At 37.0% G+C, this 72,089-nt stretch overlaps 3 protein-coding genes and 1 pseudogene across 3 annotated transcripts; all 4 read left to right on the top strand.

The window, feature by feature from the left end:
- The first annotated feature begins 33,094 nt into the window (after positions 1–33,094).
- Or4c112 (olfactory receptor family 4 subfamily C member 112) lies at positions 33,095–34,009 on the top strand. Its single transcript, NM_001000350.1, has one exon. The coding sequence runs from the start codon at positions 33,095–33,097 to the stop codon at positions 34,007–34,009; it is 915 nt and encodes a 304-aa protein (NP_001000350.1).
- Positions 34,010–48,974: 14,965 nt separating this feature from the next.
- Positions 48,975–49,910, top strand: Or4c111 (olfactory receptor family 4 subfamily C member 111). Its single transcript, NM_001001061.1, has one exon. The coding sequence runs from the start codon at positions 48,975–48,977 to the stop codon at positions 49,908–49,910; it is 936 nt and encodes a 311-aa protein (NP_001001061.1).
- Positions 49,911–61,017: 11,107 nt separating this feature from the next.
- Positions 61,018–61,689, top strand: Serpinb1a-ps1 (serpin family B member 1A, pseudogene 1; annotated as a pseudogene).
- Positions 61,690–62,468: 779 nt separating this feature from the next.
- Or4c110 (olfactory receptor family 4 subfamily C member 110) lies at positions 62,469–63,404 on the top strand. The gene has a single exon (NM_001000633.1). It carries the CDS (start codon positions 62,469–62,471, stop codon positions 63,402–63,404), a length of 936 nt encoding a protein of 311 aa, NP_001000633.1.
- Positions 63,405–72,089: the final 8,685 nt, after the last annotated feature.

Here is a 72,089-nt window from a genome sequence, read left to right as displayed (position 1 = left end):
CGATATTACCTAGGTTTGGTGGCTGCATATATATGGGCTGGATCCCCAGTTTGGGGAGGCTCTGCTTGGTCATTCCTTCTGTCTCTGCTCCAAATTTTGTGTTCATATTTCCTCCTAGGAAAAGTTTTGTTCCTCTTTTTAAGAAGGACTGAAGCAACTGCACTTTGGTTGTTCTTCTTCTTGAGCTTCATGTGGTCTGTGAATTGTATCTATGGTAATTCGAGTTTTTGGACTAATATCCACTTATCAATGAGTGCATACCATGTATGCTGCTTTTGTGATTGAGTTACATTACTCAGAATGACATTTTCTACTTCCATCCATTTGTCTATGAATTTCATGAACTCATTGTTTTTGATAGCTGAGTAGTGTAAGTGTAAGTATACCACATTTTCTATATCCATTCCTCTGTTGAAGGGCATCTGAGTTCTTTACAGCTTCTAGCTTTTATAAATAAAGCTGCTATGAACATAGTGGAGCATGTGTCCTTGTTATATGTTGGAGCATCATTTGGGTATATGCTCAGGAGTGGTACAGCTGGGTCCTCAGATAGCACTATGTCTAATTTTCTAAGGAATCTCCAGACTGATTTCCCGAGTGGTTATACAAGCTTGAAATCCCACCAACAACGGATGAGTCTTCCTCTTTCTCCACATCCTCGCCAACATCTGTTGTCACCTGAGTTTTTCATCTTAGCCATTCTTACTGGTGTGAGGTGGAATCTCAGGATTGTTTTGATTTTCATTTCCCTGATGACTAGGGATTTTGAACATTTCTTTAGGTACTTCTCAGCCATTTGGTATTCTTCAAATCAGAATTCTTTGTTTAGCTCAGTACCCCATTTTTAATAGGGTTATTTGTTTCTCTGGAGTTTAACTTCATGAGTTATTTGTATATATTGGATATTAAGCCTCTATCAGATGTAGGATTGGTAAAGATCTTTTCCCAATCTGTTGATTGCCATTTTGTCCCAATGAAAGTGTCCCTTGCCTTACAGAAGCTTTCTAATTGCATGAGGTTCCTTTAGTTGGTTCTTGATCTTAGATCATAAGCCATTGGTGTTCTGAAATTTTCCCCAGTGTCCATGTGATCGAGACTCTTCTCTTCCTTTTCTTCTATTAGTTTGAGTGTATCTTGTTTTATGTGATGGTTCTTGATCCACTTGGACTTATGCTTTGTACAGGGTGATAACAATGGAATGATTTGCATTCTTCTACATACTGACCTTCAGTTGAACCAGCACCATTTATTGAAATTGCTCTCTTTTTTCCCACTGGATGATTTTAGCTACTCTGTCAAATATTAAGTGACCATAGGTATATGGGTTCATGTCTGTGTCTTCAATTCTATTCCATTGATCTACCTGCCTGTCACTGTACCAATACCATACAGTTTTTGTCATGATTCCTCTGTGGTCCAGCTAATTCTTAACTTCCTTATTGTACATTGTGTGACTAGATAAAGATTCTTTTTGAGACATGGGATCGCTCTATAGCACTGACTGCCTAGATGGCTGCATAGTCCATGTTTTCTAGACTTCACAGAAGTAGACATTTCCTGTCCATCCTTGGTATTAAAGATCTGAGCCAGCATCATGATCAGAATGCTTGGAAATAAATTGTGAGTGTAAATTTGAAAATGAAAAATCTGTATGGAGATCCAAAGACTGTCATAAAAAGATGCTTTTCAATTGAAAGAATAAAGTGTTTCAGAAAATACTTCTTTAGAATATTAATTAGATAAATGAAATTCTTAATCATAACCCTTGGTAGTTATCTTCCAGGGTATTTTTACCATTACTGTTTGTCTTGAACCATACTGAGGTTTATATTTTCCATTATCCTGTAACCCTTTTTTGCATATCTGTTGCTTTGTTAAAATACGAATATTTCATTTTCTTCATCTTTGTCTATTATCAACAAACATAAAACTATAAAAGATGATAAAATAAATAAATGTAGTTAGTAAAATATAATTTTCAAGGAGGGAGATAGTTAATTCGATAAGTACTTCATGAAAAGCATGAGAATCTGATTTCAGATACGTTGCTTCCATGCAAAAATCCAGGAATAGTATGGCATGCCTGTAAACTTTTTGCTAGAGAGAAGGAGGCTTCAGTATCCTCAAAAATCACTGAACAGTGAACACAGTTGAAGACTTGAGGTTCAGGATCAGGACAATCCTTTACTTCAAAAATATGACAAAGAACAATAGAAGAAGAGACCTTGTTGGTGACCTCTTATTTTGCATATGTATTCATATTCATACACAAAGAAACTCATGAATATACCATATACACATACACACAGACATATGCAAATAAACAAATAAATAGCTATTGGAGTTCATGATAAAAAAAATCAAAGTGTATGACCTTTAATGAAGAAGTGGATTAAAAATATGAAAATGAGAGGTATGAGTATAAGTACGATGAGAGAAAGTAAACCATGCTATATAATGAAAATTAAAAGACACCTGTTGCAATATGGAGCAGTATGATCAATGTCAAATCACTAGATATTCAACTCCTACCCAAAGTAATCCATGAAAACTTAGAAAAAAACTCCTCCCAATTAAAAGCTATAAAAACAAAATTTGAATTTTAGACCTTTTTATTTGAAAAATTGAAAAATTAAAAAGCATGAATGATAGAAAATGCCTTTAATCCAAGCACAAATGAGGCTGAGATGGGAGTATAATTCAGGGAAAGTACACATACACAGACAGACCCACACATACAAAGACACACACACACACACACACACACACACACACTCACACACACACACTCTCACACATCACTACCACCACCACCAACATCAACAACAAAAAACAATAGCAACAAATACAAGCAACTAAACAACCAACTTAAGAATTCTCAAGATCATGATTATTCTTTTTAAAAAAATCAAAGAATGTTTTAGACTTTTAAGAATTTTAAGCCTACTTCCATTCTTTCTGGTGGCCCTCAGGGCTCCAATTCTTTTCCCCCACCCAATACCAGATCATTTTCCCCTCTCCCCTTACCCCCAGCCCCTTTCTCTCCTCTGTCCCTCTCTCCCTCCCTCTTATGGTTGCTTTCTTCTCCCTCCCAAGTGGAACTAAGGTATCCTCACTTGGACCCTTCAGCTTGTTGACCTTTTTGAGTTCTGTGGACTGTATCTTGGTTTTCTGTACTTTTTTTTGGCTAATATCCACTTATTAGTGAAAACATACCATGCATGTCCTTTGGAATCTGAGTTACCTCACTCAGGATGACATTTTCTAGTTCCATCCATTTGTCTGCAAAACGCAGGATGTCCTCATTCTTAATATCTGAATACTATTCCATTGTGTAAATGGTATCTTTGGGAAGAAGGAAGTATGGATGACCCTCTAAAATGTATCAGAGACCTGGAAAGTGAGAGATTCTCAGGACTCAAAGGAGGGGGTTGGTGGATGAAAGGCCCTACAGTGGGGAAATAGTGAATCCACCTCCAGCCGAAAGACAGGGCATTAAGTGAGGGATGGGTTTGCTATCCCACAGCCAAACCTCTGATCCATAATTCTTGTCTGAAAGAAATGAAGAGATATAAATGGAGAAGAGCCTGAGAAAAAGAAGGTCCAGCGACAGGCCCAAATTTCACTCAAGCTCAAAGGAAGGCCCCAAAGTAAACCTGACACCTGTGGCTGTCCCACCTGAAGCTGTGGGACATTCACAAAATGGCATGTACCATATCTGCTCTTCAAAAAAAAAAAAAAACCAAAAAACCAAGTAGCTGAAAGAGTCAGATGCAGATATGTGCTCTGAACCAACGAACAGAAGCTGCTGACCCCTCAGGTTGAATTAAGGAAGAGCTGGAGGAAGTTCAGGAGGAGGGCAACCCTCTAGGAGTATCAGTAGTCTCAATTGGCCTGTACCCCTGAGATTTCTCAGACACTTGATCACCAACCAGGCAGCATACACCAGCTGAGATGAGGTCTCCAACAAATATACAGCAGAGCACTCCTGGGTCTGGGTTCAATCAAAGAAAATACACCTAATCTCCAAGAGACTGGAGGCCCCACGAAGTTTAGAGGTCTGGTGGGGTGGATAGGTTGGGGACATCCTTGTGGAAATGGAGGGGGGTGTGAGGGGTGTAGTGGGTGCAGGGAGGAGGTATGGGATGTGGGACCCTTGTGCAGTGGACCAGGAGGGGAACCAAATCTAGAGGGTAAAAATAAACAATCAAACAAATAATAGAATTTCAAGCAATGAATTTAATCATGTTGGCCACCTGAACACCTCTGATATCTACCTCCATTTCCTTAGCCACCCAACTTTGTTCTCCTTTAAAGTAACTCCCAAAAAGTTCTAGTCCATTTTCTGCTACCCAAGTTTGGGGTGTGGCCTTGAGAGTTGTTGATGTGCTCTGGATCACGACATTAACAAGAACTGACTTGATGCTTCCAATGAGCTGTCAAACACCAGTTTCTCCTCAGCTGGAGTACTCCCACCCCTTTACCGCCTCCAAGCTGGGGTTTCCTCTGATCTTTTCAGACTCTTACAGCTGATGTGATTGCATGCATGCTTCTGTGCTGGGTGTGGTGTCTGTAAAATAATTTTTTTATGTTCATCCACCAATTTTGGCTCTTATGAACTTTTAATACATTTTCCTCAATAGTCCCTGAGCATTGTGGGAAGCATTTTGACTTCCCACTTGGGGACAGCGTTCATACTCCCTATTTTCTCATTTTCTTATTCTTTACAAATTTACTATTTATAGGTGCATGGTTAATTTTCATCTACTAACAACAAGTTTTTTGAGAATTGAAAGATTAGAAAATGGGAATTGAAAGATGTAATAATCTTGAGCATAACAATAAAGTTTTTTAATATTATGTCTACTTAACAGAATAATAATGAACTTTCCCATAGGACCTATGTTACTACTGGTTCTTGTTCTTGTTAACAGTGCAAGGAATGGGCTCAATCTGGTGAGGCAGGTCTTAAAAGCAACCAGATAGTCTTTGGTTACTTGAATACATTTTATACCCCATGACACCAGTGGACATATCTTGTTCAGGTCAATAAGTATTGAATCTTTCATGGATCACAGTTTATTGAGACACAGGATTAGCTTTATCCTCTGATAGCTTTCCTGACAGGTTCCACCAGGATGAGACATAACTAGTAGAGTTGAGAGATTCTGAGATTCATCAGAGAGAGAATCAGAAACTGAACTATGCTCTAATTTATTTATTTATTTATTTATTTATTTATTTATTTATTTAGAATCTGGTTTCATTTTGCCTCTGTTTGGGAAAACATTCTCTTATTATGTGTATCATGTATGATTATATATAAAATATTTTTTATTCATGAATAGTCTTTGCATATTTCTTTACATATTGATTGATAGAAACCTTTGACAAATAGCATTTTAACTAGTTCTGCAAAGAGACACTTTCACCCACTTTAAAATAATCTACTCTTTCTGAAAATAATGGTAGATGTATTTATTATCAAATAAAATCTTCTCCCAATTGAAAAAAATAATACAAGACAGCTGTGAAAGCACTGAAATTGGGGAATAACTGAAACATTACATAAAATTGTTTCTTGGATCTCATGTGGCCAGAAAATTTTCAAGTCCTGAGAGAGCTAAGAATTAGTCCCCTGGATTCATGATGTCCCCTGGAATCCTCTTTAAATTCCAGATGTAATGAGGAGGCAATTTTGGATACTTTGTTATGGTTTATTCAGCAGCCATGATGAATACAGCAACCAGGAGGCAGAGGTAACATCCTCCACCCTCACTGCCAGAGCTCCTCTCAGGTTTTCCCTTAGATGTGGAAGTATGGGTTGGAAACAGGCAAAGAATTTCTATCAGCACTGAATGAAAAGGACAGCAATCTGCAGATTTTTCACAGAGGTAAAGTAAGATACCATGCACCTTTATGAAAGATTTTTAATTTGGGATAAAGTGATTAACATGTGAGTATTGTGTGTAGCCTACTGCATTTAAAAAATCACGCCTCTTTTTCATTCCAATTATTTATTCTTGAGAGACTTCTATAAACTCTGATGCTCAGTTTACCTATCATAATAAAAATTTTGTAACCAAATTTAATGTCTTATCAATTTAGAAAAACTATATATGAGAAGACCAGAGAATAGTACTTCATAAAAATAATTTTTCAAAATTTCACAGGGCTCAATAACTCTTCTTATAGCAGAAAATACTTTCACCCCTTAATCCCTCAAAGAAAGTTTTTTCAAATAAAAGCAATCATTTTTCCAGGGTTAGGAAAACTGAATGTATTCTCAATGATCAAATTCATATTAAAATAAACTCTTTAAAGTACAGCTCAAATATATTTTTTATTATCTGTCTGATAATCCTTTGATTATGTAAATATAAATTTATTTATGAATAGTAACTAACCATGGTAAAGTTGCATTGAAAGGCATAATATTTTTAGATTATATAAATAATGCTAACATAAGGAGATGATAAAGGAAGCAACTTTGTACCTTAAGTAGCTATAAAAATCAGTTATAAAATGTTGTAGTTCCACAAATACACACTAGTACAGATTACAAAGAAGGAATCCAGGTTAAGGAAGTTTCACTCAAGTCTGAATGAAATCTTCTGATATAATCTTATTCACTCACTTAGATTCGTAAAATTATCAGCATTTGAACTCTTAGGTAAACTAAATGGATGAAACTCTCTTTTGCTACGATTCTGGCTTGTTCTCTCTTTTAAACTGAGCAAAATCACTGAGATATCAAAGAGGTTCTCAGTGAAAAGAATCAAAACCTCTTTTTTCCTACACTCCAGGAATAGTTGGGCAATTAAAGTTGATTCATTTGGGAAATCAAGAGCAATAGGATAGGCAAAGAAAGGATTAGTAATCTGAAGGAAATATATTTTTCAGAAAGTCAAGTAAATAAACCTTGTTACCTTTAATCACAGGAAATGATGATTTAACTGGTAGACATTAATTTTCATTTAAAAAACAGGATGAACTCATGAAAGTAAACACATGGGATAATTTCAGGTTGAATTTTAATAAAATATCATCATGTGTAAAAATAATAGAGCTTTTTGCTGTTTCCTCCTCCTCCTCCTCCTCCTCCTCCTCCTCCTCCTCCTCCTCCTCCTCCTCCTCCTCCAACTCTTCCTCCTTCTCCTCCTTCTTCTCCCCTTTCTCCTCCTCTTCTAGTTATGTGTGTGTATTTGCTTCTATCCTGGGTCTTGGGGCCGTAATTTGGACCAGTCAATGGTTAGTCACTTCCAGAAGTTATTTAGCCCTATCACACCAGCATATTTTGCAGGCAGGACAGATTTTAGTTTTTTTTTAGTTGAGTTGATGTCCCTGTGCCACTGCTGGAATCCTAGATGTGAGGGTTTGTCACTAGGCTTATTGTAACCTGTTATGCCATGTAAGGGTGATATTTCTGTGAGGCCTGGTTTTGTTTTTGAAGAGAAATCGATGAGGAATGAATCTAGGGAAGAGAGGAGTTTGGGGAACTTCGAGGAGAGAAGAAAGGGGAAACTACCGTCAGGGTATAATTTGCAAGAAAAGAACAAACAAACATTTATTTTAAATATTTAAAAGCAATTATTATAATGGCAATCCTATATGCATCCTTCTCACCATTTTGAGTGTTACCTGTACCTCACAGTTAAGACATTCTGCTGTCTGAGGGTATGTTGATACTGCACTGAGTTGCTGCTTAAATGAATCAGAAAGTAATACTGGGCAAAGTGGATGGTGGATAAGGAAGAAACACTTCTCTAGGTCACTGCTTAGGAGATGGCTCAGAGATCTTAGTTTCTGCTTTGTGCTTGCTGAGCACAGTAATTTCCCCTGTAAAATTGTCAAGTGCATATCTGCTATGGAAAAGCTCACACGATATTTTAGTGTAAAGCAGTAGATACTAGCTACAAACTTACAGATAATAATATAAAGAAAATGAGACTGTGGATTGGACACTAGAGAAATAAATTGGAATACAGTCAAATCCAATATATGATCATTAAATAAAGAATTCTAATATAACTAGGTAGTTCTGTTAAATTAAACCATTACTTCCAATTTTGGTAATTAGAAGAATGGTTTTAAAATCTGATATTGTTTTCAGAAATTGAGAGGAAATTAGATTTCATGTTTGTCATCTTGGTGTTTAATTTCCAGTTTTTAAATAATAACAACTATATATTTCTCAGTAATTGAATCCATCATTCTAAGCTGCATTCTAGAAAATGGTATATATTTATAAAATCTGTGAATCATGACTTAATGTTCCTCATATTTTCTTAGCTATAAAACTATTTAAAAAGTATTATTATTTATGACATATAAAGTGTTATTTATAGAATCATGTGATGGTAATTTGTAATGGTTTTATTTAACTACACTCACTATTATGAATGTTTTACATTGTTCTCATTTTTTCAGTTTTAAGTACAGTACTATATTACATTGTAAATTTTCCTTATATAATTATATTTAGAACAATATTTCTAGAATGAGTACTTAGTGAAAAATAAAGACATTTCCATGTTCTGCAACTATTTCTAATATGTATTTCATAATTATCACATGAATAAAGTTCAAACTAACTGAAGTACATTTTAAAATGTATATCTTTTTTTGTTATTATTGTTACATTCTATTTGAGTGAAAAAAATACAGCTCAGGTTACATGAGTCTGTTTATTGTTGAATGTGTATAAATGATCAGTTATTATTTGAGACCTAACTTGGAGCTAATTTCTGTAAAAGACTAATTCTCCTTGTGGCAACAGGTCAGTATTTGATTATTGTCTTTCACATTAGTATTTCTATTGGCATTCTTCTTATTATTCTGATCTTGTTTAAACAGACATATTGTCTATGTCACTTCTGGGAGAATCTGTCCCCCAGAAGAATTCCTTGTTCCTTGGCACTTATAATTTTTTCTTAAATACAGTATATTCTAATTATAGTTTCCCTTACTCTAACTCCTTCAAGTTTGTTTCAACTCCCCTCTTATACAGATCTATACCCTTTCTTTAAGAGAAAATGGGCTTCTCAGAAATTATACAAAAAAAGAGTAAGATACAAGAAAAATAAAGAAATTGATATATGACTAAACAAACAGAAGAAAAAACAACTAAGAAAAAAATCCTGAAAAATATATAATGACTCAAAGGCACACACTTTGCATACATAATAATCTCATAAAAACAAAAAACTGAAAGTCATAATATATATGCTAAGGACTTGTAAGGTGGAAAAACAGTCTAAAGACAAAGAACCTCTCTAAATGCCATTGAGTTAGTTCTGTTGGCCATGCACTACTGAACTTGGTGTCTATAAATACGGTTTATGTACCCAGGGATACTTCATTGGAAAAAAAAACTAATTTACTTATTTTTAAATTTTTGTTTTTCATATATTACATACTGACTGCAGTTTCTATTATCTGTCCTTATGCTAACCTCTTCCTCCCACTTTCCCTTTCTCACAAATCCACCCCACAGATAAGCACAGGCTTCCCAGGACATCAACAAAACACAGTAAATCGTTACACTAAGGTAAGCATATAACATTATATCACTGCTGAATGAGCCAACCCACTAGGATGAGCATGGTTCTACAAGCATACAGAAGAGTAAGAGACAACTCTTGCTGCCACTGTTAGGAATCCCCCCAGGAACATCAAGCTTTTCAAACATAACATGTATGCAGAGGTTCTAAGTCAGACCCCTACAGACTCCCTGAGCTGTGCTAGCCTTCTTGAGTCCCAGTCAGATGATTCTCTTAGAATGGGAATGGAAAACATGCATCTGAAACAAATGTTTCTGATCTAACTTGATATATGCATCTATAAAAAGGCAAATAGATCCATACCCATCACTCTGCACAAAACTGAAGTCCAAGTAGAACACAGACCTCAATTTAAACTCAGATACAATGTGGTATCCATGACCTCCTTTGGTCCCTGCTATACTCCCCACTACACAACAGAACTTCCGGAGTTCTGCCTGGTATTTGGCTGTGGAACTTTGCATCTGTTTCCAACATTTTCTGAATGAAGTCTCTCTGGTCTTTCTGATGATAATTGCACTAGGCTCCAGTCCCAGAAAAATATGCAAGCAGGACAAACTGTAAGTTGAAGGCTCATGGCTAGGTTGATGTCCCAGTCCCCTACTTGAGCCGTACCTGGTTACAGACAATAATGGGCTCAGATTCCACATCCCTCATCACTAGAAATTTTTGCTAGGGTTAGCTCGTACAATCCACGGATTTTCCATTGCATTGGATTTCTACATCTCCCCTAAAATGTTCACCAATTCTCCCAAGAATTTTCTTTCCCCTACCCCGATCCCCCAGGTTCCCAGCCCCACATGTCCCCAGTAAACCTGTGAAATCCATTCAATTTGCCCTTCCCATGAGATCCTTGCATTCCCCATTCCCCTCTTAAGCCCTCCTGATTAATAGCCTCCCTGGGCATGTGAATTGTAGCATGGTTTTCTTTTACTTTACAGCTAATATCCATATATAAATAAGTACATACCATGTTTGTCTTTCTGAGTCTGGGGGAGGCTGATTTCTCTTTTTTTTTTTTTATTAACTTGAGTATTACTTTTTTTTTTTTAAAAACATTTTTTTTATTAACTTGAGTATTTCTTATATACATTTCAAGTGTTATTCCCTTTCCCGGTTTCCGGGCAAAATCCCCCTCCCCCCTCCCCTTCCTTATGGGTGTTCCCCTCCCAACCCTCCCCCCATTGCCGCCCTCCCCCCATAGTCTAGTTCACTGGGGGTTCAGTCTTAGCAGGACCCAGGGCTTCCCCTTCCACTGGTGCTCTTACTAGGATATTCATTGCTACCTATGGGGTCAGAGTCCAGGGTCAGTCCATGTATAGTCTTTAGGTAGTGGCTTAGTCCCTGGAAGCTCTGGTTGCTTGGCATTGTTGTACTTTTGGGGTCTCGAGCCCCTTCAAGCTCTTCCAGTTCTTTCTCTGATTCCTTCAATAGGGGACCTATTCTCAGTTCAGTGGTTTGCTGCTGGCATTCGCCTCTGTATTTGCTGTATTCTGGCTGTGTCTCTCAGGAGCGATCTACATCCGGCTCCTGTCGGTCTGCACTTCTTTGCTTCATCCATCTTGTCTAATTGGGTGGCTGTATATGTATGGGCCACCTGTGGGGCAGGCTCTGAATGGGTGTTCCTTCAGTCTCTGTTTTAATCTTTGCCTCTCCCTTCCCAGCCAAGGGTATTCTTTTTCCTCATTTAAAGAAGGAGTGAAGCATTCACATTTTGATCATCCGTCTTGAGTTTCGTTTGTTCTAGGGATCTAGGGTAATTCAAGCATTTGGGCTAATAGCCACTTATCAATGAGTGCATACCATGTATGTCTTTCTGTGATTGGGTTAGCTCACTCAGGATGATATTTTCCAGTTCCAACCATTTGCCTACGAATTTCATAGACTCGTTGTTTTTGATAGCTGAGTAATATTCCATTGTGTAGATGTACCACATTTTCTGTATCCATTCCTCTGTTGAAGGGCATCTGGGTTCTTTCCATTTTCTGGCTATTATAAATAAGGCTGCGATGAACATAGTGGAGCACGTGTCTCTTTTATATGTTGAGGCATCTTTTGGGTATATGCCCAAGAGAGGTATAGCTGGATCCTCAGGCAGTTCAATGTCCAATTTTCTGAGGAACCTCCAGACTGATTTCCAGAATGGTTTTACCAGTCTGCAATCCCACCAACAATGGAGGAGTGTTCCTCTTTCTCCACATCCTCGCCAGCATCTGCTGTCACCTGAGTTTTTGATCTTAGCCATTCTCACTGGTGTGAGGTGAAATCTCAGGGTTGTTTTGATTTGCATTTCCCTTATGAATAAAGATGTTGAACATTTTTTTAGGTGTTTCTCAGCCATTCGGCATTCCTCAGCTGTGAGTTCTTTGTTTAGCTCTGAACCCCATTTTTTAATAGGGTTATTTGTTTCCCTGCGGTCTAACTTCTTGAGTTCTTTGTATATTTTGGATATAAGGCCTCTATCTGTTGTAGGATTGGTAAAGATCTTTTCCCAATCTGTTGGTTGCCGTTTTGTCCTAACCACAGTGTCCTTTGCCTTACAGAAGCTTTGCAGTTTTATGAGATCCCATTTGTCGATTCTTGATCTTAGAGCATAAGCCATTGGTGTTTTGTTCAGGAAATTTTTTCCAGTGCCCATGTGTTCCAGATGCTTCCCTAGTTTTTCTTCTATTAGTTTGAGTGTGTCTGGTTTGATGTGGAGGTCCTTGATCCACTTGGACTTAAGCTTTGTACAGGGTGATAAGCATGGATCGATCTGCATTCTTCTACATGTTGCCCTCCAGTTGAACCAGCACCATTTGCTGAAAATGCTATCTTTTTTCCATTGGATGGTTTTGGCTCCTTTGTCAAAAATCAAGTGACCATAGGTGTGTGGGTTCATTTCTGGGTCTTCAATTCTATTCCATTGGTCTATCTGTCTGTCTCTGTACCAATACCATGCAGTTTTTATCACTATTGCTCTGTAATACTGCTTGAGTTCAGGGATAGTGATTCCCCCTGAAGTTCTTTTATTGTTGAGGATAGCTTTAGCTATTCTGGGTTTTTTGTTATTCCAGATGAATTTGCAAATTGTTCTGTCTAACTCTTTGAAGAATTGGATTGGTATTTTGATGGAGATTGCATTGAATCTGTAGATTGCTTTTGGTAAAATGGCCATTTTTACTATATTAATCCTGCCAATCCATGAGCATGGGAGATCTTTCCATCTTCTGAGGTCTTCTTCAATTCTTTCCTCAGTGTCTTGAAGTTCTTATTGTACAGATCTTTTACTTGCTTGGTTAAAGTCACACAAGGTACTTTATATTATTTGGGTCTATTATGAAGGGTGTCGTTTCCCTAATTTCTTTCTCGGCTTGTTTCTCTTTTGTATAGAGGAAGGCAACTGATTTATTTGAGTTAATTTTATACCCAGCCACTTTGCTGAAGTTGTTTATCAGCTTTAGTAGTTCTCTGGTGGAGCTTTTGGGATCACTTAAATATACTATCATGTCATCTGCATAGTGATATTTTGCCCTCTTCTTTTCCGATCTGTATCCCTTTGATCTCCTTTTGTTGTCTGATTGCTCTGGCTAGAACTTCAAGAACTATATTGAATAAGTAGGGAGAGAGTGGGCAGCCTTGTCTAGTCCCTGATTTTAGTGGGATTGCTTCAAGTTTCTCTCCATTTAGTTTAATGTTAGCAACTGGTTTGCTGTATATGGCTTTTACTATGTTTAGGTATGGGCCTTGAATTCCTATTCTTTCCAGGACTTTTATCGTGAAGGGGTGTTGAATTTTGTCAAACGCTTTCTCAGCATCTAATGAAATGATCATGTGGTTCTGTTCTTTCAGTTTGTTTATATAATGGATCACGTTGATGGTTTTCCGTATATTAAACCATCCCTGCATGCCTGGGATGAAGCCTACTTGATCATGGTGGATGATTGTTTTGATGTGCTCTTGAATTCGGTTTGCCAGAATTTTATTGAGTATTTTTGCGTCGATATTCATAAGGGAAATTGGTCTGAAATTCTCTTTCTTTGTTGTGTCTTTGTGTGGTTTAGGTATAAGAGTAATTGTGGCTTCGTAGAAGGAATTCGGTAGGGCTCCATCTGTTTCAATTTTGTGGAATAGTTTGGATAATATTGGTATGAGGTCTTCTATGAAGGTTTGATAGAATTCTGCACTAAACCCGTCTGGACCTGGGCTCTTTTTGGTTGGGAGACCTTTAATGACTGCTTCTATTTCCTTAGGAGTTATGGGGTTGTTTAACTGGTTTATCTGTTCCTGATTTAACTTCGATACCTGGTATCTGTCTAGGAAATTGTCCATTTCCTGAAGATTTTCAAATTTTGTTGAATATAGGTTTTTATAGTAAGATCTGATGATTTTTTGAATTTCCTCTGAATCTGTAGTTATGTCTCCCTTTTCATTTCTGATTTTGTTAATTTGGACGCACTCTCTGTGTCCTCTCGTTAGTCTGGCTAAGGGTTTATCTATCTTGTTGATTTTCTCAAAGAACCTACTTTTGGTTCTGTTGATTCTTTCTATGGTCCTTTTTGTTTCTACTTGGTTGATTTCGGCTCTGAGTTTGATTATTTCCTGCCTTCTACTCCTCCTGGGTGTATTTGCTTCTTTTTGTTCTAGAGCTTTTAGGTGAGCTGTCAAGCTGCTGACATATGCTCTTTCCTGTTTCTTTCTGCAGGCACTCAGCGCTATGAGTTTTCCTCTTAGCACAGCTTTCATTGTGTCCCATAAGTTTGAGTATGTTGTATCTTCATTTTCTTTTTTTTTTTTTAATGGGTACACATGCATACACACATGTATGCATGAAGATGACCTTCCTGTTTCTTTTTTGGCCTATTAGATTTTCTAACTGTATTATATTCAATAAAACAACATTGGGCTTTGGCTTTTTAAGGGAACATCTGTGCTTAAGAAACCATATTTTTAAAGATTTATTTTTATATATGTATATGTGGGAATATATGCCGTATGCATGTATCTTCATTTTCAATAAATTCTAAAAAGTTTTTAATTTCTTTCTTTATTTCTTCCTTGACCAGGTTATCATTGAGTAGAGCATTGGTCAATTTCCACGTATATGTGGGCATTCTTCCTTTATTGTTATTGAAGACCAGTTTTAGACCGTGGTGGTCCGATAGCACGCATGGGATTTTTTCTATCTTTCTGTACCTGTTGAGGCCCGTTTTTTGACCAATTATATGGTCAATTTTGGAGAAAGTACCATGAGGAGCTGAGAAGAAGGTATATCCTTTTGCTTTAGGATAGAATGTTCTATAAATATCCGTTAAGTCCATTTGGCTCATGACTTCTCTTAGTCTGTCGACATCACTGTTTAATTTCTGTTTCCATGATCTGTCCATTGATGAGAGTGGGGTGTTGAAGTCTCCCACTATTATTGTGTGAGGTGCAATGTGTGTTTTGAGCTTTAGTAAGGTTTCTTTTACGTATGTAGGTGCCCTTGTATTTGGGGCATATATATTTAGGATTGAGAGTTCATCTTGGTGGATTTTTCCTTTGATGAATATGAAGTGTCCTTCCTTATCTTTTTTGATGACTTTTAGTTGGAAATTGATTTCATTTGATATTAGAATGGCTACTCCAGCTTGCTTCTTCTGACCATTTGCTTGGAAAGTTGTTTTCCAGCCTTTCACTCTGAGGTAGTGTCTGTCTTTGTCTCTGAGGTGTGTTTCCTGTAGGCAGCAGAATGCAGGGTCCTCGTTGCGTATCCAGTTTGTTAATCTATGTCTTTTTATTGGGGAGTTGAGGCCATTGATATTGAGAGATATTAAGGAATAGTGATTATTGTTTCCCTTTATATTCATATTTGGATGTGAGGTTATGTTTGTGTGCTTTCATTCTCTTTGTTTTGTTGCCAAGACGATTAGTTTCTTGCTTCTTCTAGGGTATAGCTTGCCTCCTTATGTTGGGCTTTACCATTTATTATCCTTTGTAGTGCTGGATTTGTAGAAAGATATTGTGTAAATTTGGTTTTGTCATGGAATATCTTGGTTTCTCCATCAATGTTAATTGAGAGTTTTGCCGGATACAGTAACCTGGGCTGGCATTTGTGTTCTCTTAGGGTCTGTATGACATCAGTCCAGGATCTTCTGGCCTTCATAGTTTCTGGCGAGAAGTCTGGTGTGATTCTGATAGGTCTCCCTTTATATGTTACTTGACCTTTTTCCCTTACTGCTTTTAATATTCTTTCTTTATTTTGTGCGTTTGGTGTTTTGACAATTATGTGACGGGAGGTGTTTCTTTTCTGGTCCAATCTATTTGGAGTTCTGTAGGCTTCTTGTATGTCTATGGGTATCTCTTTTTTTAGGTTAGGGAAGTTTTCTTCTATGATTTTGTTGAAGATATTTACTGGTCCTTTGAGCTGGGAGTCTTCACTCTCTTCTATACCTATTATCCTTAGGTTTGATCTTCTCATTGAGTCCTGGATTTCCTGTATGTTTTGGACCAGTAGCTTTTTCCGCTTTACATTATCTTTGACAGTTGAGTCAATGATTTCTATGGAATCTTCTGCTCCTGAGATTCTCTCTTCCATCTCTTGTATTCTGTTGGTGAAGCTTGTATCTACAGCTCCTTGTCTCTTCTTTTGGTTTTCTATATCCAGGGTTATTTCTATGTGTTCTTTCTTGATTGCTTCTATTTCCATTTTTAATTCCTTCAACTGTTTGATTGTGTTTTCCTGGAATTCTTTCAGGGATTTTTGCGATTCCTCTCTGTAGGCTTCTACTTGTTTATTAATGTTTTCCTGTGTTTCCCTAAGTGTGTTCATGTCTTTCTTGAAGTCCTCCAGCATCATGATCAAATATGATTTTGAAACTAGATCTTGCTTTTCTGGTGTGTTTGGACATTCCATGTTTGTTTTGGTGGGAGAATTAGGCTCCGATGATGGCATGTAGTCTTGGTTTCTGTTGCTTGGGTTCCTGCGCTTGCCTCTCGCCATCAGATTATCTCTAGTGTTACTTTGTTCTGCTATTTCTGACAGTGGCTAGACTGTCCTATAAGCCTGTGTGTCAGGAGTGCTGTAGACCTGTTTTCCTCTCTTTCAGTCAGTTATGGGGACAGAGTGTTCTGCTTTCGGGCGTGTAGTTTTTCCTCTCTACAGGTTTCAGCTGTTCCTGTGGGCCTGTGTCTTGAGTTCACCAGGCAGCTTTCTTGCAGCAGAAAATTTGGTCTTACCTGTGGTCCCGAGGCTCAGGTTCGCTCGTGGGGTGCTGCCCAGGGGCTCTCTGCAGCGGCAGCAACCAGGAAGACCTGTGCCGCCCCTTCCGGGAGCTTCAGTGCACCAGGGTTCCAGATGGTCTTTGGCTTTTTCCTCTGGCATCCGAGATGTGTGTGCAGGGAGCAGTCTCTTCTGGTTTCCCAGGCTTGTCTGCCTCTCTGAAGGTTTAGCTCTCCCTCCCACGGGATTTGGGTGCAGAGAACTGTTTATCCGGTCTGTTTCTTTCAGGTTCCGGAGGTGTCTCAGGCAGGTGTCCTGCTGCTCCTGGGCCCTCCCCCACGGGAGCCCAGAGGCCTTATACAGTTTCCTCTTGGGCCAGGGATGTGGGCAGGGGTGAGCAGTGTTGGTGGTCTCTTCCGCTCTGCAGCCTCTGATTTCTCTTTTTTTAAAAATTCTATCCATTTGTCTGCAAATTTTATAATAATATCATTGCTTTTTAACAGTTGAGTAATACTCCATTGTGTCAACGTGCTACATTTTATTTGTCCAAGTTTTGGTTGACCAATATTTAGGTTGTTTCTAGCTTCTGTTTATTATAAATAAAGATGGTATGAACATAGTTTGAGCAAGTGTTCTCGTGATAGAATGGAAGTGTCCTGGATAAATGCCCAGGAGTGGTATAGCTGAGTCCTTAGACAGATCAATTCCCAGTTTTCTAAAAAATATTGATTATCAAATGGCCGTGTGAGTTTTCATTACCTCCAGCAAGGAAGAAGTGTTCCCCTTGCTCCACATTTTTTTTAAAGATTTATTTATTTATTTATTATATATAAGTACACTGTAGCTGTCTTCAGATACACCAGAAGAGGCATTGGATCTCTTTACAGATGGTTGTGAGCCACCATGTGGTTGCTGGGAATTGAGCTCAGGACCTCTGGAAGAGTAGTCGGGTGCTCTTAACCGCTGAGCCATCTCTCCAGCCCACATCTTTATCAGGTGTCACTTGTGTTTTCTACCTTAGCTATTCTGACAGGTAAAACACAGAGTTCCAAATAATTTTGATTTGTGTTTCCATACTAGCAAAGATGTTGAATATTTCTTTCTTTAAGTGTTTTGTGTCTTGGCCATTTGATATTCATCTTTTGAGAATTTTCTATTTAGATTTGAAGCTTATTAATAATTTTTTTTGGTTTGTTGATGGTCCATTTTCTTAAGTTCTTTATATATTTTGATATTATCCTTCTGTCAGATGTAGAGTTGATGAAAATCTTTTTTCATCCTATGGGCTGCCATTTTGGCCTATGGATGGTTTCCTTTGCCTCACAAAAGTTTTTCATTTTCATGAGATTCAATTTCTTAATTGTTTATCCTACTGCCTGTGCTACTGATGTTCTTAGAAAATTGTCTTGTGTGCCAACGCCTCTGAGGGTCTTCCTACTCTCTCTTCTATCAGGTTCAGTATGTTCAGCTTTATTTTTGTGTCTTTGATCCACTTGACTTGAGCTGTGGGCAGGGTGATAGATATGGATTGATTTGCATTTTTGCGTACAGAGATCAAGTTAGACCAGAATCATTGGTTTTCCATTTGCATTCCCACAGAATCAAATGGATGGGACTCAAGAAGGCTGGCAGAGTTTGAGGCGCCTGTAGCGGGTCTGACTTAGGACCTTTGCATATATGTTATGGTAGAGTAGCTTGGTGCATTTGTTGGATTCCTAATAGTTGCAACAAAGGTTGCCACTTACTCTTCTGCATATATTTGGCTACTTAATTAAAAATAAAACAAAAAACCAAGTTTATGTACGTGTGTGGATTTAAGTCTGAGTATTCCCTTAGATTCCATGGATCAACCTGTCTATTTTTATTCCAGTACCATGTTGATTTTATTACTGTAGCCCTGTCATACAAATTGAAATCAGGGATGGTGATACTTCTCAAAGATATATATATATATATATTGTTTTTAGCTATACTAAGTTTATATTTCCAAATGAAGTTGAGTATTATTTTTTCAAGGTCTGGAAAGAATTTTGTTGGAAATTTGGTGGGTTTTCACTGAATTTGTAGATTGCTTTTAGTAAGATGGCCATTTTTTTTTACTAAGTTTATCCTACATATCTACACACATGGAAAATCTTTTCTTCTTTTGATAAATTCTTCAATCTCCTTCAAAGACTTGATATTTTTATCATACAAGTCTATCATATAATTTGAAGCAATGGATGATGTGTCAACTTCATTCATTACAATCTGTATTCCCTTGATTTTTGTCATTGTTCTAGCTTGAACTTAAGTATCATATTAAATAGATATTGAGAGCACGGACAGCCTTATCTTGTCTCTGATTCAAGGGAAATTACTTTGAGTTTCTCTTCATTTGATTTGATGTTGTCTACTATCTTGCAATAAATTGACTTTATTATATTTTGGTATGTTCCTTGTATCCCTGATCCCTTCAACAATTTTATCATGAAGGGTTTTAGATTTTTGTCAAAGGCTGTTTACATTTATTGACATGATCATGTACGTTTTTTCTTTCAGTTTGTTTATATGGTGGATTACATAGTATGTTGAACCATCCCTGAGTCTCTGGGATAAAACCAACTTGATCATAGTAGATGATCCTTTTGATATGTTGCTGGGTTTCAAGGTCCTGAGATTTTTTTTTTTAACTTGAGTATTTCTTATATACATTTCAAGTGTTATTCCCTTTCCCGGTTTCCGGGCAAACATCCCCCTCCCCCCTCCCATTCCTTATGGGTGTTCCCCTCCCAACCCTCCCCCCATTGCCGCCCTCCCCCCATAGTCTAGTTCACTGGGGGTTCAGTCTTAGCAGGACCCAGGGCTTCCCCTTCCACTGGTGCTCTTACTAGGATATTCATTGCTACCTATGGGGTCAGAGTCCAGGGTCAGTCCATGTATAGTATTTAGGTAGTGGCTTAGTCCCTGGAGCTCTGGTTGCTTGACATTGTTGTACTTTTGGGGTCTCGAGCCCCTTCAAGCTCTTCCAGTTCTTTCTCTGATTCCTTCAACGGGGGACCAATTCTCAGTTCAGTGGTTTGCTGCTGGCATTCGCCTCTGTATTTGCTGTATTCTGGCTATGTCTCTCAGGAGCGATCTACATCCGGCTCCTGTCGGTCTGCACTTCTTTGCTTCATCCATCTTGTCTAATTGGGTGACTGTATATGTATGGGCCACATGTGGGGCAGGTTCCGAATGGGTGTTCTTTCAGTCTCTGTTTTAATCTTTGCCTCTCCCTTCCCTGCCAAGGGTATTCTTTTTCCTCATTTAAAGAAGGAGTGAAGCATTCACATTTTGATCATCCGTCTTGAGTTTCCTTTGTTCTAGGGATCTAGGGTAATTCAAGCATTTGGGCTAATAGCCACTTATCAATGAGTGCATACCATGTATGTCTTTCTGTGATTGGGTTAGCTCACTCAGGATGATATTTTCCAGTTCCAACCATTTGCCTACGAATTTCATAAACTCGTTGTTTTTGATAGCTGAGTAATATTCCATTGTGCAGATGTACTACATTTTCTGTATCCATTCCTCTGTTGAAGGGCATCTGGGTTCTTTCCATTTTCTGGCTATTATAAATAAGGCTGCGATGAACATAGTGGAGCACGTGTCTCTTTTATATGTTGAGGCATCTTTTGGGTATATGCCCAAGAGAGGTATAGCTGGATCCTCAGGCAGTTCAATGTCCAATTTTCTGAGGAACCTCCAGACTGATTTCCAGAATGGTTTTACCAGTCTGCAATCCCACCAACAATGGAGGAGTGTTCCTCTTTCTCCACATCCTCGCCAGCATCTGCTGTCACCTGAGTTTTTGATCTTAGCCATTCTCACTGGTGTGAGGTGAAATCTCAGGGTTGTTTTGATTTGCATTTCCCTTATGAATAAAGATGTTGAACATTTTTTTAGGTGTTTCTCAGCCATTCGGCATTCCTCAGCTGTGAGTTCTTTGTTTAGCTCTGAACCCCATTTTTTAATAGGGTTATTTGTTTCCCTGCGGTCTAACTTCTTGAGTTCTTTGTATATTTTGGATATAAGGCCTCTATCTGTTGTAGGATTGGTAAAGATCTTTTCCCAATCTGTTGGTTGCCGTTTTGTCCTAACCACAGTGTCCTTTGCCTTACAGAAGCTTTGCAGTTTTATGAGATCCCATTTGTCGATTCTTGATCTTAGAGCATAAGCCATTGGTGTTTTGTTCAGGAAATTTTTTCCAGTGCCCATGTGTTCCAGATGCTTCCCTAGTTTTTCTTCTATTAGTTTGAGTGTGTCTGGTATGATGTGGAGGTCCTTGATCCACCTGGACTTAAGCTTTGTACAGGGTGATAAGGATGGATCGATCTGCATTCTTCTACATGTTGCCCTCCAGTTGAACCAGCACCATTTGCTGAAAATGCTATCTTTTTTCCATTGGATGGTTTTGGCTCCTTTGTCAAAAATCAAGTGACCATAGGTGTGTGGGTCTTCAGTTCTGTTCCATTGGTCTATCTGTCTGTCTCTGTACCAATACCATGCAGTTTTTATCACTATTGCTCTGTAATACTGCTTGAGTTCAGGGATAGTGATTCCCCCTGAAGTCCTTTTATTGTTGCGGATAGCTTTAGCTATTCTGGGTTTTTTGTTATTCCAGATGAATTTGCAAATTGTTCTGTCTAACTCTTTGAAGAATTGGATTGGTATTTTGATGGGGATTGCATTGAATCTGTAGATTGCTTTTGGTAAAATGTCCATTTTTACTATATTAATCCTGCCAATCCATGAGCATGGGAGATCTTTCCATCTTCTGAGGTCTTCTTCAATTTCTTTCCTCAGTGTCTTGAAGTTCTTATGTACAGATCTTTTACTTGCTTGGTTAAAGTCACACCGAGGTACTTTATATTATTTGGGTCTATTATGAAGGGTGTCATTTCTCTAATTTCTTTCTCGGCTTGTTTCTCTTTTGTATAGAGGAAGGCAACTGATTTATTTGAGTTAATTTTATACCCAGCCACTTTGCTGAAGTTGTTTATCAGCTTTAGTAGTTCTCTGGTGGAACTTTTGGGATCACTTAAATATACTATCATGTCATCTGCAAATAGTGATATTTTGACTTCTTCTTTTCCGATCTGTATCCCCTTGATCTCCTTTTGTTGTCTGATTGCTCTGGCAGGAACTTCAAGAACTATATTGAATAAGTAGGGAAAGAGTGGGCAGCCTTGTCTAGTCCCTGATTTTAGTGGGATTGCTTCCAGTTTCTCTCCATTTAGTTTAATGTTAGCAACTGGTTTGCTGTATATGGCTTTTACTATGTTTAGGTATGGGCCTTGAATTCCTATTCTTTCCAGGACTTTTATCGTGAAGGGGTGTTGAATTTTGTCAAATGCTTTCTCAGCATCTAATGAAATGATCATGTGGTTCTGTTCTTTCAGTTTGTTTATATAATGGATCACGTTGATGGTTTTCCGTATATTAAACCATCCCTGCATGCCTGGGATGAAGCCTACTTGATCATGGTGGATGATTGTTTTGATGTGCTCTTGGATTCGGTTTGCCAGAATTTTATTGAGTATTTTTGCGTCGATATTCATAAGGGAAATTGGTCTAAAGTTCTCTTTCTTTGTTGTGTCTTTGTGTGGTTTAGGTATAAGAGTAATTGAGGCTTCGTAGAAGGAATTCGGTAGTGCTCCATCTGTTTCAATTTTATGGAATAGTTTGGATAATATTGGTATGAGGTCTTCTATGAAGGTTTGATAGAATTCTGCACTAAACCCGTCTGGACCTGGGCTCTTTTTGGTTGGGAGACCTTTAATGACTGCTTCTATTTCCTTAGGAGTTATGGGGTTGTTTAACTGGTTTATCTGTTCCTGATTTAACTTTGATACCTGGTATCTGTCTAGGAAATTGTCCATTTCCTGAAGATTTTCAAGTTTTGTTGAATATAGGTTTTTATAGTAAGATCTGATGATTTTTTGAATTTCCTCTGAATCTGTTGTTATGTCTCCCTTTTCATTTCCGATTTTGTTTGGACGCACTCTCTGTGTCCTCTCGTTAGTCTGGCTAAGGGTTTATCTATCTTGTTGATTTTCTCAAAGAACCAACTTTTGATTCTGTTGATTCTTTCTATGGTCCTTTTTGTTTCTACTTGGTTGATTTCAGCTCTGAGTTTGATTATTTCCTGCCTTCTACTCCTCCTGGGTGTATTTGCTTCTTTTTGTTCTAGAGCTTTTAGGTCTGCTGTCAAGCTGCTGACATATGCTCTTTCCTGTTTCTTTCTGCAGGCACTCACCACAATTAGTTTTCGTCTTAGCACAGCTTTCATTGTGTCCCATAAGTTTGGGTATGTTGTATCTTCATTTTCATTAAATTCTAAAAAGTTTTTAATTTCTTTCTTTATTTCTTCCTTGACCAGGTTATCATTGAGTAGAGCATTGGTCAATTTCCATGTATATGTGGGCATTCTTCCCTTATTGTTATTGAAGACCAGTTTTAGACCGTGGTGGTCCGATAGCACGCATGGGATTTTTTCTATCTTTCTGTACCTGTTGAGGCCCGTTTTTTGACCAATTATATGGTCAATTTTGGAGAAAGTACCATGAGGAGCTGAGAAGAAGGTATATCCTTTTGCTTTAGGATAGAATGTTCTATAAATATCCGTTAAGTCCATTTGGCTCATGACTTCTCTTAGTCTGTCGACATCACTGTTTAATTTCTGTTTCCATGATCTGTCCATTGATGAGAGTGGGGTGTTGAAATCTCCCACTATTATTGTGTGAGGTGCAATGTGTGTTTTGAGCTTTAGTAAGGTTTCTTTTACGTATGTAGGTGCCCTTGTATTTGGGGCATAGATATTTAGGATTGAGAGTTCATCTTGGTGGATTTTTCCTTTGATGAATATGAAGTGTCCTTCCTTATCTTTTCTGATGACTTTTAGTTGGAAATTGATTTTATTTGATATTAGAATGGCTACTCCAGCTTGCTTCTTCTGACCATTTGCTTGGAAAGTTGTTTTCCAGCCTTTCACTCTGAGGTAGTGTCTGTCTTTGTTTCTGAGGTGTGTTTCCTGTAGGCAGCAGAATGCAGGGTCCTCGTTGCGTATCCAGTTTGTTAATCTATGTCTTTTTATTCGGGAGTTGAGGCCATTGATATTGAGAGATATTAACGAATAGTGATTATTGTTTCCCTTTATATTCATATTTGGATGTGAGGTTATGTTTGTGTGCTTTCATTCTCTTTGTTTTGTTGCCAAGACGATTAGTTTCTTGCTTCTTCTAGGGTATAGATTGCCTCCTTATGTTGGGCTTTACCATTTATTATCCTTTGTAGTGCTGGATTTGTAGAAAGATATTGTGTAAATTTGGTTTTGTCATGGAATATCTTGGTTTCTCCATCAATGTTAATTGAGAGTTTTGCTGGATACAGTAACCTGGGCTGGCATTTGTGTTCTCTTAGGGTCTGTATGACATCAGTCCAGGATCTTCTGGCCTTCATAGTTTCTGGCGAGAAGTTTGGTGTGATTCTGATAGGTCTCCCTTTATATGTTACTTGACCTTTTTCCCTTACTGCTTTTAATATTCTTTCTTTATTTTGTGCGTTTGGTGTTTTGACAATTATGTGACCGGAGGTGTTTCTTTTCTGGTCCAATCTATTTGGAGTTCTGTAGGCTTCTTGTATGTCTATGGGTATCTCTTTTTTTAGGTTAGGGAAGTTTTCTTCTATGATTTTGTTGAAGATATTTACTGGTCCTTTGAGCTGGGAGTCTTCACTCTCTTCTATACCTATTATCCTTAGGTTTGATCTTCTCATTGAGTCCTGGATTTCCTGTATGTTTTGGACCAGTAGCTTTTTCTGTTTTACATTATCTTTGACAGTTGAGTCAATGATTTCTATGGAATCTTCTGCTCCTGAGATTCTCTCTTCCATCTCTTGTATTCTGTTGGTGAAGCTTGTATCTACAGCTCCTTGTCTCTTCTTTTGGTTTTCTATATCCAGGGTTGTTTCCATGTGTTCTTTCTTGATTGCTTCTATTTCCATTTTTAATTCCTTCAACTGTTTGATTGTGTTTTCCTGGAAATCTTTCAGGGATTTTTGTGTCTCCTCTCTATGGCCTTCTACTTGTTTATTTATGTTTTCCTGGAATTCTTTCAGGGATTTTTGTGTCTCCTCTCTATGGGCTTCTACTTGTTTATTTATGTTTTCCTGGAATTCTTTCAGGGATTTTTGCGATTCTTTCAGGCATTTTTGCCGTTCCTCTCTGTAGGCTTCTACTTTTTCTCTAAGGGAGTTCTTCACGTCTTTCTTGAAGTCCTCCAGCATCATGATCAAAAATGATTTTGAAACTAGATCTTGCTTTTCTGGTGTGTTTGGATATTCCATGTTTGTTTTGATGGGAGAATTGGGCTCTGATGGTGCCATGTAGTCTTGGTTTCTGTTGCTTGGGTTCCTGCGCTTGCCTCTCACCATCAGATTATCTCTAGTGTTACTTTCTTCTGCTATTTCTGACAGTGGCTAGACTGTCCTATAAGCCTGTGTGTCAGGAGTGCTGTAGACCTGTTTTCCTCTCTTTCAGTCAGTTATGGGGACAGAGTGTTCTGCTTTCGGGCGTGTAGTTTTTCCTCTCTACAGGTCTTCAGCTGTTCCTGTGGGCCTGTGTCTTGAGTTCACCAGGCAGCTTTCTTGCAGCAGAAAAGTTGGTCTTACCTGTGGTCCCGAGGCTCAAGTTCGCTCGTGGGGTGCTGCTCACAGGCTCTCTGCAGCGGCAGCAACCAGGAAGACTTGTGCCGCCGTTTCTGGGAGCTTCAGTGCACCAGGGTTCCAGATGGTCTTTGGCTTTTTCCTCTGGCATCCGAGATGTGTGTGCAGAGAGCAGTCTCTTCAGTTTTCCCAGGCTTGTCTGCCTCTCTGAAGGTTCAGCTCTCCCTCCCATGGGATTTGGGTGCAGAGAACTGTTTATCCGGTCTGTTTCCTTCAGGTTCTGGTCGTGTCTCAGGCAGGGGTCCTGCCCCTCCTGGGCCCTCCCCCACGGGAGCCCAGAGGCCTTATACAGTTTCCTCTTGGGCCAGGGATGTGGGCAGGGGTGAGCAGTGTTGGTGGTCTCTTCTGCTCTGCAGCCTCAGGAGTGCCCACCTGACCAGGCGGTTGGGTCTCTCTGTCACAGGGTCTGGGGGCAGAGAGCTGCTGCGGGCCGGGATCCGCGGGTGTGGGACTCTGGTAAACACAGAACGTGCCCGGTCCTAGAGGAATTCTGCTTCCCTGTGTCCCAAGCTCACCAGGCAGCTTTCTTGCAGCAGAAAAGTTGGTCTTACCTGTGGTCCCGGGGCTCAAGTTCGCTCGTGGGGTGCTGCCCACGGGCTCTCTGCAGCGGCAGCAACCAGGAAGACCTGTGCCGCCCCTTCCGGGAGCTTCAGTGCACCAGGGTTCCAGATGGTCTTTGGCTTTTTCCTCTGGCGTCCGAGATGTGTGTGCATAGAGCAGTCTCTTCTGTTTTCCCAGGCTTGTCTGCCTCTTTGAAGGTTCAGCTCTCCCTCCCACCAGATTTGGGTGCAGAGAACTGTTTATCTGGTCTGTTTCCTTCACGTTCTGGTGGTTTCTCAGGCAGGGGTCCTGCCGCTCCTGGGCCCTCTTCCACGGGAGCCCAGAGGCCTTATACAGTTTCCTCTTGGGCCAGGGATGTGGGCAGGGGTGAGCAGTGTTGGTGGTCTCTTCCGCTCTGCAGCCTCAGTGGTGCCCACCTGACCAGGCGGTTGGGTCTCTCTCTCACAGGGTCTGGGCGGTCCTGAGATTTTTTTATTTGCTCTATTTCCACTTTCAGGTGCTATGCTATTTTATTAATTTCCTTCACCTGTTTTTTGTGTTTTCATAAATTTTTTCAAGGGATTTATTTATTTCCTCTTTAAGGACCTCTACTCTTTTCATCAAGGCAACATGAAAGTCCTTTTCCTGTGGTTCAGCTATATTCCATTTCTTAGGGCCTACTGTCACAGGTATGCTGGGATCCAGTGGAGACATACACTCTTGGCAAATATTGATTTTGTGTTCACATTTGAATTGAGGTATCTAAGTTTGGCATAATTATAATTCTTTGTGCTGATATCTGTTCTTGTTTTTGCGGGGTGGATATTCTTTTTATTTCTGTATGCCCCATTCTCTAATTCTAGTTCTCTAGTGTGTTTCCTAGTAAGAATGCTTCTGAAAGCAGTGTGAGGATGACTGATTTTGTGAGTAGAACTTAGCTAAGTATTGGGAGCTGACACTTAGGACTTGGAATTGTGTGGAAGGATTGGCTGAGGGGGTTCCACAGGAGGTAGAAATACAGGGTATACTACCTGGCTCTGCAGAATCCAGTGGATATGCTGCAGAGAGGAGGGAGAGACTAAGGGTCGTGTTATGCAATGGACTTTGGGACAAGTCTGTGGAATTAGATTTAGAGAGGAAGACATATAGTGAAGAAAGCTTATATGCTTCCTTTGGCCAGTATGGCCAGCAGATCCCAGGGAATTATTGTGCTAGCTGGTGAATGAAACAATATAATGGAGTGGTGAGGGAGGCTATTGGAGAAGAACCTTGTGATCTATTTCGAAGGTGGCAGAAAGAACTTGGAGACAGCAAAAGGGAGTCTCCTGCATAACTGGGGATAAGTCTAAGGAATTAGAATTAGAGGAAAGGAAAGTGAAGGTCACCTGCTAGCCTTTCTGCAAGCCATTAGTCCCTAAAATTTCAAACCTTCTTCTCACATTTTAATTCATCAGTATTTTCATGTGCTTTCCACAAAGAATATCGCATACTCCTTCCAAAGAAATATACTTGCACATATGAAACCGAAAGATTGTAGAATTTTAAATGTATAGTGACCTATGCCTCCGAAAAGAATAAGAGTTTCAGTCTGCTGAAAGCAAGGAACAGGAGACCAGTGTACATTTTCTTTTTCATTGAAATATCATCAAAAAAAAAAAGAATGTGGATTTTTTTCAATCTTTATTAATTTGAGTATTTCTTATTTACATTTTGATTGTTATTCCCCTTCCCAGTGTCCTGGTCAACATCCTCCTAATCCCTCCTCCTCCCCCTCCCCTTCGACCTCGGCTTCCCCTCCCCATCATCCCCCCATTATCACCCTCCCCCCAACAATTACATTCACTACATGTTCATTCCTAACAGTACCAAGGGCTTCCCCTTCCACTGGTGCTCTTACTAGGCTATTCATTGCTACCTATGCAGTTGGAGACCAGGGTCAGTCCATTATGGTCTTTGGGGAGTGGCTTAGTTCCTGGAAGCTCTGGTTGGTTGGCATTGTTGTTCATATGGGGTCTCAAGCCCCTTCAAGCTCTTTTAGTCTTTTCTAAGATTGCTTCAATAGGGGTCCCATTCTCAGTTCAGTGGTTTGCTGCTGGTATTCGCCTATGTATTTGCTGTATTCTGGCTGTGTCTCTCAGGAGAGATCTACATCTGGTACCTGTAGGCCTGCACTTCTTTGCTTCATCCATCTTATCTAGTTTGGTGGCTGTATATGTATGGGCCACATGTGGGGCAGGCTCTGAATGGGTGTTCCTTCTGTCTCTGTTCTAAACTTTGCCTCCCTATTTCCTGCCAAGGGTATTCTTGTTCCCATTTAAAAGAAGGCGTGAAGCATTCCCATTTTCATCATCCTTCTTGAGTTTCATGTGTTCTGTGCATCTAGGGCAATTCGAGCATTTGGGCTAATAGCCACTTATCAATGAGTGCATACCATGTGTGTTTTTCTGTGATTGGGTTACCTCACTCAGGATGATATTTTTCCAGTTCCATTCATTTACCTATGAATTTCATAACGTCATTGATTTTGATAGCTGAGTAATATTCCATTGTGTAGATGTACCACATTTTCTGTATCCATTCCTCTGTTGAAGGGCATCTGGGTTCTTTCCAGCTTCTGGCTATTATAAATAAGGCTGCTATGAACATAGTGGAGCATGTGTATTTGTTATATTTTGGGGCATCTTTTGGGTATATGCCCAAGAGAGGTATAGCTGGTTCCTCAGGTAGTTCAATGTCCAATTTTCTGAGGAACCTCCAGACTGATTTCCAGAATGGTTGTACCAGTCTGTATCCCGCCAACAATTGAGAAGTGTTCCTCTTTCTCCACATCCTCTCCAGAATTTGTTGTCACCTTAGTTTTCGATCTATCCATTCTCAATGGTATGAGGTGAAATCTCAGGATTGTTTTGATTTGCATTTTCCTTATTACTAAAGAGGTTAAACATTTCTTTAAGTGTTTCTCAGCCATTTGGCATTCCTCATCTGTGAATTCTTTGTTTAGCTCTGAACCCCATTTTTAATAGGGTTATTTGTCTCCCTGCGGTCTAACTTCTTGAGTTCTTTGTACATTTTGGATATAAGCCCTCTATCCGTTGTAGGATTGGTAAAGATCTTTTCCCAATCTGTTGGTTGTTGTTTTGTCCTAACCACAGTGTCCTTTGCCTTACAGAAGCTTTGCAGTTTTATGAGATCCCATTTGTCGATTCTTGTTCTTAGAGCATAAGCCATTGCTGTTTTGTTCAGGAAATTTTCTCTATGTGTTCAGATGCTTCTCCACTTTTTCTTCTATTAGTTTGAGTGTATCTGGTTTGATGTGGAGGTCCTTGATCCACTTGGACTTAAGCGTTGTACAGGGTGATAAGCATGGATCGGTATACATTCTTCTACATACTGACCTCCAGTTAAACCAGCACCATTTGCTGAAATTGCTATCTTTTTTTCATTGGATGGTTTTGGCTCCTTTGTCAAAAATCAAGTGCCCATAGGTGTGTGGGTTCATTTCTGGGTCTTCAATTCTATTCCACTGGTCTATCTCTCTATCTCTGTACAAATACCATGCAGTTTTTATTGCTATTGCTCTGTAATACTGCTTGAGTTCAGGGATAGTGATTCTCCCAGAAGTCCTTTTATTGTTGAGGATAGTTTTAGCTATCCTAGGTTTTTTGTTATTCCAGATGAATTTGCAAATTGTTCTGTCTAACTCTCTGAAGAATTGGATTGGTATTTTGATGGGGATTGCATTGAATATGTAGATCACTTTTGGTAAAATGGCCATTTTTACTCTATTAATCCTGCCAATCCATGTGCATGGGAGATCTTTTCATCTTCTGAGATCTTCTTCAATTTCTTTCTTCAGAGGCTTGAAGTTCTTATCATACAGATCTTTTATTTGCTTGGTTAAAGTCACATCGATGTATTTTATATTATTTGGGACTATTATGAAGGGTGTCGTTTCCCTAGTTTCTTTCTCAGCTTGTTTCTCTTTTGTGTAGAGGAAGGCTACTTATTTGTTTGAGTTAATTTTATACCCAGCCACTTTGCTGAAGATTTTTATCAGGTTTAGTAGTTCTCTGGTGGAACTTTTGGGATCACTTAAATATACTATCATATCATCAGCAAATAGTGATATTTTGACTTCTCCTTTTCCAATCTGTATCCCCTCGATCTCCTTTTTTTTGTCTGATTGCTGTGGCTAGAACTTCAAGAATTATATTGACTAAGTAGGTAGAGAGTGGGCAGCCTTGTCTAGTCCCTGATTTTAGTGGGATTGCTTCAGGTTTCTCTCCATTTAGTTTAATGTTAGCAACTGGTTTGGTACATATCGCTTTTGCTATGCTTAGGTATGGGGCTTGAATTCCTATTCTTTCCAGACTTTTATCATGAAGGGGTTTTGAATTTTGTTAAATGCTCTCTCAGATTCTAATGAAATGATCATGTGGTTTTGTTCTTTCAGTTTGTTTATATAATAGATCACGTTGATGGGTTTCCGTATATTAAACCATCCCTACATTCCTGGGATGAAGCCTATTTGATCATGGTGGATGATTATTTTGATGTGCTCTTGGATTCGGTTTGCCAGAATTTTATTGAGTATTTTTGCGTCGATATTCATAAGGGAAATTGGTCTGAAATTCTCTTTTTTTGTTGGGTCTTTGTGTGGTTTAGGTATAAGAGTAATTGTGGCTTCATAGAAGGAATTCGGTAGTGCTCCATCTGTTTCAATTTTGTGGAATAGTTTGGATAATATTGGTATGAGTTCTTCTATGAAGGTCTGATAGAATTCTGCACTAAACCTGTCAGGACCTGGGCTCTTTTTGGTTGGGAGGTCTTTAATGACTGCTTCTATTTAGTTTGGAGTAATGGGATTGTTTAAATGGTTTATCTGTTCTTGATTTAACTTTGGTACCTGGTCTCTGTCTAGGAAAATTTCCATTTCCTACAGATTTTCAAGTTTTATTGAATTTAGGCTTTTGTAGTAGGATCTGATGATTTTTGAATTTCCTCTGATTCTGTAGTTATGTCGCCCTTTTCATTTCTGATTTTGTTAATTTGGACACACTCTCTGTGTCCTCTCAAGAATGTCGATTTTTAATCTGAAATTTTCATACATGGAGCCTTGCTTATATGGTCTTCTTAGTTACTCCAGTTTATTGCCCATCTTACTTTATAACTCGATGAGTACCAATAAATTCTATAGTGATTTTTTTCAGTCTATCATAAAAGATTTTTTTCTGACCCAGTGACTTTGTAGCGTTAGTTTACTCATGTTTTCTTTGTTGTAGCCTGTGAATAATTTCAGATTCTTCTGAGTAACTGCTCTGAGAATATTATGAATTGGTGTTTTGGTTTAAAGTAAATGTAACATTTATACCTGATGGACCCTTAGTAAGTAAAATTATGTTCATTTTAAATTACAGTCATTAAAAATGTCACTTTTTCTTCACAATACAATTAAACTTTTTTATTTACAGATTTTAAATAACAAATATGTATCTGTATAATACATATATACATATGTATATATACATATATACCTATATATGTGTGTGTGTATGTGTGTGTGAGTGTGTGTGTCTATATGTCCAATGAATTTTTATGTATGAAAATCATAATAATTATGAACTTTCTGTTATGTAGACAGGAAAGGAAACAGATTCTCTTTGAAACCATGCAAGGAGGGAAAATGAATACAGAAGATGGACTGTAACTCTACTATTAAAGAACTCCTTGTATGTGAGGCAAATATGTTTTCAGATGAGTGAATTGAATGTATAATTTTGAAGCCATGCTTTTATGAATAATATTTTTATATTTTTCAGTTTAACTTTTTACATAATCCTTAGAGATGAGCATATAAATTGTTCATGAACATTTTTATAGTAATGTCATACAAACTCCCAAGTATTTTTATCATGTTATTAAATAATATTTGTGTAACAAGTAAACAGTGAATAATTATGTAACAAATTAGTGAAGACTCTAATTCAAATTCAATGAATAATTTCTCTTCCGTAGATATGCTTACCACCAATGTGAGGTTTTTGAACCATCACTTGAGCATTCATCATTTACTGTTGCCATTTTCAAGATGCCTCACTGACACAGAAAGATGATAAAAAGATGATTTTGTGTTAATACTCAGAAGAATAGACAGAATATCTACTAATGCAGCAGTGAATAAGAACATTCAACTGTTCAACAAAGTGATTCCTTGGAGACACTAAAGATCTTGGAACATGTATTCTTTAAAATCACTGGTTAATAATTCCTTGTTTGTTTGATTCCATAACTTAGATTAAAACATTATACAAATAAAATAGTAACAATATACTTAGTCACATAGTGTTTACCAAGAGCTTGAAACCTGAGCTATAACATTTTCTTTATTTCCTTATTGGCTTTTTTGGTATTTTATTTTATTATCTCTGTGTGTGTCTATTTGATATCAATAGAGTACTTTTTATATTCTACTCACATTTGTAAATGAGGTAGAAATGAAGGACACATTATTTGAGGTTGTAATCTACTACCTATTATAAAATAAAATTTAAGACTAGCCAAGGTTTTGTTGTGAACCAAAAGTACATTTGTGTCTGTTGGTATATAAGAAGTGCTCTGACAATTGATCACAGACTACCCACCCATGGCTTATCCATGAATAGACACCCATGAGCTATAAACTCTGATTTTCATTCCTACCTAGGTTATAATTTCAATATTTTTTCTAATTTTTTTTAAGAAAACCCAACAGATTTTTAAAAGCTGAGAAATCAACTATAAAATATTTATTTTGACTCACACAACTAAATATCTTTATATAAAGTATTTAAATTCTGACTACTTTCAAATTTTAATAATCCACCTTTACTTTAATTTTCAGGTAACACAACTATAGCCTTCAAAACCTTATCACATTTTATTTTCAATTTCAATAGACTTAATTAAAGTAAATTTCTTAGATATGTACAATCTTGTTGATGATGATATCATGAATTTATAAGAAGTATTTTTTCTCATCATTGAAAATTTTATGTTAAGAAAATTTACTTCTCCTGTCTTATGAATCATGCAAAACCAAAGCTTTGTCACTGAGTTTATACTACTCGGACTTTCACAGAACCTGAATGTGGAGAAAATGCTATTTGTTTTGTTTTTATTTATCTATCTTGCAACTATTGGGGGCAACATGATAATTGTGATTACCATCATGTACAGTCCTACACTGTTGGGCTCCCCCATGTACTTCTTCTTGGCCTTCCTGTCCTTTCTGGATGCTTGCACTTCTTCTACTGTCACCCCCAAGATAATTATAGACTGTTTCTATGAGAGAAAGATCATGTCCTTTGACTGTTGTATGATACAACTGTTTGCTGTCCACTTCTTCACTGGGGCAGAAGTGATTGTCCTGGCATCCATGGCCTATGACCGGTATGTGGCTATTTGCAAGCCCCTGCACTACTCTTCCATCATGACCCAGAGGCTCTGTGAAGTTTTAGTTGTGGTATCCTGGGCAGGAGGTTTCTTGCATTCTATCATACAAATTATCTTCACTTTGCAGCTGCCTTTATGTGGACCAAATGTCATTGATCATTACATGTGTGACTTGTTCCCATTACTGAAGCTTGCCTGCACTGACACACACATATTTGTCTTTTTAATATTTGCCAACAGTGGTGCTATATGCATTATAATCTTCTCTTTATTGCTTGTCTCCTATGGTGTCATCTTGTTTTCTCTGAGAGCCCACAGCTCTGAAGGTCGACGTAAAGCTCTCTCTACCTGTGGATCCCATATAATTGTCGTGCTTTTGTTTTTTGTTCCATGCATATTGATATATGCAAGACCCACTTCTGCATTCTCCTTTGAGAAAAACATGCTTATATTTGTCAATGTCCTGACACCACTGCTCAATCCTATGGTTTACACATTCAGGAATAAGGAAATGATAAATGCCATCAGAAAAATGTGGAAAAGATTGTAGAAAGAATCTCTAATAAATACCATCTGTCAATGAAAAAGTATATGGACAATGAACTGAGCAGGTCATAGGAATTGGGACACTGGAGAATTCTGGAAAATAGTAAGAGATAAAAGACCACCTATGGGACAACCGAGAGAAAGGAGTTGGGAGACAGACAGGGAAAAGGACTTAAAAAAGCAGGGGGACGGAAGAAGCACGCTGGGACTGAAGGAGCGGTAACTAACTATTTCGTAGACATAGAACAGTTAAATGGGTTAAATAATTTTGAACTAGTTAAGGGATGAGTCACAGCTTTCAGCCTAGGCATTTAATAATAACTAACTAGACTCAGAGTCTTTATTGATGGGAACTAAGGAACCAGAAGGAAATATGGATTTAAAATTATTTTTCCAATAGATTAAGTAATTTTTCATAAATTTTACAATATCCACTTCAGTGCCAACATGACAATTTGAGATTTACTTTTCAGAAACTCTTAATATCATAACTAAACAAAGAAGTAAAATTTTAATCCAGTACTGGTACACGGGGAATTTGTGAATGTGAGCATTTTACTTCATTGTAGATTTAGCAAGCTCATGACCAATGAGGTCAAGGTTCAGTAGAGACTTATTCTAAGAAAATAAGGTAGAACACAATTAATGGTTAGAGAAGTATGACTTCTTTTGATTTTGCCTGAAATTTTGTTTTTAGATTTTTTATTGGATTTTTTAACTTAACATTTCAAATGCTATCCCCTTTCCAGGTTTCCTGTCCATTAACCCCCTATTCTATCCCTCTACCCCTTCTTCTATGAGAGTGTTCCCCCAACCAACCACCCACCCTTTCCTGTCTGCCCGCCCTGATATCCTCCTACACTGGGGAGTCCAGCCTTGGCAGAACCAAGGGTTTCTCCTCCCATTGGTGCCCAACAAGGCCATTCTCTGCTACATATGCAGCTGGAGCCATGGGTCTGTCCATGTGTACATTTTGGATGGTGGTTTAGTCACAAATACTATTTACACTTCACCAGTACTCACGTGTTATAACAGGCACACATACCAACAGACATCCCCCCCCATACTAACATGAACAAACAAACATGCAGACAACCAGAACTCCTGTAAAACTTAATGACAAGAATAAAAACATCTATATTATATTGAGCAATCACTATGCTCTTGACTCTTTATTACCTGGTGATATCTTTCAATACATAGGGTATCAATAGATACGGTTTGTGAGAATTTATGTTTCTGAGCTCACACCTTCACTCTAAAATGTTCACTCAGCATAGTTATATGAAAATCAAAACAATTTTAATTCCATCCTCTCATTGATTTAATTAAATATTTGATAAGGTTTGACTATTTAATTGTGTATTATTTATACTGTTTAACTAAAACTTGTTGGCAAAATTAATGTGTATTTGAAAAAAGAAAAATATTGAACTCATTCCATGAAATATAAAATGAATTCCAGAGATTCCAGAACCTATAAATGCAGAGAGATGTTACAACTGAACCTGACCTCTAAGTGTTCTATATCATCTGAGTTCTTTTTTGCTGTTGTTGTTGAACAGTGTTATTTTTTCATATAGTATATTCTAATTGTTTTCATTCCCTTATCTTGTCTCAGGTCCCCACCAATTAAGTGGAAACCTCTCCCTCTGTCTTTCTCTCTCTACCTTTAAAAAAAGAGGCAAATAAAAAGATATAGTAAAACAAAACACAAGAAACATACACATACACACATACATATTAAAATACAAAACCAGAAATCATAACATATAAGCAAATGTTCAGTAAGTTAAAAAATGATCAAACAAAGCTTGGTAAGACTAAAAATTCTCCAAAAATATGATTCAGTTCACTTTGTTTTGGCCATTACAGCTGGGTATGTGGTCTACCCTTAAGTGTGGTTTGTATATTCTTTGAGACTATATTAGAGTAAAATATGGATTTTTTGGAAGTAATTGTTATTTGTAGATAGCATCTTGATTAGTGATGAATGATCATGTCTATTCTACTCCTCAGTACTGAGACCTTAAATGGCTTGAACCTGTATAGGCCCCATATACTTTGAAGCACTCTCTTTTTTATTTGATGTGTGTATCAGTCCTGTGGTGCCTAGAAGCCCATGTTTCCTTGGTGTTTCCATCCTCACTGATTATTACAGTTTTTTTTTGCCTCTTCTGCATAGCTCCCTTAGGTCTGAGGGTAACAGTTTGATGAAGATATACCATTTATGACTCAAAGTTCAAATGTCTCTCACTGTCTACATACTTCCTGGTGGTAGGTCTCTGCATTAGTTGCTATTTAAAGGAGATGGTTTTGTGATGTCAGCTAAGTGAAATGCTGATCTATATATCAGACTTTTATTTCTAAACTCCTCTAGTACAAACATAGTATTTCATTTTCCCCTAGTTCTTATCCTATAGAATCTCACGGTCTTAGTCAAACAAGAAGTGTCAGATGTGGGTTCCATCTCATGGAGAGGGTCTTAAATCTAAGCAGGTAGGAGTTGGTTATGCCCAGAACTTTTGTATACCTGTTGAACTAGTGAATATTGCAGACATGTCACAATTATAATCTTAAGATTTGTAGCCAGTTCTGTACTTAACTTGCCCTCTGGTAGTATATAGTCTACCTTCCAATACCATGAACACTAGTCAATAGGAGCAAAGGCTCTTGGTAGGAATCAGCTCACTTTCTCCATGTTCAATGAGATTGAGCCCCGTTGTCCAACAACTTCACTAGATATAGCCCATTTCTGACAATGGATGTTTCACTGGTTATGAAAGGTGTGCTTTTGTCTCCCCCATTATTTGATGCTCACATTTATGTTTTTCAAAATGTATATATTTGAAGAAGATTTTATGGTAGTAGGATTTATATAACCCCCTTGAATGGTCCCCAGTATTAGCTATTCCTCTCTATATACCTTTGCTATCTCCCCTATCCTTTTCCCCTCTCCATTTTATCCTCCCACTTCTTTCCCTCCTGTATCTCCATAGCTATGCATTTTTATAATTCTATAGTTTATCCTGTTGTCACATCTCATCACTTATTCTATAACTCTCTATAAAAGTTCTATTTAATACAGTTTGTAACATGCTCATTGAATGCTTTAAGGATAACATCCACATAAAAGAGATTACATGCCATGTTTGTCTTTTCTGAACTGGATTACTCCACTCAAGATGGTTTTTGACCACTCTATTCATTTACAGACTCAATGCAATAGCCATAAAATATTTATACAATTCTTCAGAATATTCCAAAAAATATTCTTAAAATTTCTTATGGAAACATCAGATACTCTGATAGCAAATAAAACCTTTTGGTATCACCATCACAGCTTCCAAATTGTACTACACAGCTATACTAATACAAACTTTATGACATTGATATGAAAACAGACATAGATCATTGGGGTATATTTGAAGATAGTACAGCCATGTGTAGAAAAATCAACTTAGAACTCTACATTTCATTCTGTCCAAAACTCAACTCAAAATAGACCAAAAAATATAAATGTAAAACACAATGCCTTGAAGCTGATAGAGGTGAAGGTATAGAATATTCCATTGGTCTATCTGTTTGTCTCTGTACCAATACCATGCAGTTTTTATCACTATTGCTCTGTAATACTGCTTGAGTTCAGGGATAGTGATTCCCCCTGAAGTCCTTTTATTGTTGAGAATAGTTTTAGCTATCCTGGTTTTTTTGTTATTCCAGATGAATTTGCAAATTGTTCTGTCTAACTCTTTGAAGAAATGGATTGGTATTTTGATGGGGAATGCATTGAATCTGTACATTGCTTTTGGTAAAATGGCCATTTTTACTCTATTCATCCTGCCAATCCATGTGCATGGGAGATCTTTCCATCTTCTGAGATCTTCTTCAATTTCTTTCTTCAGAAGCTTGAAGTTCTTATCATACAGATCTTTTATTTGCTTGGTTAAAGTCATACCGAGGTATTTTATATTATTTCAGACGATTATGAAGGGTGTCATTTCCCTATTTTCTTTCTCAGCTTGTTTCTCTTTTGTGAGGAGGAAGACTAATGATTTATTTGAGTTAATTTTATACCCAGCCACTTTGAAGAAGGTTTTTATCAGATTTAGTAGTTCTCTGGTGGAACTTTTGGGATCACTTAAATAAACAATTATATCATCTTCAATATTGATACTTTGACTTCTTCTTTTCCAATTTGTATCCCTTTGATCTTCTTTTATTGTCTGATTTCTCTGTCTAGAAGTTCAAGAAGTATATTGAATAAGTAGGGAGAGAACAGGCAACCTTGTCTAGTCCTTGATTTTAAAGGGATTGCTTCAAGTTTCTCTCCATTTAGTTTAATATTAGCTACTGGTTTGCTGTGTATGGCTTTTACTCTGTTTAGGTATGGGCCTTGTATTCCTATTCTTTCCAGGACTTTTATCATGAAGGGGTGTGGAATTTTGTCAAATTCTTTCTCAACATCTAATGAAATGATCATGTGGTTTTTATCTTTCAGTTTGTTTATATAGTGGATTACATTGATAGTTTTCCCTATATTAAACCATCCCTACATGCCTGGGATGAAGCCTACTTTATCATGATGGATGATTGTTTTGATGAGCTCTTGGATTCAGTTTGCAAGAACTTTATTGAGTATTTTTGCATCAATATTCATAAGGAAATTTGGGCTAGAGTTCTTTCTTTGCTGGGTCTTTGTGTGGGTTAGGTATAAGAGTAATTGTGGTTTCATAGAAGGAATTCAGTAGTGCTAAATTCCTGTTTGAATTTTGTGGAATAGTTTGGATAGCATTGGTATGAGGTCTTCTATGAAGGTCTGATAGAATTCTACACTCAACCCATCTGGATCTGGGCTCTTTTTTGGTGGGGAGACCTTTAATGACTGCTTCTATTTCGTTAGGAGTTATGGGGTTGTTTAAATGGTTTATCTGTTTCTAATTCAACTTTGGTATGTGGTATCTGTCTAGGAAATTGTCCATTTCCTGCAGATTTTCAAGTTGTGTAAAATATAGGCTTTTGTAGTAAGATCTGATAATTTTTTGAATTTCCTCTGATTCTGTAGTTATGTCTCCCTTTTCACTTCTGATTTTATTCATTTGACATACTCTTTGTGTCCTCTCATTAATCTGGCTAAGGGTTTATCTATCTTGTTGATTTTCTCAAAGAATCAACGTTTGGTTCTGTTGATTCTTTTTATAGTCCTTTTTGTTTCTACTTGGTTGATTTCAGTCCTGAGTTTGATTATTTCCTGCCTTCTAGTCCTCCTGGGTGTATTTGTTTCTTTTTGTTCTAGAGCTTTTAGGTGTGCTGTCAAGCTGCTGACATATGCTCTTTCCTGTTTCTTTCTGCAGGCACTCAGAGATATGAGTTTTCGTCTTAGCACAGCTTTCATTGTGTCCCATAAGTTTGGTTATGTTGTACTTTCATTTTCATTAAATTCAAAGAAGTCTTTAATTTCTTTCTTTATTTCTTCCTTGACCAGGTTATTATAGAGTAGAGCATTGTTCAATTTCCATGTATATGTGGCTGTTCTTCCCTTATTGTTATTTAAGGCCAGCTTTAGCCCGTGGTGTTCTGATAGGATGCATAGGATTATTTCTACCTTTCTGTATCTATTGAGTCCTATTTTTATGACCAATTATATGGTCAGTTTTGGAGAAGGTACCATGAGGTGGTGAGAACAAGGTATATGCTTTTGTTTTAGGCCAGAATGTTCTATAAATATCCGATAAGTCCATTTGGTTCATGACTTCTCTTAGTCTATCTATGTGTCTGTTTAATTTCTGTTTCCATGATCTGTCCATTGATGAGTGAGAGTGGGGTGTTAAAATCTCCTACAATTATTTTGTGATGTGCAGTGTGTGCTTAGATCTTTGGTATGGTTTCTTTTATGTATGTAGGTGCCCTTGTATTTGGAGCATATATATTTAGGATTGAGAGTTCATCTTGGTGGATTTTTCCTTTGATGAATATGAAGTGTCCTTCCTTATCTTTTTTGATGACTTTTGGATGAAAATCAATTTTATTCGATATTAGAATGGCTACTCCAGCTTGCTTCTTCAGACCATTTGCTTGGAATGTTGTTTTCCAGCCTTTCACTCTGAGGTAGTTTCTGTCTTTGTCTCTGAGGTGTGTTTCCTGTAGGCAGCAGAATGCAGGGTCTTCATTGCATATCCAGCTTGTTAATCTATGTCTTTTTATTGGGAAATTAAATCCATTGATTTTAAGAGATATTAAGGAATGGTGATTGTTGCTTCCTGTTATATTCATATTTGGATGTGAGATTATGTTTTTTGTGCTTTTCTTCTCTTTGTTTTGTTGTCAAGAAGATTAGTTTCTTGCTTTTTCTAGGGTTTAGCTTGCCTCCTTATGTTGGGCTTTACCATTTATTATCCTTGGTAGCACTGGATTTGTAGAAAGATATTGTGTAAATTTGGTTTTGTCATGGAATATCTTTGTTTCTCCATCTATGTTAATTGAGAGTTTTTCTGGATACAGTAACCTGGGCTGGCATTTACGTTCTTTTAGTGTCTGTATGATATCTGTCCAGGATCTTCTTGCTTTCACAGTCTCTTGTGAGAAGTCGGATGTTATCTTGATACGTCTGCCTTTATATGTTACTTGACCGTTTTCCCTTACTGCTTTTAATATTCTTTCTTTATTTTGTGCATTTGCTGTTTTGACTATTATGTGACGGGAGGAGTTTCTTTCTGGTCCAATCTATTTGGAGTTCTGTAGGCTTCTTGTATGTTTATGGGCATCTCTTTCTTTAGGTTAGGGTAGTTTTCTTTTATGATTTTGTTGAAGATATTTACTGGTCCTTTGAGCTGGGAGTCTTCACTCTCTTCTATACCTATTATCTTTAGGGTTTATCTTGTCATTGAGTCCTGGATTTCCTGTACATTTTGGACCAGTAGCTTTTTCCGTTTTTCATTATCTTTGACCGTTGTGTTGATGATATCTATGGAATCTTCTGCTCCTGAGATTCTCTCTTCTATCTCTTGTATTATGGTGGTGATGCTTGTATCTATGGCTCCTTGTCTCTTCCTTTGGTTTTCTATATCCAGGGTTGTCTCCTTTTGTTCTTTCTTTATTGCTTTTATTTCCATTTTTAATTCCTTTACCTTTTTGATTGTGTTTTCCTGGAATTCTTTCAGGCATTTATGTGATTCCTCTCTATAGGCTTCTACTTGTTTATTTATGTTTTCCTGCATTTCTCTAAGGGAGTTCTTTATGTCTATGTTGAAGTCCTCCATCATCATGATTAAATGTCATTTAAAATCTAGATCTTGCTTCTCTGGTTTGTTTGTTTATTCAGTATTTCATGTGTTGGGAGAATTTGGCTCTGATGATGCCATTGTAGTCTTGGTTTCTATTTCTTGGGTTCCCGCTCTTGCCTCTCACCAATAGGTTTTCTCTGGTTTTGCCTTGTTCTGCTATTTCTGACAGTGGGTAGACAGTCCTAATGGCCTGTGTGTCAGGAGTGCTGTAGACCTGTTTTCTTTCAGCCAGTTATGGGAACAGAGTGTTCTGCTTTCAAGTGTGTAGTCTTTCCTGTCTACTTGTCTTCAGCTGTTCCTGTGGGTGTGTCCTGAATCCACCAGGGAGGTCACTTGGAGCAGAATAGTTTGTCTTACCTCTGGTCCTGGGACTGAAGTTGTTCGTGGGGCATGTTTTTTGAGCTCTCCATGTGGGCAGAAACCAGAAGGCCCTGCCCTGTCTTTTCCCCGGGGCCCCTGTGCACTGGGGTCCCAGATGGTGCTAGATGTTTTCCTCTGGAGTCAGAAATGTGGGCAGACTGTAGTCTCTTCTGGCTTCCCAGCTGTGTCTGCCCCTCTGAACGGTTAGCTCTTCCTCCCATGGGATTTGGGTGCAGGGAGCTGTTGACTGGTTACTTTCAGATCTGGGCAGTGTCTCTGAACTGAGTCTTAAAAATCTAGAGAAATGTTGCTTTCACATATTTGAAAACAGATGTGCTCATTTTGTTAAGTAATTTCGTTAATTTATAGTACTCAATAAGAGTACTCAATTGAGGCAAAATGTAGTAAACCACAGTTACTTCTGCTATAGATTTCAAATAAAGGATGATGTATCGTGCAGTTTTAAGTAAAGCAATTGTTCAGTTTCAGTTTGCAATTAAAAACTTCATGCCAATGGCTTTCTGTTCAAACCCCGAAATAATAATATCCCCTTTTGCGTGAAAAAAAGAAAGCTGTTTGTTTTTGTGGTTGTTGTTTTGTTTTGCTTTCCTTACCTCTTCAAGAATAAGATGTGAATATTTTCCTTTTTTGTATTATATTTGGCCTAAGTTTAATGCATTTGTAATTTTCTGTATATTCAAAATCATACATGTATACAATTATACATTTTTCTATCTATCCTCAACTTTTAATGCCTTTCCCAACTTGATGAATCTCATCCTTTGACATTCAACTTAATCCAGTTGCCCATATGCAAATGTGTGCTTTACTATCCCTTGGAGTATTACTAATAAACAGTTGGCCAGATCCTTAGTAAAGAAAGCTTTTTCGTCTCCTATCAACTATCAAGTGTGACTATCCTCTCATTATAAAAGGGTCCTCCAAATGTTCATCTACATTTTTATCAAAGGTTTTGTCTTTATTGATCCTTTGCAGGTATTTTGCAGACAATCACAGTTGCTGTGAGTTCATGAACGTAGTCACTTCATCATGTCCAGAGGATATTTTAGAGCATCCTTCCCATTCCCTAGCTCTCACATTTCTGCCTTCTCTTTTATATTATTCTCTGAGCATTAGTAAGGGCATGTGTGTCAGTGGGTACATAATTGTCCCATGTAGTACTGATCACATCATCTCTCATTCTCTGTGCTCTTGATTTTGATCTAATTGCAGAGTAACACACATCAGAGAGAACAAAATTTTCCATCATAGGACCTACATGCATTCATTTCATTCTGCTTCATAGTTTTACTTTGCATGGTGCAGCCAAGATTATGAGAAAATATTGGATATGCTAGCCTAATTTAAAAAAATAAAAAAAATAATTTTATTTATATTTAGCTTAATTTTCGAGCAATATCTTTTGTGTTGAAAAAATTATTTTAAGGTGGATCCTTTGTCACGTAAACATTTTCATTATGATTTGTGATCATAATCCTTGTGATAATAAAACATGTCCTGGTTATTCTCTCCACTAGATATTTTAAAACAAATTTTAGAAAGTTTTTTTTTAATATGGCGGCACTCTTTTGTTTATAATTAGTGAGCATATTAAATAGCACATGAAAGAAACTTAGATTTAACTAATATTTAATTGAAAGTAGGGATATTTAGTTTTCACAGTCTCCTATGGTACTTGGTGCTCTCTACAGGAAGGCTACCTGAAGCCATCATAATATGCACCAAGCCATGATGTTAATCTTTCCTATTAGAAACATTGAGAGATATGAAATTTGAGACACATGTGATTTCAGGAACTTTATGTTTCCACTTTGTTTGTATTTTATTTGCTTGCTGTTCTTCTTGTTCTCCTTCTCATCTCCCTCCTACTCTTCCTGTTGCTGGAGAATTTCAATCATTTTATGAAAACGTAATTATTCATTTCCTCTCTTCTAACACCTAATTTGCTCTCTCCTACCATCCCCATGCATGTGCCTGGAGTTAAATATCTCTGGCATTTAATTGTAATATTTCCATGCCTGTGTACTATACTCTGTAATCTATTCTTGGTTGATGAAATGTATGCTACCATTAGTTGTGTGATGTAGGTTGAATGGACATTGTAGCCATTTTCAAACAGTATATACCAACATATGACAATCTTATATTTAGGTGTTATAACAGGCCATCAGTTATTTAACATCATCTCATGAAGCCCTACTCTTCCTTGAGAAGTATTGACTATTCAAATTATATGGCAAGTGGATAGTATTTTCTTCACCTATGAAGCAACAGGTAAGTGGCCAATGGTCTTAGAAACAAGACCCCTCCACACACATAGAAGGCACCCTGAATAAATTCAGTAGTCAGTAAAATAGTAGGGGGTATGTTGATAATAAAAAGAGGACAGGATGTGTGGGAAGTGGTAAAGGAAGAGATGATTGATGGCCACTGTGATCATAAGATACCATGTATGTGTGTGGGATTGTGTAAGAGAGCATAAAATATAAATATTCTTTGAGACAAAAATATTTCAATTACTATATGCCTCACACATATTCCTACATAGATATTTTTCTTTACTGAGCAGTTTTTAAACAGTGTTTAACAACACAGTAGGCATTTTTATTACAGATGAATTAACACATTTCTCCTGACACAATGCTTGTCCCTTATGTTCTGTACAGAGACACAAGACGTTATCCATTAATGCGCAGAACAGCCTACTTTTCTCCAAATGAAATATACAGAATTATTTTTATTTAGAACTCTCTCCAATTTGTAAAAATGCATAGTAAAACATTGGATGGACCTGGAAATATTATAAGCTTTGAAATTAGTGGAAGGTTACATAAAATTATGTCATTAAATCTCCTGAGACCTGAAGATTTACAAACCTTGGGGAACTAAGAGTTAGTCTCATAGATTCATAATGTCTCACAGAAACCTTTATAAATGCTAGCAAGAGAGGAAATATTTGGATTCTCCATTTATGTGTTGTTTAGCAACTGTGATGAACACAACACTAAGGAAACAGAGGTAACAGTCTCAATCGGGGCTTCTCTCCTGCTGTCCCTTAGATGCAGTAGGAAGAGATTAAAACAACAAAGACTCTTGGTTACAACAGAATGGAAAGGTTAGGTATCTTCAGATTTTTCACAGAAGTGACAGTTGGTCAAGCAAGGGACCAACATATGCTTAGGAGATGGCACAGAGACCAGTGTATCTGTTTTGTACCCTTCAGCAATTTAATTTATCCCTATGAATATTTCAAAATGCATAGCTGCTGAGGAAAGGAACATAGAATTTTTAGGATAATATATTAGATGTTATTTACTATATTTATAGATAATAATGTAAAGAAATTAGTTTTTCCTAAATGAAAATATGTATCTGAAACAAAAGTACAATGAGTTGGGGAAGGGTTAATTGAAATATATGATTGTTAGTTCAAAAATTAATATAAAATAATCCACATTTTCATGTGCTGTTACAACTGTTCATTACTTCCACTCTTCATAATTAGATGAATGCTTTTAAAATCTAACATTATTTTCAGAACACAGATACCATAAATTTTGTAAGTATCATCTTAATGTTTAATTTCCTGTATTTTAATCACAAAACAGCATATTTATCACAAATACTAGGCTCCCTTCTAGAAAAATAATTTGTTTAAGAAATAAACATTAACATTTATTTATAGTATTGGTGACTTAATTGTTAACATTCCTCTCATATACTCATTTTCATTTAACAAAGTTTTAAAATGCCTCTTCATTTACGCCATTTACTGAGGTTTTTTTCTTTGTACTACCATGTGGTAGTGATGTGTAATATTCTTAATTATAAAGCTCTTTTAAAACTTTTGTATTTTTTCATTTTCAATATTTTAAACACTCTGTTACATTCTATGGTAAAAGTTTCTCAACTCACTTAATATTTAGAATAGAAGTGTAGGCTGCAGGACAGTTTCAAAGACTAATACAGGCTTAAAGTTCTGAAATAATGTCTAATATGTGTTCTGCATTTACTACATTAATACCATAATCTTAAAGTCATTGAGAGTTATTTTAAAGCATTATTTTTAAAAAGACATTTTTACTAATTCAATTTTTCATTTTATTTTTGGCACAGAATATTTTTTAAAGAACCTTAACATGAAAATTCATGATGTTTTTGACATACAGTTTGCAGAATATGTTAATAAACTCTATGCATTCTGTTGTTTGTGATCACATATGTTTATAATCCCAGAAGTTGGAAGTAGAGTCAAGAAGATCAAGAATTCAAGGACATGGTGAGTTTGTGTCCATCCTGGGCTAACTGTGACTTTTCGTTACTACTAGCTTAATGACTATTTACTCTTATCAGAAAATAAACCCTTCTCCTGTGGTAGGTCAGTACATGGTACATGGGTATTATGCATCAAGCTGTTTTGTTAAGCACATTTATAATGTATTTTCTATTCATTTGATAATTTCAAGTGTGTGTAAAATGTATCAAGACCATATCCCAGTCTTCTCCCAAGGAAGTAAATGATTTTTTAATTTCTATTTAGCATTTCATTTAGTGTGATATTAAACGAACACAGATACCATATGAACAGAGGCTCCATGTTGTATCTCACATAGATTCACTTGAGTCTGCCACACTACTTGACTGTGAACTCATTTGTCAGATCATGTAGAAAAAGTAAGAATATCTGCCTCATCTAAATAAAAATCATATTTATAGTTAGATACATTTCTGACTATTATTCTTTTAAAATTCTATTTTTTAACGGGAATATAGTAAAATAACTTCGTACTCTCATTTAATCCCTCCCACATGAACTGCTGTCATCTTCTTCAAATCTTCTCTTTAACCACTGTAAAAATCCTTGGCCCTGTAAAAAAAACACTATTGTGACATAATACATTAAATATAAAAATTTAATGACACTACCTGCTCAGTCTGTATATTGTTGCATGTAAATAAATGATATAAGGGCTGACCACTTGTTACTGGACACCTAACTGGGAGCTCATCCCTAGGACAGATAATTCTCAGTCACTCAGCAGTCATTATTGACCTGTGGCTGTCTCCCTAAAGGTGGAGCCCATGAGAGTTTCCTCCCACATTAGAGTGTCCATTGTTGTCCTACTCATTATTTGGAGCTTGCTCAGGCAGCCATATTGGAAATGACCTAGGTGTAACTTAGTGCTGAAATTGTGTGGCAGCTGTTTCTGTTAAAATTGGATTTATCGCAATTATTCTACCTGTATATTTTGATCCATTTTCTGTAACATTCTCCATTTGCTGCAAAGACTAACTTCTTTGACAAGGGTGAGATCTAAACTTATCCATGGGTTAAGGATAAGGTTTTGGATTCATTTAGGGGTTGGGATTATCTAGTAAAGAGGTGGTAAAAGACTTTCCTCTAAGACCCATGCCTACACTAAACTTAGGTAGTTGGATAGTAATTCACATAGCTTTCCTCCTGTTGCATTTCGCCCTTAAGTTCAAATTCAAAGCTGCTGTTTACTACTTAAAAAGGAGCACCTCCTTATTCCTTTAGGTATATCTTGCCATATTGATGATTGTGATTCATAAGCATCATAGTTGAGTATGAGTTGTTTGATACTCACCTTGCTGGCTGACAAGCAACTCCTGGTGTAATGAAAATTAATATTCAGGGAGGAGGCTTCCAGGTCATGTACAGCATATATCTCACTATTATCCATTTATGTTGCATGATCAGTTTAGACTAGGATTGGATCTTGTGTTTAATTTGCATATCTTCTGATTGCTCTAAAATATAACCATAAACTATAACTACACTGTACTTTCATTTCAGATAGTTCAATTATAACAAAATTAGGATGTGAAGGAAGTGTACCAATCTAAACACAGGGTGTGGCTTGATGTCCATGTTACCCTTTACACATTGTCCAAGTTTGTTACTCTACAAAGATGCTGGAACATAGTGGTGGAAACTTTAAGTAGTCAATGACTAAACTTCTCCATCTTAAATGAATTGTGTAGGTGATAGAAGTAAAATAGCCTGTGTTCTCTTTGCACTATTGTCATTAAGATTGTCACAATATTCCTTTTTGATATAATTGCATTATATTTACTCATAGATTTTTAAAATAAAGATTCCAATCATATGTCTTATGGAGCACTTGCTTAACACATTAATGTCGCATGAGTAACATATTAATATCTCATGTCTGTAAAATTAATTAGATAAATAATTTCTTTTTCAGTTATGTAATATCACCAATTTTCACATGTGACTTTTTGGTGCACTCTCTTCTGAACCATCGTCATTTATTATTTCCTTGGTCAAGATCTCTCATTCACATAGAATCAAAGTAAGAAGATGCTTTTGTGTTAATTCAGAGAAGGAACTAGAAAGAACAACTCCTTGTGCTCCTATAAGCATGATAATCAATCTCACTGTTCATCTAGTTGATTCCATGGAAGATTCATGGTTCTTGGAGCATCTGTCTCTTAAAATGCAAGGTTAATTATTCCTTGTTTCTTTGGTCTTATATTTGAAATTGAATGTCAGACAAATTAAATAGGAAAATTGCCATGTACAGTTGAATGGGAGTTTGAAAATGCAAAGAGATTTTTTTTTATATTTCTCTTAGATTTGTTACAACAGGATTACTTTCATCAAGTTATGATCATACTTTGAAGAAAAATGAAAGTGAAAATGTAACCCTTTCAACATATATATCATGTATAGTGCTGGAATATAAAATTCCTAGAGAATTTTCTTTTGTGAATAATATGTTATTTGCGGTTACAATATATCTCTAACTTTAAACAAATTTAAAATGTAGTCGGGATTTTTATGTGCCCCTAATACATAGATTACTTTTTCTTTTATTGCTGTATGGACAGTGCTCCAACAGGACACTGCATGATAATCAACCCTGGCATTTTATACACATCAAGATTATAGTTCTAAAATTTCTTTTACTATTCACTTCAGGAAAACCAAAATGATTTATAAGAGCTGATGATGCAAAGTTAAAGTATTTTATTCTATTCATACAAGTTGATGTGTTTATAATCAAAATTTTATAGATGTTTCCTAGAAATATACAATAATTTAACATTTATTCAATTCATGTTACTCACCTATGCCCTCCATTTTTGTAATATTTTATTTTAAATTGCACTAGACTCCTCAATGCACAAGGATATATTACCTTGCTAATAGAAATATTATAAACACATAAGGGAAATATTATAAACATATAAGAGGCCTTTGTCCATAAATGAAGTTTTATGTAAGGAACATACACTTTGACTGTCTTCTTGAGAATTATGCAAAACCAGAGTTCTGTTACTGAGTTCATAATCTTGGGGCTTTCTCAGAACCCAAAAGTTGAAAAAATATTGTTTGTTGTATTTTTATTGGTCTATTTGGCAACTGTAGGGGGCAACATGATTATTGTGGTGACCATCATGTACAGCCCTGCACTGCTGGGCTGTCCCATGTACTTCTTTTTGGCATTCCTGTCCTTTCAAGATGCATGTGTCTCTTCTACAGTTACACCCAAGATGATTGTAGACTTCTTACACGAGAAGAAGACCATTTCCTTTGGCTGGTGTATGACACAACTGTTTTCAGTCCATTTCTTCTCAGGGGCAGAAATGATTATCCTGGCTGTCATGGCCTATGACCGCTATGTGGCTATTTGCAAGCCTTTGCACTACTCTTCCATTCTTACCCGGAGGCTCTGCAGCATTTTGGTAGCAATATCCTGGGCAGGGGGCTTCTTGCACGCTATCATACAAATTATATTCACATTGCAGCTGCCTTTCTGTGGACCCAATGTCATTGATCATTACATGTGTGACTTGTTTCCATTGCTAAAACTTGCCTGCACTGACACTCATATATTTGTTCTTTTGATATTTGCAAACAGTGGTGCTATTTGCATCATAATCTTCTCCCTGTTGCTTGTTTCCTATGGTGTCATTTTGTTCTCTCTGAGAGCCCACAGTTCTGAAGGTCGACGGAAAGCTCTTTCCACCTGTGGAGCCCACATTACTGTTGTGGTTTTGTTCCTTGTTCCATGCATCTTAATATATGCACGGGATACATCTGCATTCTCCTTTGAGAAGGACACACTTTTATTTGTCAATGTCCTGACACCACTCTTCAATCCTATGGTTTACACTTTCAGGAATAAGGAAATGATAAATGCCATCAGGAAAATGTGGAAGAGGCTAATAGTGGTTTTGGTTAGATATTAGTATTGCTTTTATACTGTTTGGGAAATGAATCAATGGGCAGATATATTTGCTATGTCAAAATGTGTATATGAGTCTTATTTTTCATAAATCATATCAAAATATAATCATAAAGGCACAGTTTATTCTAGTTTTGGCTGATAAGAGATTTGCAGGTCACAGGGTTTTACTTCATCATGAATACATTTGAAAAACAGTGAGTTCAAATTTCAGTGGAGTATTGCTTAAGAGAATAAGATAGATTGCTATGAATGCTCATAATCAGTTCCTTCTTTTGGCTTTGTATGCATTTTCACAGACACAACCACCACGTCTACTATCATGTAAAGAAGAAACAAATATATAGACACACACACACACACACACACACACACACACACACACTCACACACACCTATCTAAGCAAAAATACGGCTCTAAGTCTAAAGAATAAAGGATCCAGTATTTTCAAAAAATAAAGCAGTGACTTTATGAAGATATGGCATAATTTGATATAGACTATCTTAATAGTGATATCTTATGTTTCTGGGTTCATATTTTCACTATGGTTTTTCTACTTACCATTGTTACATAAAATTAAAGGCAATTTATGTTATTGTACATTTGAATTGCTTTAATTTTTGAATTATTTCTATTAACTCTATGCTTTGTTTGAAAATCTGGTTGACAAAATAAGTGTGTATTTTCATATGCAAAATTAAAGTTATTCTAAGAGAAAGCAGGTTTCTAAGTGGTGCATTGAGACTTTATAATGTATAAGTGCAGAGAGAGAGACCCTGAACCTGAGTTTTAGATCTTCCTGCCTCATCTGACTTCATTTTAAGGTAAGCCCATTCATGTCTGCTAGGAAACATTAGTTGCTTCCTGAATTCATGACATAAAATACACTAGACCAGCTGGAATTTCTGTAGGACAGTAGACCATTCTACTCCAGTGAACTCAGGGAATTGATTACTTAACATAATGCCTATGCTGTACTCCTTTTCCAGCACAACAAAAAAATGCTTTCAGACATTAGTTTCCTAGCCATAACAGAGCAAAGATAATGACATTCTGAGAGCATGTTCCCTGCACTTTACAAGAGAAAAATAGAAGCTAGAATAAGCAGATTTAAAATTAGTTTCCAACATGTCAATTAATTTCAATGTATTATGTGATTGTAATATTCATAACTTTGCATGTACAAATAATAATTAGATTTGATATATTCAATGGAGAATATTTATGCCACTTCATGATTATGTTTTGTTTCATAATCAAGAGGAATTTATGGAAAATTAACTTACTTTTAAACACCTTCTGTTCAGAATCAACATTAGCCAGCAACTAAATTTTATAATAAAGACTTTTCTGAATATTAAAAGTGTTTGTTTCTCATTGGCATTAATTGTCAGAGACAATATACATGGAGCTACAAAAGACACATGAGACTTTCCTTGGGGGGAAACTACAGAAACCACACAGGAAATATTAAAATACGTAGATATCACATTAAAGAACAGAGACATAAACTCTTTCTTGCTTGAGTTTGACAAAGAGTGAGCGTACAATTTAATGATGTATGTCTCTCCCTGTTTTTCTGCCTGTCTGTAGTTTGTGGTGACTGGTAGGTGTGTCTGCTGTATATTGTGTATATCTGATCTGTCTGTCCTCAGTTCTGCCTGATAGGTTGTATGCATATTTCAGTTCCAAATCTGTACTAGTCTTCTCTGGGGTACGTTCCTGAGACAAAGAAAGTACACTCAATGTAGCAGGACACAACATAGACACACAAAGACATCAATAACCTTTCTATACATAAACAAGAAACCTACGAATAAAGATATCATGGATGCCTATTACAAAAATAGCCTAAAAGTATACGAGATTGTTCATGCTGTTAACTCATATAGTTATCTCTCTACTCATATCTACCTCTCATGGATCACATAGACTCCATCCACATAAGTACATCTACTAATCAGTAGCTTACTACCTATTCCATAGGGTGGGATCCCTCTGGGTTTCAAATGTATTTCTAAGGTATTCTGTTCTGGAGGAAAAATGAACGTATCAAGATACATAGGCAGAACAATATCAACAAACCAGATAACCCAGAGATCCTAGAGCCTAAACCACCAATCAAAGAGTACAATGGAGGGACCCATGGCTCCAACCATATATGTAGCAGAGGATGGGTTGGAGGGCATCAATGGGAGAAGAGGCCCTCGATCCTTTCGAATCTAGATACCCCATTCTAAGGTAGTGTTTGGCAGGAGTTAGTGGGTGGGTGGGGGAGCACCCTTATAAAAGCAGAAGGAGTGGGTATGGGATGTGTATTTCTGGAGCAGAAACTGGGAAAGGGGATAACATTTTAAATGCAAATAAAAAATATCCAATAAAAGAGGTTGTATTTACTAAAGAAAAACATCCTTTTCTGATCTGTGATAAAGTAAATGGGTCTAAAACTTGACACCATCCACTTAAGGCTCCAAAATGAGAAAAGTGAACTTATTTGAAGGGAGGAAGTATCATTGGAGAATATACCTGGAAAAATTCACTGCTCCTGGAAAAAATTCTCAGAAAGTGCTTTACCTTTTGAGGACAAAGACATTCATATAGTTATAAGACAAAGGGTTCTGGCCACATCTTGCAATGTCAGATAATTTTAGCAGTATTTTACATCTGGTACTGTATTTATAGTCATGAACTATGTAAGATTTCAAGGTTCATGGAGTCTTACACTGATTTTTTGACAGGGACTGAATCTTACTTAGCAAAAGGTAGAAGACTTGGAGTCCTTCAGGGAACATCTAATAAGTCATTGCTAAAAGCTTTGAAGGTGAAGCAGTGGAGATATCAGAGCGCAGAGACTCCAGGTCATGTCACATAGGAAGAACAGGTTTCCAAGCTTAGAGTAGAGATGGCTCTTGATGCTATGTGCCTCTGCTTAGTCAGAGTTTCTATTCTTGCACAAAACATCATGACCAAGAAGTTGGGGAGGACAGGATTTATTCAGTTTACACTTCCACATTACTGTTCATCACCAAAGGAAGTCAGGACTGGAACTCAAGCAAGTCAGGAAGCAGGAGCTGATGAAAAGGCCATGGAGGGATGTCTTACCAGCTTGCTTCCCTTATCTTGCTCAGCTTGCTCTCTTATAGAACCTAAAGCTACCACCCCACACTACCCACAATGGGCTCTCTCATCCCTGATCACTAATTGAGAAAATGCCTTACAGCTGGATCTCATGGACGCATTTCCTCAAGGGAGGCTCCATTCTTTGTGATAACTCCAGCTTGTTTCAAGTTCACACACAAAACCAGCCAATACAGCTTTTGTCGTGGTCAGTAGAATTGGAGTAGTTGAGCTACTTAATCCCTTATGATCTCAATCCTTTTCAGTGTATGTCAAGATGACAGAAACATGGATGAGCAGGATTAGTAAATTGCTCAACTGAGTTTTGTTATTGATTTTGTTCTATGATTTTCTTCCCTCTACCCTCAATGCTCCCTTTTGGTATGGCAACATTTACATTATGACACTCTGTCTACCTAACAAAACATAACCACTGTGATTGTGAATATATGGTGGATACCTGCACAAGACTGACCTAGGATTCGGCCTTTTAACCATACATCACTGATAGAAGAGGAACTCATGGGTACCTACTCCTCACTAAGGAGCTACTGACAGTCAAAGGTTTCTAAAAAGGGAGTATCATTTTCAATTACGTAACAATAGGGAAGATGCTCATGCCTTGATAATCCTATACTCTTGTTTCTACAAGCAATCCTAAAGTCATTCGGTCAAAAACAGAAACAGAAAAAGAGAAAGATTATTTGGAAGGAAATAGTCATCATCATGGGAAGGAGGATATTATGATATAGAGTACATATATGAGAAATTGTCAAAAAATGAAAATGAAGCCAAACAGCCTAGAAGAAAAAAAGATACTGCTATTATTGCAAATTCTCATTGGCAATGTTTTCCCAGAAAACTTCATCTTATTCTTAAAGATTAATTTATAGATTATTTATGACAAAAATCATCTTTTACATTGATATTCAGCAATTTCACCTAAATTCGACATAGTGACACAGTATCGCATCCAGGTTTCAACTGTCAGTTTCCTGATGTGATATTATAAAAGGATCATCAACAGAGCCCCCCAAAGTATTTTAAAGCAGATTTTGGACGTAATAGGAGTGGAACAGTCTAGTTATTGAAAAAATATTAAGTATTGCATCTCAGCAACTCAAGGACAAAAAATTTGTTCAAACCATGTGGGAGTTTAGGATAAGTCTCAGAGGTAGATGCTCTCTCAGGAAAACCATATTAAATTCCACTAGCAATTAAGGAGAGATTTTTGCTCTGTTATTTTTCCTTTATCCTTATAATGTGATTAAGGTTGTAAGAGAGAGACATTAGAAACATTCTCTACCTTCACTAGTGTATATGCTAGATTGGAAGAAATAATTGGCTACAGACATTGCCTTTTGGTCACCACTGAATAGATTCTTCTTCACAGAGAATAAGAACTGGCCATATCTAGATATTTCAACAAAATACTATATGGTAAAACTCATAAACATACATTTTTAGTGATGTTTTTAATTATACAAAGGTACTTTAATATATTTTGTGGACAGGTAATCATATGTTTAATGAAAGTATTGAGATTTTTACTTCATCACTGGGTTTTTGAAGGCATTATATTTACATATATAGTATATATTTCAGATTTTTATGACCCAAATCAAGACATACAGAAACTATTAATATTGTATAGAAAAACAGAAAATAGCACCTAATAGTAGTAACTGCTTATGTGCCCAATAAACAGTTATTTAAAAGTAAAAAAATTCCTTATTTCCCTCCATCTCCCCTTTCCCTTTTCCGTCCCTTCCTCCCTGACTCCCTTCTTCCTTCTTTCCTTCCTTCCTTCTATTTTTCTTTTCTTTATTCCTTTCTTCCTGTATCCCTCCAATAATGCTGCTTGCTTGATTGCCCAATAATTCTTCACCTTCCTTACCTTTGATGTTTAATTTCTTCATGTTTAGTTCAATTAAATATATTTCACTTTTCATCTTCATGTAGAAATCAAGTAGTATAGAAAACATCGATGTTTGGTTTTATAATATCTTTGCAATGATATTTTGCTCATTTTCTAAGTATATATTCTACTATTATGAGTAAAGTCACCTTTCCTATATTTGGATATAATTGTAGTATTTATTGAGACTGTATAAAGGATATTGGTAAAGGGTCATGGTACATTGACATGCTGTTGAACTCTATGCAATATTGCAAGCAACTATAAATGTTTGTTTTACACTGCTATATGGCAATCTATAGTTATGAAAATGGAAGTATGAGCAAAATAAGGTCACAAATTGAATGCTGTGAATTAAGTACACTTAATGTCCTCTACCAATTACATTTCTGCCTCAGGAAAATCCTAGATGAAGATAGGATCTGCTTTAGTGCTTTAGGTATGGCACAATTGCTTAAACATGTCCAAATCACCGAGATATCAAAACAGGAGCTCCATAATCCATTATGAAGATTGTGGTAGTAAGCAGGGAAAAGTCTTTTTATATACATTTCAGAAATGGCTTGAAAAGGAAAGTTAAGACATTTAGGGAACATGGCAGAGCAAACTAGGAGAGAGAGAGAGAGAGAGAGAGAGAGAGAGAGAGAGAGAGAGAGAGAGAGACTATTAGTTACCTGAAAGGAAAGTAGTTCTTGGAGAGCAGCTGAAAGGAATTTCTATACTTACAAATAGAAGCAAGCAATATTTCATTGGTAGCTAAAATTATGAAATAAAAATATGATTGGCTTTTGAAATTAATCATAAAATTAATTTATTATCATTGATGATCAAAACATTTTTATTTGTATGAAATGTACCTGATTCAAATACTTACATTAGAAAATCATTTCTGCATATCCCTCAGATATCTTTGAATGTTATTAACATTTTACATTAACAAAGAAATCTTGTTATTTATATACAGATTGGATGTTATACAGTGGTGCAAGGTGTCCCTAAGAATGGGACAATGTGCATAGCTGAGCATTGGGAGGAACACTCCCAAATGTTACCCTTCAAGGAGGTGGCACAGAGACCACAGTTCCTTTTGTGAAGGTCATGGATGAAATGAGAAACAGCTTTGGAAGTTTGCCTTCATGACTTTTGGGGTATGAAGGGCTAGGGACATTTCAGGAGAATGTTGGCCGAGTCAGCTCGTCATTTTGTTAAAAAGTGGATGTGAAATCCAAGAGTATATGAAGATGTGAGATGGTTGTCTTAATATTATGGCCATTTAAGCTAACATTATAATTGCTCAAAACAATAATGTGTGATAAAATACTATCAACCTATGAGTTCAGTACTATGGTGAACGACTTGCAAATTTCCTAACCTTTTCAGAAGTTCCAAGACAAATAATTTTGTGACTTTTAAATGTGATGATTAATTTTAAATATTTTTACATTAGTCACAATATATATTACAAAATGTATATCATTTCATAATTCACATCTACTTTATAAAATGTAGTAACAATATTTCTAAACAAGCATGTAATTTCCTTGAATTTCTGACTTTACTTACTATGATCCACTTGGGAGTTTCTGACTGCTTCATTTCCAATCTGGGCTAGTTTATCCCTCCCTAAGGCAAAATGGTAGTTCTTCCTCTGCAGGTAGGTCACCATATTGATGCCTTAACTTACTCTGAAAGTGATTCACAGTTGAGGTCTTCATGTGAATGGTATTTTATAAGTAGTGTTATGTGATTTATAATTTTTTTTATTTAACAATTATCCCATTACGAGATTTTTAGGGATTTCTGTGTTCCAACCTGACACTGTAACATCAATTCATTTCATTGGAGACTGAGTTTACTAGTAAAAAAGTATAAACAGAACTGTTGTTTGGAGATATTTCCTGATATGTTTTCAAAAAGTATTATTGGAATGAACCAATTCTATTATAAATGATGTAAGTTTGAAAATATTCTTGTTCTTTGGGTAATTCTGTTTTTATATCACCATGTATTGCTGTTGCTTAAAATAATGCTAAAATCAATACTCATAAATTCCTTGTAATTGATAGTTTGCAGGATATTTTTATACAAAATTATATATTTGTCTGTGTGTAATGGAATAATGTTTTAATAGCAGAATTTGAAGATGGAGAAGAGAGTACATGGAATGTAAGCCTACCCTAAGCTAATATGTGAGTTTGAGCCCAGCTTGGTTACATTAGTCTTTCTCAATTTTTCACTAAAGTGAAGAACTATCAATTTATCTTTCCTTGAGCCAAAACCTGCAGTTTGTCATTTTTTTTCTGTGACAAGTTCATATTATACTGAAATTGATTTTGTTTATTAGCCTATTTGATAATTGAGTAATTGAACTTTCTTTCTACTCACAATTATGTTTGGCCCAATTTTAACATACTTTCAGTTTTTCTATATATTTAAAATGTTTATACATGTCTACAATTAAACATGATAATATCTACCCTCATTCTCCTCTTTGAATTCTCCCAAGTCAAATTCAACACTTCTTACAACAACAAGTTTCCCTTATTTTTGATAAATTACTGTACCCAGTTAGTATTTCCCAAATGTAATATTCCCAGTCATACACACTGAAACATGGGAAACCAAACATTGATCAAATCTTCAGTACAGAATATTAAGTGTGAACACCTCCTCAGAATTAGGAATTAAAAAAAATTAGGTTCCCCATTCATGCTGGGATCTATTGCTTGAGTTTTTGCAGATAATTACAGCTATTTTTATTTCATGAAGTTAATAGCTACATCAAGTCCAGAGGGCATTTTCCTGTGCTCTGGTGATTGCATTTTCCCCGTTCTCCTCCATATTATTCTCTGCGCACGGGCATGAGAGTGGAGGTAAATATAATTACCCACTGTAGTAATGATTCTCTTATCCTCAGCACTTTTCTATTTATTTATTTTATTTATTTATTTATTTATTTATTTATTTATTTTTTGGAGCTGAGGACCGAACCCAGGGCCTTAGGCTTGCTGGGCAAGTGCTCTACCACTGAACTAAATCCCCAACCCACCACTTCTTATTTTTATCTAAATTATTATTAATACAAATAAGATCGAACAGGAAAATCCATCATATCACTCACATAGATTCACAAGACTCTACTACACAGCTGTATACTACATTCAGTAGTCAAAGTTAGGAACAAAACATAGATGCACTTGCCTAATCTAAAAATCAATTTTTATTTATATGTACCTTAATTTCAAATCAATATTCTTTTAGCATTAAAGGCTTCAGTTCAGAATAAAGCTTGTTCTAGGTCAATCATTTTCTAAATGATTTATAACCTATAACCCCTTAATAGTATATATAACCCTATATGTCCTCTGGTGGATATTTTAAGGTAAATTTTAGAAATTTATGCTTTCAAAATAGGATAGCACTGTTCTGTTTGTGATTATATTAAATAGGACATAAAAGAAGCTAAGATTTACTAATTTATACACTAATTATAGGGCTTGTCTTACAATCTCCTTCTCTATTTGCTTCTGTATGCAAGAAGGCTACCTGAAAGGACGGTGCTGCCCCATAGCTCTATTGATAATCCCTCTTACTAAAGGCATTTACAGATGTGGAAGCTGAGGTTTAGAGAATTTGGGGAACATTTGTAAGATAATTCATGTCACAGTGAAAGGGGAGTATCTGAGTTTAAGCATGAGTCTAAGGAATTTAAGTTTTTATACCCTGCCTGTGTATTATCTATTTCTTTTCTCGGTTTAGTTATATTTGCAGAGGGGAAACCAGGAAAGGAGTTAATGCTTGAATTGTAAATAAGTAAAATAACCAATAATAAAAAATAGAAAATATTTTAAAATATATTTAACATCATTTCTTCTCTTTTTCTTCCTTCAAGTCCTCCTATCTTCTTTCTCACAACCCCATGCTGAAAGGTCACCCGTAATCCCTTTGGAGTTTCATTGCAAGATAAGAACACAGGTATACTATGACCTTAACTTTGTATTTTGTCCAGTCCTCTGTCTATCCTGCTTGAGTTCTCATAAACCATATGTATAAGCATTTAAGTCATTATAGAACATGTTTTATAGTGAATTCATATAAATCTCTAGCCATTTTTCTCAGAATGGTATTTACAAGATAAAGTTGTATTTTTTATTTATTTATTTATTTATTTATTTATTTATTTTTATTTTACATGTTTTATCTGTGTACAAGCATGTGTACTGGTCTCTGCTTGGTACATACATACAGTTCAGAATAGAACAATATTTCTTCTTGGATGTAAGCCACCATGTGTGTCTGGGAAGTAACCTAGGTTTTCTGGAATAGTGTCACATGCTTTGAAGTATTCTTTTCAAGTAGTACTTCTCCACTCCCACACAAGTTTCCAAAATTGACAAATAACAAAGTCTCAAGAGTCTAAATCATATTCAAGTAGTTTCTCATGCTGTTGTGGAAACTGAATTTCTCAAATGAGAAATGTGAATTTGTTTTTCACTTCAGCTATATGGCTTTTAGTAATTTTCATGTGTTGCTGATTGGTCCAACCTCTAATCTGTTGGCATTTTCCATATGCCTTGTTCATAGATGATCAAACGAAGAAGGTTCTCTAAATTTTAAAGAGAAAGCAAGACTACAAAAAAAAAAAAAACCAACTGAAGTTCTACCTGAAAAAAACAAAACAGAACAAAATCCATGTTAAGCATCTTTCTTTCATTGTTTAATTTTTCCAATTTTATTTATAATGTTCATCAAATTTCATATAATTTCAGTGTTCTATTTTAGTAACAATGAAACATGCACATAGTATATTGACTAGGACTCTGTCCTGAGCAGTTGTTATCTTTGTATTAGTTTCATTTAGGTATCATGACAACATATTTTTTCTAAAATAATGAAATATAAGTAAAGTTTTCCCTTCTGTTTGACCTTTGGCCCACTGGTTTATCTTGTTCCTCGCATCCTCAGAGGCATGCTGAAAATCCACAGTGTCCAAATCAGTATCATATATTTTATGGGTTGGGGCCAAAAATTTAGGAAGGAAATTATAGGTTTTCTCTCCACACAGTCTGTTAGCAAGTTTCAGAGTGTGAGTTGCTGGACGCTTGCTCACTTTGGCCTTCAGGCTTTGAAACTGTGAATGAATATCCTCAACAGAGTTGAAATGAAAAGTCATAGAGAGCTGGGCTGCAGTGCTGCCTTTGGCCCCAAAGAGATCACAGCCAAGGCAGAAGAATGTTGAAGGGGGAGAAGATGTTTCCTGTAGAGTTGCTTTCATTAAGGATTTTAAAAAGCTCCAAGGCAAAGAAGGTGTAGGTTGAACTCAGCAGCTCCATAGTGAAGGCTACTCTGTATCAGTTCTTGCTCCCCTTGCTAGACACCTAGGAGGAAGCTCTCAGGGCCAACTGCAGCCTTTATTCAGAAAGGAGAGTATCTTACTGGCAAGCACAAGCTGAGAAGAGAGGCTTTTTCTCCTCTAGTGCATGCTTAAAACTGAGCTTGCAAGGCAGACAGCTCTTGTAGTGTCTCACCTATCATCAGGAATGATCAGGTGGCTCTCGTGCTATTGAGCTCACTGAGCACCTGGCATCCCTGTCCACCACTGGGATTCTTTGAAGGAAGGCATCAGAGGAGGCTTCATCACCAGGGCAGAGTCAGAGCTCCTATTTGGGGCACTGGAATTTCAATGGCTTAGATCTGCATGCTGACAGATACATGGGTTGTAAAGGAACTCCAAGTGTATATTCCAATGTGGCACTCTTTGATTCTTCTGTCCTTCTTGAAGTCCTTGAAGTTGTATAAAGATGTCTCAGGTCAGTTGATTGTGAGGAGGGAGCAGTGTGGCACATTCTCTTGGATTTAAAGTGGAGTTACCTCAGAACGATTACTCCTGGAACTCCTGGTTGTGTCACTGCAAAGTTCTCACCAGGAAGGTGTTTCATGGAACTAAAGGAACTAAAGGGGGGCCTTCTTCCAAGAATCCTGGACAGAAGAATTGTGTATGGTGTGGTGTGGTGTGGTGTGGGGTGTGTGTGTGTGTGTGTGTGTGTGTGTGTGTGTGTGTGTGTGTTGGACAGTATGACCAAACTTGTGCTAGTGAATTCCATCTACTTCAAGGGAATGTGGAAGGAGAAATTTATGGGACAGGACACAACAGAATCTCCATTGTGTCTGAATAAGAAAGATTAAAATAACAGTGAAGATGCTGTATCAAAAGAAAATGTTCCATTTCATTACATTTTGGACCTGAAGTGCAAGGTGCTGGAGATGCCTTACCAGGGTGGAGAACTTAGTATAATCATCTTGCTGCCCGAAGACACTAAGGACCAGTCCACGGGTCTTGAGCAGATTGAATAGCAAATAATTTTGGAAAAATTTCATGAATGGGTGAAACGTGAGAACTTGGGAAACATTGATGTCCATGCCAAATTGCCCAGGTTCAAGATGGAAGAGATCTACCTTCTCAACTCCAAACTGGCAGCATGGGAGTGCAGGATCTCTTTAACAGTAGCGGAGCTGGTCTACCTGGATGCCAAGATCCAGAGATCTTTTCATATCAAAAATTGTCCGCAAGTCCTTTGTGGAAGTGAATGAGGAGGGAACGGAGGTAGCCGCTGTCAAGACTGGCATAGTTATTGGATACTACCTGAGGACACAGGAAGAATTCATAATGGACCATTCATTCCTTTTCTTTATTCGGCATAACCAAATGCTAATGTGCTCTTCCTTGGCAGGGTTTATTCCCCATAGAAGAAGACTTTAGATATAAAAGGCAGAACTTAAAGTTTCATTCACTGAGATTTTAATAGTGATCATTTTCATTTTTCCTTGACAATAAAAATATCAGAAACCAAAAAAAGAAAAGAAATATAAGTAAAGGTTTAACTCTTTAATAGTTGTAGCATGTGCAATAGCAGACGTTGCTCCACATCACTTTTTCTTTCATGAAATTTAGATTAGTTCACTTTAAGGTCTATTCCACTTCATAGTTTGAAATACAGTTAAAAACAAAGTCTGCACATTTTTGTGCATCCTGAAGTATTTTTCTTTCTTCTTCCTTTGGTAAATAAGATTCTTTGCTCCATTTAGTTTTTGCATATTGCATAGTCTATGGCACTGCCTCATTAAATGTTGATGAGAGACACAATAAATTATGACACTTTGTGTAACAGGTATATTATTTTAAATGCCTTTCTATGCTGCTTTTCAAAAAGTCCCTTGAGAATTATGAAGTTTGAACCTTCAGAGATAAGCTATTCTTATTTTCTAGCACACATAGAGAGGTTCTACTACAATGTTAGAAATGTGATAAAATATTCAGAATTTGTTCTCTTTTACCTGATAATAGAACTCTACTATTAAAATATTCTATTATTTTGTTTCAGGGGTAGTTAAAGTCAGTGAAGATAACTCTGCCAAAGGAAGGAAATTTTTGTTGATGCTGGTAATAAACATTATATGAAAGAACACATATTCTTCATTGCAGATTTACATTAATGTATTTTACTACTTCTCTCTTTGTATGAATCATGCAAAACCAGAGCTTTGTCACTGAGTTCATACTCCTGGGACTTTCACAAAACCCAAAAGTTGAGAAAATCTTATTCATTATATTCTTATTGCTTTACCTTGCAACAATCGGGGGCAACATGACTATTGTGGTGACCATTGTTTGGAACCCTGCCTTGCTGGGCTCCCCTATGTACTTCTTCTTGGCATTCTTGTCCTTACTGGATGCATGTGTCTCTTCTATTGTCACACCCAAGATGATTATAGATTTATTCTATAAGAGGAAGAGCATCTCTTTTGAATGCTGCATGACACAAGTGTTTTCTGTCCACTTTTTCAGTGCTGTGGAGGTGATCATTCTGGCAGCCATGGCCTATGACCGCTATGTGGCCATTTGTAAGCCCTTGCACTACTCTTCCATTATGAACAGGAGGCTCTGTGGCATCCTGGTTGGGGTAGCGTGGGCAGGGGGATTTTTGCATTCTATCATACAAATCATATTCACTTTGCAGTTGCCCTTCTGTGGACCCAATTTTATTGATCATTTCATATGTGACTTGTTTCCATTACTGAAGCTTGCCTGCACTGACACACACATATTTGTCATTTTGGTCTTTGCCAACAGTGGGTCTATCTGCATCATTATCTTTTCCTTTTTGCTTGTTTCCTATGGTGTCATCTTGTTCTCTCTGAGAACCCACAGTTCTGAAGGAAGACGGAAAGCTCTCTTTACCTGTGGGTCCCACATTACTGTTGTGGTTTTGTTCTTTGTTCCATGCATACTAATATATGCACGACCTACATCTCCATTCTCTTTGGAGAAAAATGTATTTATATTTGCTGATGTCTTGACACCATTACTCAATCCTATGGTTTATACTTTCAGGAATAAGGAAATGAAGAATGCCATCAGGAAAATGTGGAGAAAACTATTAGTGGCTCCTAACACATATTAAAAAATTAATGCCTTAGGCTAGGGAGATAGTTCTGTGGAAGAAACAAATCCTGCACTGTGTAACTATAAGACCGTTCTGTGCATCCCCTGTGTCTAGGTATATAGTCAAGTATGACAGTGTGCTTTTAACTTAGTGCTGGCATTTCTGAGACAAGTGAGAAGCAGTCAAATTTTGAACAGCTAATCATTTTGAGATCTAGAAAGTTCTGGTTCCATCACAACTCTTGTCTCTAGAAACTAAGACAAACTAAAACAGATGTAAATATTCAACTCCCTTTGATTGGTCTGTATGAAGATTTATGGGCACTGGCAGTGCATTCATTACGCACACACACACACACACACACTCAGAGAGAGGCAGAGACAAAGAGACAGAGAAAGAGAGACAGAGAAGTGAGACAGAGAGTCAGACAGAAACCGAGAGTAGAGAAAGATTACAAAAGTCAGAGAACCAGGACTCTTGCTGCTAGATTTTACCTTCTCAGCATGACTGGTAAATACACCCATGTAATATCAGTCATAGGATTGACTAAATGTCCTTGAATAATGATAATGCCAGTCTACTTGTTATATAAATGTGGATCGGGGCATCTTCACAAGTTTACACATCTAGTTAAAATGTGACTGTCAATCAATGTCTGCTGAGAGTACAAAAACAATATTCCCATGGACAAACTGTCTTGTAGGGTATCAAAATGCAAGTGTGCAGCTTTAATACATGCATTTATGGACACCATTTAATAGACTCATTAAGTGCATCTGTCTATCTATATATCTCTGTATATCTGTGTATTATGTAATATGTATATATATGCATGTGTGTATGTCATATATATATATATATATATGTATATATGATGTAAAAGAATAATTAAAAAAAAAACAAGAATTGGTCATGAACTTGAGATGGAGAGGAGGGAAGATCTTTACTGATAAAAAAGACATAAATACAGTACCCATGCAAAATATTCTCAAAACTAAATTTAAAATTGAAGAAAAAATATTTACTTAGAAATGCACTTTAGAATTTACTCATATGTAAAGAATTTATTTTATCCTAAGAGACTGAATTAATATTAGGATTAAAAACTTTGCTTTAAGCTCACACTTGTGAACTGACCATTCATTACTGCTATATGAAAACTAAAGTCATTTACATTTTATAGTCATAAGTGTAATAAAATATCAGAAGATATTAGAATGTGTGCTATTTATATTGTTTGTTACAATGTCAAAAATATGTATTTAAAATTATGGGAAGAAAAATACTGAAACAAAACTAAGTAATAATTGATTTCTCAATATTAGTGTGAGGTCTCAGAATGTAGAAATACAAAAAAAAAAAAGAGGCCTAAATAGACCCTGGAATGTAGGTGTTTGGGTGTCATTTGACTTGGATTTAAAAGTAGATATATTTTTTTAATGTACAAATTGAGTCACATATTGAACTTTTTGATAGATTAAACATGATTTACCTTTTAGGTTATCAAGCAAAGAACCTATGGTTAAACAGGTCAGAACACCTATTAAAGAACCTACTTCTATTTGCTAAAGTGACACAATAGTAAACTGACTTCTAATGACTTACAATTATACCCACAGGCTAAGGTAACACTCAACTGTAATCACAGTAGATGGTGATCTACTACTTGCCAAATGCACAGAATAAGAAACTGAAAAAAAAACATCTCTAAAGGAAATATGTACCACAAACCTCCCTCCAAAGGTCCAGTAATCATTTTGAAAGAGGGAAACAGGAAGATTATAAAAGCCAGAGGTACTGGATGACTACAAGAAAACATTTTCTTTCTTTCTTTCTTTCTTTCTTTCTTTCTTTCTTTCTTTCTTTCTTTCTTCCTTCCTTCCTTCCTTCCTTTCTTTCTTTCTTTCTTTCTTTCTTCCTTTCTTTCTTTCTTTCTTTCTTTTTTTTTTACTAACTTGAGTATTTCTTACTTACATTTCGAGTGTTATTCCCTTTCCCGGTTTCCGGGCCAACATCCCCCTAATCCCTCCCCCTCTCCTTCTTTATGGGGGTTCCCCTCCCCATCCTCCCCCCATTGCCGCCGTCCCACCAACAATCACGTTCACTGCGGGTTCAGTCTTGGCATGACCAAGGGCTTCCCCTTCCACTGGTGCTCTTACTAGACTATTTATTGCTACCTATGAGGTCAGAGTCCAGTGTCAGTCCATGTATAGTCTTTAGGTAGTGGCTTAGTCCCTGGAAGCTCTGGTTGCTTGGCATTGTTGTACATATGGGGTCTCGAGCCCCTTCAAGCTCTTCCAGTTCTTTCTCTGATTCCTTCAACGGGGGTCCTCTTCTCAGTTCAGTGGTTTGCTGCTGGCATTCGCCTCTGTATTTGCTGTATTCTGGCTTTGTCTCTCAGGAGAGATCTACATGTGGTTCCTGTCTGCCTGCACTTCTTTGCTTCATCCATTTGTCTAATTGGATGGCTGTATATGTATGGGCCACATGTGGGGCAGGCTCTGAAGGGGTGTTCCTTCTGTCTCTGTTTTAATCTTTCCCTCTCTATTCCCTGCCAATGGTATTCTTGTTCCCCTTTTAAAGAAGGAATGAAGCATTCACATTTTGATCATCCGTCTTGAGTTTCATGTGTTCTATGCATCTAGGGTAATTCAAGGCTAATAGCCACTTATCAATGAGTACATACCATGTGTGTTTTTCTGTGATTGGGCTACCTCACTCAGGATGATATTTTCCAGTTCCAACCATTTGCCTATGAATTTTATAAAGGCATTGTTTTTGATAGCTGAGTAATATTCCTTTGTGTCGATGTACCATATTTTCTGTATCCGTTCCTCTGTTGAAGGGCATCTGGGTTCTTTCCAGCTTCTGGCTATTATAAAAAGGCTGCTATGAACATAGTGGAGCATGTGTCTTTTTAATATGTTGGGGCATCTTTTGGGTATATGCCCAAGAGAGGTATAGCTGGATCCTCAGGTAGTTCAATGTACAATTTTCTGAGTAACCTCCAGACTGATTTCCAAAATGGTTGTACCAGTCTGCAATCCCACCAACAACGGAGGAGTGTTCCTCTTTCTCCACATCCTCTCCAGCATTTGCTGTCACCTGAGTTTTTGACCTTAGCCATTCACACTGGTATGAGGTGAAATCTCAGGGTTGTTTTGATTTGCATTTCCCTTATGACTAAAGATGTTGAACATTTTTTTAGGTGTTTCTCAGCCATTCAGCATTCCTCAGCTGTGAATTCTTTGTTTAGCACTTAACCCCATTTTTTAAATAGGGTTATTTGTCTCCCTGCGGTCTAACTTCTTGAGTTCTTCGTATATTTTGGATATGAGCCCTCTATCTGTTGTAGGATTGGTAAAGATCATTTCCCAATCTGTTGGTTGCCGTTTTTTTCCTAACCACAGTGTCCTTTGCCTTACGGAAGCTTTGCAGTTTTATGAGATCCCATTTGTTGATTCTTGATCTTAGAGCATAAGCCATTGGTGTTTTTTTTCAGGAAATTTTCTCCAGTGCCCATGTGTTCGAGTTGCTTCCCCACTTTTTCTTCTATTAGTTTGAGTGTATCTGGTTTGATGTGGAGGTCCTTGATCCACTTGGACTTAAGCTTTGTACAGGGTGATAAGCATGGATCGATTTGCATTCTTCTACACGTTGAACTCCAGTTGAACCAGCACCATTTGCTGAAAATGCTATCTTTTTTCCATTGAATGGTTTTGGCCATTTTGTCAAAAATCAAGTGACCATAGGTGTGTGGGTTTATTTCTGGGTCTTCAATTCTATTCCATTGGTGTATCTGTTTGTCTCTGTACCAATACCATGCAGTTTTTATCACTATTGCTCTGTAATACTGCTTGAGTTCAGGGATAGGGATTCCCCCTGAAGTCCTTTTATTGTTGAGAATAGTTTTAGCTATCCTGGGATTTTTGTTATTCCAGATGAATTTGCAAATTGTTCTGTCTAACTCTTTGAAGAAGTGGATTGGTATTTTGATTGGAATTGCATTGAATCTGTAGATCGCTTTTGGTAAAATGGCCATTTTTACTATATTAATCCTGCCAATCCATGAGCATGGGAGATCTTTCCATCTTCTGATTTTTCTTCAATTTCTTTCTTCAGAATCTGAAGTTCTCATTGTACAGATCTTTTACTTGCTTGATTAAAGTCACACCGAGGTACTTTATATTATTTCGGTCTATTATGAAGGGTGTCGTTTCCCTAATTTCTTTCTTGGCTTGATTCTGTTTTGTGTAGAGGAAGGCTACTGATTTATTTGAGTTAATTTTATACCCAGCCACTTTGCTGAAGTTGTTTATCAGCTTTAGGAGTTCTCTGGTGGAACTTTTGGGATCACTTAAATATACAATCATATCATCTGCAAATAGTGATATTTCCTCTGATTCTGTAGTTATATCTTCCTTTTCATTTCTGATTTTGTTAATTTGGACACATTCTCTGTGTCCTCTCATTAGTCTGGCTAAGGGTTTATCTATCTTGTTGATTTTCTCAAAGAACCAACTTTTGGTTCTGTTGATTCTTTCTATGGTCCTTTTTTGTTTCTACTTGGCTGATTTCAACTCTGATTTGATTATTTCCTTCCTTCTGCTCCTCCTGGGTGTATTTGCTTTTTTTTGTTCTAGAGCTTTTAGGTGTGCTGTCAAACTGGTGACATATGCTCTCTCCTGTTTCTTTCTGCAGGTACTCAGAGCTATGAGTTTTCCTCTTAGCACAGCTTTCATTGTGTCCCATAAGTTTGGGTATGTTGTACCATCATTTTCATTAAATTCAAAGAAGTCTTAAATTTCTTTCTTTATTTCTTCCTTGACCAGGTTATCATTGGGTAGAGCATTGTTCAACCTCCACGTATATGTGGGCGTTCTTCCCTTATTGTTATTGAAGACCAGCTTTAGGCCGTGGTGGTCTGATAGCACGCATGGGATTATTTCTATCTTTCTGTACCTGTTGAGGCCCGTTTTTTGACCAATTATATGGTCAATTTTGGAGAAAGTACCATGAAGAGCTGAGAAGAAAGTATATCCTTTTGCTTTAGGATAGAATGTTTTATAAATATCTGTTAAGTCCATTTGTTTCATGACTTCTCTTAGTCTGTCTACGTCTCTGTTTAATTTCTGTTTCCATGATCTGTCCATTGATGAGAGTGGGGTGTTGAAATCTCCCACTATTATTGTGTGAGGCCCAATGTGTGCTTTGAGCTTTAGTAAGGTTTCTTTTACGTATGTAGGTGCCCTTGTGTTTGGGGCATAGATATTTAAGATTGAGAGTTCATCTTGGTGGATTTTTCCTTTGATAAATATGAAGTGTCCTTCCTTATCTTTTTTGATGACTTTTAGTTGAAAATTGATTTTATTCAATATTAGAATGGCTACTCCAGCTTGCTTCTTCTGACCATTTGCTTGGAAATTTGTTTTCCAGCCTTCCACACTGAGGTAGTGTCTGTCTTTCTCTCTGAGGTGTGTTTCCTGTAGGCAGCAGAATGCAGGGTCCTCATTGCGTATCCAGTTTGTTAATCTATGTCTTTTTATTGGGGAGTTGAGGCCATTGATGTTGAGAGATATTAAGGAATAGTGATTATTGCTTCATGTTATATTCATATTTGGATGTGAGGTTATGTTTGTGTGCTTTTCTTCTCTTTGTTTTCTTGCCAAGACAATTAGTTTCTTGCTTTTTCTAGGATGTAGCTTGCCTCCTTATGTTGGGCTTTACCATTTATTATCCTTTGTAGCGCTGGATTTCTAGAAAGATATTGTGTAAATTTGTTTTTTTCATGGAATATCTTGGTTTTTCCATCTATGTTAATTGAAAATTTTGCAGGATACAGTAACCTGGGCTGGCATTTGTGTTCTCTTATGGTCTGTATGACATCTGTCCAGGACCTTCTGGCTTTCATAGTCTCTGGCAAAAAGTCTGGTGTGATTCTGATAGTTCTGCCTTTATATGTTACTTGACCTTTTTCCCTTACTGCTTTTAATATTCTTTCTTTATTTTGTGCATTTGGTGTTTTGACTATTATGTGACGGGAGGAATTTCTTTTCTGGTCCAATCTATTTGGAGTTCTGTAGGCTTCTTGTATGTATGCTTATCGGTATCTCTTTCCTTAGGTTAGGGAAGTTTTCTTCTATGATTTTGTTGAAGATATTTACTGGTCCTTTGAGCTGGGAGTCTTCACTCTCTTCTATACCTATTATCTTTATGTTTGATCTTCTCATTGAGTCCTGGATTTCCTGTATGTTTTGTACCAGTAGGTTTTTCCACTTTATATTATCTTTGATAGTTGTGTCGATGATTTCTATGGAATCTTCTGCTCCTTATATTCTCTCTTCTATCTCTTGTTAGTGATGCTTGTATCTATGGTTCCTTGTCTCTTCCTTTGGTTTTCTATATCCAGGGTTGTTTCCATGTGTTCTTTCTTGATTGCTTCTATTTCCATTTTTAATTCCTTCAACTGTTTGTGTTTTCCTGGAATTCTTTCAGGGATTTTTGTGTTTCCTCACTGTAGGCTTCTTCTTGTTTATTTATGTTTTCCTGCATTGCTCTAAGGGAGTTCTTCATGTCTTTCTTGAAGTCCTCCAGCATCATGATCAAATATGATTTTGAATCTAGATCTTGCTTTTCTGGTGTGTTTGGATATTCTGTGTTTGCTTTGGTGGGAGAATTGGGCTCCGATGATGCCATTTATTCTTGGTTTCTGTTGCTTGGGTACCTGCGCTTGCCTCTCGCCATCAGATTATCTCTAGTGTTACTTTGTTCTGCTATTTCTGACAGTGGCTAGACTGTCCTATAAGCCTGTGCGTCAGGAGTGCTGTAGACCTGTTTTCCTGTTTTCTTTCAGCCTGTTATGGGAACAGAATGTTCTGCTTTTGGGCATGTAGTTTTTCCTATCTACAGGTCTTCAGCTGTTCCTGTGGGCCTGTGTACTGAGTTCACCAGACAGGTCGCTTCTAGCAGGAAGGTTGGTTTTACCTGTGGTCCCGAGGCTCAAGTTTGCTCGTAGGCTGTTGATTATGAGCTCTCCGTGAGGGCAGCAACCAGGAGGACCTGCGCTGCCCTTTCCGGGAGCTTCCGTGCACCAGAGTTCCAGATGGCGTTTGGTGTTTTCCTCTGGAATCAGTAATGTGGGTATAGTGTAGTCTCTTCTGTTTCCTTAGGCGTGTCTGCCTCTCGGAATGTTTAGCTCTCCCTCCCATGGGATATGGGTGCAGAGAACTGTTTATCTGGTTGGTCCCTTCAGCAACCAGGAGGACCTGTGCAGCCCTTTCTGGGAGCTTCTGTGCACCAGGGTTCCAAGAGAAAACATTTTCTTCTGGATACAGTGTGATAACTGTATGTATTAACTGAGCATGTCTATGTTAGCATGTACAAGACCTGCGCAAGTCAGACTAAACACCAACGTGGACAAAGAAGTTGAAAGGCATTCAAGTCCTGTTCAAGGAGCTTTTAACTTTTAACTGCTTGGAAACGACAGGTTAGTTTACTAAATGTGGAGTCTGTTATAAGCTGGCCACCCTCCAGTAGATGGTCACATATCCAAAAGTATGTGTGCAGTATAAATTGTTCTTGACGGAGTGGTAAGAAACAAAATTTGAATGGGAAGGGAATGGAGTCTGGAAGTGGAAAGGGTAGGGGAAATGAAAATCAATATATTCAAAACTCTTTGCACAAAAATCTTAAAAGAATAATTGAAAAAAAACTTTTAGAAACATTAATGCAAAGATGGGAATTTCTCTGTGTATAGATATCTTATAGGAGGCAATATTGATGATTTACTTTAATCAATGAAAAGGTTCAATATGCTTTCTCTAGACTTTCATTATACATACTGCAAGCTAATTATGCTCATCCTATCTCACTGGCTCTGTTTTGTCAGGTCTCCATTTTCTGAATATAAGTAGTCTCTGTTCTTGTCTCCATATATGTAACACATTTCCACTTATGTTTCCCTTGTCTAATCAGCTGTGCAAACATAACTACTTAACTCATAGGCCTCCTCAGCTGCGGTACATCCCAGTGCTGTTAGACTGTCTAGTTCCTCATCTAGAATTCTCTCTCTCTAGGCCTCAAACTAGGTGTATCCGTTTTGAATGCATGTGCCACCTGCTTCTCTAGGATGGCACTTCCTATAGCCCTCAATTGAAACCTGACCCCAGAATTCATAAGCATTTAGAACCTATACTCTGCTTCTCAAGAACTACGGTACCCAAGGACCTATCAAATACAGCTTACTGAAAATACATATTCCCACCAGTATTCAGTATAGGGTAACTCCATTTAAATATTTTATATGTACACTTCACTGATCTTGAGATCAGGTGAAAAACTGCAGATCTTGAAGATGGAATAAAAGATTTGAATTACTCAATAAACATCAATAAAATGTAATAATCAAACATATAAGAAACAACAATATAAGCAGAGTATAGGAGAGTTTCTGGAAATGATGAAAAGTCCTACATTTTAATTTATGACATAGAAAAAGAACATTATCATGATGACATAAAGAATATTATCAATGAATTTATAGAAGAAAGTTTCTGAGACATAAAGATATGCCCATCCACGTATTAATGGCCTAGAGAACACCAAATAAGACAAGTATTGGAGCTCTATTTAACATATGATAGCAAAAAAATTAAAGACACTCTCTTATGCAAGAGGACTTAACGCTGAAAGAGATAAAATTCA

Source organism: Rattus norvegicus, chromosome 3 (genome assembly GCF_036323735.1).
Source record: "Rattus norvegicus strain BN/NHsdMcwi chromosome 3, GRCr8, whole genome shotgun sequence".
NCBI classification, from domain to species: domain Eukaryota; kingdom Metazoa; phylum Chordata; class Mammalia; order Rodentia; family Muridae; genus Rattus; species Rattus norvegicus.
Note: the sequence above shows the minus strand (reverse complement) of the source record. Positions and strands in the feature narration are given on the sequence as shown.

Bases quoted from the DNA above. Each gene is read 5' to 3' on its own strand.
- Or4c111 (NM_001001061.1), top strand. From the start codon at position 48,975: ATGCAAAACCAGAGTTCTGTTACTGAGTTCATAATCTTGGGGCTTTCT.
- Or4c112 (NM_001000350.1), top strand. From the start codon at position 33,095: ATGCAAAACCAAAGCTTTGTCACTGAGTTTATACTACTCGGACTTTCA.
- Or4c110 (NM_001000633.1), top strand. From the start codon at position 62,469: ATGCAAAACCAGAGCTTTGTCACTGAGTTCATACTCCTGGGACTTTCA.